Raw genomic sequence first — 72,089 nt, forward strand, 5'->3', positions numbered from 1 at the left:
CTCGCTCACACAACTACAGACTTGCTGTGGAAAACACCACAGTGAACCCACGTGTCCCATGCTGTGCCACCTGTGGCCCTGCAGGCACCAGCACGGGCATGTTCCATGGACTTGCACTGTGCTTTGGGGGAATGTTGGACTTCAGGCTGCCTGGTTGGCTGTTTCTGTGGGAGCCTGGCGTGCAGCGGGGCTGCAGCAGGGGCGCACACCTGGCAGGCACCGAGTGCCCACCCAGGGCACTGCTGTGTGAGGGGATCGTGGGTTCCAGGGGTGGATCCATGACCGTGGTACCTGTTTGTCAGAGCTGCCTGGCATGGATGTGCAGCTCCTGGGACGGATGTGCAGTTCCTAGGATGGATGTGCAGCTCCTGGGACGGGTGTGCAGCTCCTGGGACAGGTGTGCAGCTCCTGGGATGGATGTGCAGCTCCTGGCATGGGTGTGCAGCTCCTGGCATGGGTGTGCAGTTCCTGGGATGGATCTGCAGCTCCTGGGACGGGTGTGCAGCTGCCTGGCATGGGTGTGCAGCTCCTGGGACGGGTGTGCAGCTCCTGGGACGGGTGTGCAGCTGCCTGGCATGGATGTGCAGCTCTTGGCATGGATGTGCAGCTCCTGGCATGGATGTGCAGCTGCCTGGCATGGATGTGCAGCTCTTGGCATGGATGTGCAGCTCCTGGCATGGATTTGCAGCTCTTGGCATGGATGTGCAGCTCCTGGGACGGGTGTGCAGCTTCTGGCATGGATGTGCAGCTCCTGGGATGGGTGTGCAGCTTCCAGGATGGATCTGCAGCTCCTAGCATGGATGTGCAGCTCCTGGGACAGGTGTGCAGCTCCTGGGACGGGTGTGCAGCTCCTGGCATGGTTGTGCAGCAGCCCCGGCCACGGGCAGAGTTGCATTCACCTGGCCTGGGGCTGCCCGAGGTGTGCGCCGCAGCGCAAACGGGTTCAATCCCACCGCTCGACCCTCTCCAGAGGGGTCGGAGCTTTCCCGGGATCCTGCGCCTGGAGCCGCTCCCGGGGCGGGGGGGGGGAGGGCAGGGCGGCACGTGGCTGGGCGCGCGTGCGGCACGTGGCTGCGCACGTGGCTGCGCACGTGGCTGGAGGGCGGGAAGGGCGGGAAGGGCCGGCGCCTCAGGCTGAGGGAGCTGCGGGAGCTGCGAGTTGGGGCCGAGGACGGGCTGGAGGAAGGCAGGCTGGGAACCGGAGGTTTGTTTCGAAAAGGCCCCAAGGCAGAGCTCCTGCCTGCCAGGAGCCTGGGAGCAGCTGGAGGGGCTGCCCTGGGGCGGGGGGGGGGGCTTGCTGAGCTGGTTTTGCAGCCCCTCGGTCATGGTTAGGTCGAAGCAGGGCTCTGAGGGTGGAAGAGCCGGGCTCTGCCAGCCTGCCCGAGCCGTGGGGATGATGAGGCAGGGCCAGGCCTGGGGAGCTGCCGAGGGAGAGCAAAACGCAGGGCAGACCGTGCCCGGAGGAAAGGCAGGAGTTCTGCTTCCACCAAACCACCACCTCAAACTTCCCGGTAAGGATAAGAGGGTAAATCAGGCAGCTCATCTGCAACAGGGAAGTGTGTGTGTGTGTCTTTGGCGGGGGGGGGACACGGACACGTTGAAGGAGCTTTTCAAATTCTGGAGCGCTGCTGACTGAAGTGCTGATTTACAGTAATTCCTTTCATTTCTATTCTAATTAAACATCTCCTGAAGGATCAGGCCTGTCAATGTGATCTGAAGCCTACAGCCCGAAGTGTAAAGTGAGGCAAATTGCCTGACTTAGTTGCAATGATAGAGTCATTTTGGAAGGAGATTGAAAATCAATACTTGTCATCCCTGTGCAGTGCTCTTTATTCAGAGGGGCAATTTGTAAGTGTAATCTGTATGAGTGTACTGGGAGCATACACAGTTACAGTACTAGTCATGCAGACTGAAATGACAGAATATAAAATATAGGCTTATTGCCATTTTATTAATATTAATGTCAAGCTTATGAATAAGCGCAGCATTTTAATTCAGAGCTGTACTGTCAGGTCACTTCTTGGCTTAAGCTGCAGTCAACTTTAAGGGTACCAGTGTTTGACATGATTTCCCCATTGATGATGTCAGGCAGTGTCTGTGTGCATCTGCTTTCAGCTGTGGCAAGGCAAACAAGGGCTAGGGAAAAAAAAAATAATGGATGGACCCCAGTATACTGAGAAAACAACAAACATGCTCTCAGTGATCACAGGGCTTAGTCAAGCTCCAAGAGGATGGCAGCACTAGAGTGGAGATGCAATCACTGAGGACAAGAGGCACTCAAGATCTTGTGCTTTTCTCAAATGAGAGTACTCAAGAGTGGGAGACTTGACAGCTCTGCCTTACTCCAAGCATAGTAGTCAGGTGCCTTGTTAGCTTCCCTTTACAACTCTGGCAGCTGATTTTCATCTACAGTGGTAACTATGAACAGTTTTCCTCCTGAGTCTCTCCTGAACTGAATTTGCCAGTTATTACAATTATTGGAACAAATTCGTTAGGACAAAATAAAGAGACAGTTGGGCCTTGGTTGCTGCAATAAGGCTGTTCAGCTCAGTTTACCTGTTCACTGAATGAGAGCTAGAGAAGTAAGCTGTATTACTGGTTGATGTCACTATCTCTGTGCTGTTTCTCATCTAAAGTGTTTTTTCATGCTGAAAAAAATCTGTGACATAAAATATAATTTTATGTTTCTTTCTCTGGAAAATGAGTTTAAAAAAAATGACACAATTATTCCGGAAAAACCCAGTGTTGTTCTGAAGAGAGCTCTCCTCTTCTCAGAGCATACTTCCTTCCCAAGATTGTGATTATAAAATTATAAAGGTTATGAAACTGGCCTAAAGCCTTCCTGTAGGAGGCCTGTGGCCAGGAATTATCCTACGGAGAACATGGGTTTCCTGTGAATGTGTGTCTTGCTTCTCTTCTGGCTCAGAGTGAATTTTAAATAAGTGTATTTGAACTTTGTCTGTTTGTGGGTTCAGTTCATTTGCAGCCTTCCCTGGCTCAACAGGTAGCCTGGACAAACAGAAAACTAACATGTTTTTCTACAGTGTCATCTGCCAGAATGCCTAGGTTGCATTATAATTATTTTTAAACAACAAAAAGGACTTTTTTTGGCCATTGTCTTCCTGTTTAAAGAATGATACTTCAGTAACCAGACCTGTTGACAAAAGCAGGTGTTGAGAGATGATGTGAGTTGCTGAAGTTGTTTTGAAGCACAGCCCCACAAGATTCCCAAACCTTATCCACTTGGGTAGGAGGAATAGGAAAGTTCAGTGACGTGCTTCTTGATGGTGCCTCATCTCCCTCCTGGCCCACCCAAAAGCAGTTGGCATGGCATGTTTCCTGCAGATGGACCACAAATGGCACAGCTACAGCTGATGCATTCTGGCACTCGGGGAATGAGATTACATTTGCCAGTTAGCTTGCAAGCCAGAAACCAGATTTGATTTGGAAGAGAATGGTCCACAGTTGTTGCAGAAATAGCAAAGAGCAGATTTTTAATCATCTTCTGTTCCTCCCTGTTCAGCCTCATTCCCTAATTGGTAAATGAGAGGCCCAATCGGCTCAAATCAGGGGAAAAACGTGTCACAAGCAGCCAGTGAGACAGAAAACAGAGGTACCCACTCCTTGATACCATGATCTTGCAGCTGTTTACAAGTCAGATTTAGCTAATCAGAGGGTCCCAGGGAGCAATTAGCCTGTCTTTCTAGGTTCCATGTGTAAATTTTAGTAGAAAAGAGCTTTTTTCTGCTTGCTGCCTTGATTATTTTTGCATGCTGTTAACTATTTGCCCTTCACCAGAAAGGGACATACAATGTAATCTTACATGTTTTTAGATAAACATAGCTAAGCTGATGAGAATTTTAAACTGAGTGTAGTAAAGTGCTTGGAAGAAGTAAATTTCACATTATTTTCTGTGTTTATTAATCATGGTACTTTTTGCCTCCCTGTATTCTTTGGAGTGTACTTTCCTTCCATTTCCTTCAATTAATTTCTTATGCTATGTTCCTTAAAAATGAATAAGCACTGCCTCAGCCTCTAGACTTTCAGATGCTTGAGCAGGGCTTGTTTTCAGCTGGCAGTGGGAATTGGCTTTTCAAGATACATGGTTCTGGGCAATTTGACATTGCATCTCACTTAAGGAATGTCTGGCTTGATTGTCGATGTTTGTTCTTTGTAAGGAGATCATCCCCGTTGGATAGTGCCCTTCCATTCCTGGGACAGGGCAGCTTATTCTGGGAGGGGTAGCAAATGATAGCCCTGAATAGGTAACAGAATTTTCATGTTCTTTAGCATTAGTGTTTAGATCTGTTTTTTGTGGGCTGATACACTGAAGCTCTTGCTGTTTATCCTATAATTGCACCCCAAAGATGTTGCATGTGTTGAACCATGGTGCTCTGCTACCTGCATCTTATTTAACTTAACAGATTCCTGCAAGCTTTAGTCTGTGCTGTGCTGTTTTCTGCATCCCTGCTACACAGGCTTCTGTCCCATGGGCCTGAATTGTTTCCTTGGTGATTCCTGTTACTGCAGGATTATCTGTGGGACTGGGTAGCTAGAAAGTGTTAGACCTGTAATTTCAGCTGTTCTAAGGACTTTTTAAAAATATAGTTATTACTGTCCTCACTTATTACTCTGTTATCTACCAGCTGTACTTGCAAATGTGCGTTTTACAAGCTGTTGTGGGTTTCTTATGGTTTTGTGTGCTGCTTTAAGTGGGTTCTCACTGGCTTTAGTCTGTCAGGCTCTCTGGAGCTTTACATTGGATTTGCAGAAGTACAATGATGCCCTGATGGCCTTTGAACATGTCAAATAGAGCCCTGGGACATGGCTGATCTGGTCCTGCAGTGCTATATACTGCCTTGTGCTTTCACTTGGAAAATGCCTGTTTTCTAAGTCATCGGTAAATATGGAATAGAAGAGACTTTCAGTTGGAATGGACCTGCAATGATCATTTAGTCCAGCTGCCTGACTGATTCAGGGCTGACCAAGTAAAAAGCATGTTGTTAGGGGTGTTGTCCAAATGCCTGTTAAACGCTGACAGGCTTGGGGTGTTGTCCACCTCCCTAGGAAGCCTGTTCCAGGGTTCCACCAAGTAAGGTTTAGTTGAAAGCCAGTTCAGCCATAGACATAGTCTCATTGCCTCTCTCCAGGCCAGGTTTGAGCTTTGAGCACCTGACCTAAAATCTGCAAAAGCCCATGTGGCTGTTGCTGGCTGTACCCCAGAAGGTGGCAGCTCACCCCTCTACAGGACCTTTCAGCCAGCCCGGGTGTGCTGCCTGGGAATGCCACTGAGCAGGATTAGGGATACACCAACTGTCCCTTCTGTATGCTTACCAGTCTAAAGGGATATGATACCTGAAAGGCAGCTTAGGAAGCTCAGGAGCAAATTATGCCATAAGTGACTTGAATTGCACATTGGGGACGTAGTAACCATGGAAACCTAAAGGAGAAACTGTTTCTCAACTTTCAGTGCTACCTGATGGTTAAGAACTCTTCGTAAGTAGTTTGATATGTTAGAATCTGAGCACTGTATACATACTCTTCTGGGGGTAAACAAAAGCCAAGAGTATCAATAATAGAGAAGTAAGGGAGTGGTTTTTATGTCAGGAGAGCCAGGTGCATTAGGTGTGATTGACTCGTGCTGCTGCTCCTAGCTGGTGTTTCTTAGGCAGTAAAATGGTAGTTGGGTTTTGACTGGTCTCTGTGCTAGTGCCTGCCCTGCTGAGTATTTCAGTTTATAACTGAGATACCAACATCCAATTCAACTAGAACACTCAAATACAGATAAGGTTATGTTGGTATAAAAGTATCTGGCCTCTTTAAAGCTACAATGATGTACTGGTAAGCACATTAGGAAGTCAAACAGGTCATTTCTGAAGTGGTATAGCTGTACAAAAAGTGTGTGCCACAATTCAGAGCACACTTGAATTCTGTTCAAACATCAGCTCAATAGTCTATGACAACCATAAAAGCAAATAATAACAAAAAGGCTAAGAATTTTTTTATATCTATTCGTTTCCTAAAAACATATAACTAAAAATTATAGGAACTGCTCAGGGCAAACAGAAGTGTTGTTAGGCCAAGAAACCCCTTGCCAAAGACTCATATTTGCGTAGAGAGGGGATGCGACCCAGAGACCCTGTTCAGTATTTGGAGAAAGCATCTATTGAGTGTTACTGGATAGGCAAATGGTGTTAGATTCTAGAAATTCCTTGAGTTGAAAATGGTCAGAGGCTGCAAAAGTACTTGAAGTGCCATATACATATTTGCACAGTTCTTACTCATCTCTAGGTGTCAGTTTATGGCCCTTGTTGAAGAGTTTTGGCTGGATGAACCCAGGTACAGCTGCTGTAATGTTGTTAGCTGGCTTAATCAGAGTATTAATGCATAAGCAAACATGCCAGATACAAGTGGTTGTTAATAGTCTCTGGTATATACAGTAGGCACTTCTCTGACAAGTGTAGTTCAGTTTTAATTGCTTATAAGAATGCTCATTGTGGAAAGTGGTGTCAGATCTTTACTGAGAATTATACACTAACTTTTTGTTTGCACAAATAATAGGATATTTGCAAAGTGTAGGACTGTAGTACTGGTTTTTTTCATATATTGTTTCTCTTTTCAGAGATAAATGAAAGGACTGTTCAGTCTGTGCATGTATTATAGCATTAATTCTTCTCTGTAAACTGCTGCTGATTTTTTTCCACTTAACTCTTTTCCACATTACTGGCACTGGTTCCTGCTAAATCATAACTACATCTTATACAATTAATTCTGTTTACACAATTTGCATATAGTAGTTTTCAGTTAAAGGTATCAGTATAAAGATGGTTAGAGCATTTCCATGTTTGATCTGATTCTGGGTTTCTTGTGCTGGGTTACACTGTCCCTGTTAGTGCCCCTGTGGTGGACTCAGGCTGGCTGAGCCGTGATGCTCGTTAGCAGCCTGGCTGGATCCTGGAGGAGCACTGGGAGCTCCTCGTGCCTGCTGGCACTGCAGCAGCCTGGACAACAGGCACAGGGTGGGGAATGACCCATTCTGGGGTCCCTGCTGAGTCACTGCACAGGAGAGCAGATGTAGCTTGACGTGCTGGGGGCTGTGGTCCTTCTACCCTGGTCTGTGGGCTCAGGTTGGGGTTTGGCTTCTGCCAGGAGAGGTTCTCATACAAAACCACCTTGGGCCTGATGCAACAGGGGGAAAGACCAAGGTGTTTCTGGTGTGTGAGGTGGGCTACGTGTGCCAGTGACAGTCCAGCCAACACAGATGACAGCAGCAGGGGTCTCCCAGAGGCTGGGTGTGCAGCCCATGCTAGTGATGAGGAGGTGAACACTGCAGGTGCCCTGTGTGACCCTGGGTCAGTCACTACAGGGGCTGAGGCTGTGCCTCTCCAGCTCGGCCTCTTGCTCCACCGAGGTCTGCACCATGTGCTGCAGCCACACTGTCATCTTGGGGTCTGGAGCTTTCTATGAGCACAAGCCAATGCTAGTTAAGTAGGGTGCTTCCTTTTGTAATTAATTCATTGTTAAAGGTGAATTATCCCAAATCCAGTACAACCTGTAATGTGTTTGATATTTTAGAGTCAGTTAAAATAAACAAACAGCAAAACTAATGTTCCCAGCAATCTGGAGGGAATTAACAGCACACTGCAAAGGGTGTTTAAATTACTTTTAAATTCCTAATTAGCCCATGAACAACTGAGCGTGGGACAAATTGCCTGGCTTCAAAACAAGACAATCGAAAAACAACCTCAAAGGAAAGCGAGGGGTGGAGGATGATTGCCATGAGATAAATGAAAATTACTCCAACTGTTTGTTTCAGTAATGGCCTTTTTTGAGGCTTCTGTTACATTGTCTCACAGGTACAAAGCACTGGGAGATCAGGAAGAGAGGAGAAGCTTCAATGGAATATTAAGTTTTTTGACTACTACAAATGATGACAATAAAATCACAGATGCTTAGTTGCAATTAAATTAGCTGGAAACTAGTTTGGGGTATTTGCAGTTGAAATAATTGAAACAATTGTTCTGCCCTACTCTCCACCTTTCCCGCAATTATTTTATTTCCCCTATTCATGTATAAACCAACAGGAATTTGACTGGAACTAATTGTGGCTTTAAGAACTGTTCCCCCTAAAAATTTTGACTCCAAAGGAATTTCATACTCTTGGTATACCAATGCCAATACTTGGTATTTTTCTTTATTGTGGCTGTATCAGAATGTGGTGTAATGCTCTACCCTGCAGCATGTTCCCTTACCCTGGAATTGTGCCTGGTGCCAACATCTGAGGTCTTGGTGGGAAGAAGTTTCAATGGAAAGATTGTCTGTCAATATTGATTACTGTTGCTCTTTGGGAGTCATCTGCCTCTATTATAGAAAACTGAACCAAATTAGTGTCAGCCTTGTGTTATAAAACTTGAATAGGAATGTGGGTTTTTCCAGTATTTGCAATGGCACATGTTTTTCCCTTTTTGAAGGTAAAAAAAAAATTTGTTTATTTTGGCTTTGTTCTGTTGTGCAACTGTGACCCTCCTGTGATGAATAATGGAAATGTTTGCCTTGGGATTTATGAGGGACTAGTCCTCAGGACCTATTTTGGGGTGTGTCAGGATTCCTGGGGTCTTCTGTGTGTTTGTAGTAACATGAGTCCCTCTCAATCAGTAGAAGTAAGAGGACATTCTGTGTTTTCTGATATAGTTTTAATACTGCTTTTTAATCGTGAGGAAGCATCAGGACATACTAAAGAAAAATAGCTGTTGCTTTTTCATAGAATCACAGAACCACCAAGGCTGGGAAAGGCCTTTGAGATCATCAAGTCCAGTCTGTGACCTAACACCACCACACCAGATAGACCCTTAACCCTAGACCATTTAATCTACATGCTTACGCCTAGACCCTTAAACCATGACCCTTAATGCTAGAGTCCTAACCCTGGACAGAATCCCCAGAAGATCATCTAGTCCAACCATAACCTTATCTACCCAAACAGTGCTTAAATCATGCTGCTGAGCACCATATCTGTATTTCTCTTAAATACTTCCAGGGACGGTGACTCCACCACCTCCCTGGGAAGCCTGTTCAGCTGTCTTAATAAAGAAATTCTTTCTAATATCCGATCTAAACGTCCCCTGGCACAACTTAGACCATTTCCTCTGGTCCTGTTATTATTCATCTGATGGAAGAGGCCAACTCCCACCTCCCTACAACCTCCTTTGAGGTAGTCGTAGAGAGCAGTAAGGTCTCCCCTCAGCCTCCTCTAAACTAAACAATCCCAGTTCCCTCAGCCTCTCCTCATAGGGCTTATTCTCCAGACCTTTCATAAGCTTGGTAGCTCCTCTGGACTCACTGCAGCAGCTCTACATCCTTCCTGAAGTGAGGGGCCCAGAACTGGACACAGTACTCAAGGTGTGGCCTCACCACTGCTGAGTACTGGAGCACTATCACCTCCCTACTCCTGCTGGCCACACTATTCCTGATGCAGGCCAGGATGCCATTGGCCTTCCTGGCCACCTGGGCACAGTGCTGGCTCATGTTAAGTCAGCTTTCAACTAGTACCCCCAGGTCCTTCTCTGCCATGGAGCTTTCCAACCACTCATCCCCAAGCGTGTAGCTTTGCATGAGGTTGTTGTGACCAAAGCTCAAGACCTGGCACTTGGTCTTGTTAAACCTCATCCCATTGGCCTCGGCCCATCGGTCCAGTCTGTCCAGGTCTCTCTGCAGAGCCTTCCTACCCTCAAGCAAGTTGACACTTCCTCCCAGCTTAGTGTCATCTGCAAACTTACTTAGGAAGCACTCAATCTCCTCATCTAGGTCATTAATAAAGATATTGAACAGAACTGGACCCAAAACTCAGTCCTCCAAAGCACTCCTTAATGTAAAGTGCCACCCCATCTCCTCTCTTTCCTTGCCTATCTCTTCTGAAGAGCTTGTAGCCATTTATTGAAGCATTCCAGTCCTGGCTGCTGTCCCACCGTGTTTCCGTAATGACAATTAGATTATAGTTACCTTGTTGGGCAAGGGCTTCCAGCTCTTCCTGTTTGTTTCCTGTGCTGTGTGCATTAGTGTAAATGCACTTGAGCTGGATTATCGACTTCCTCCTTGACATGGGCACACCACCCCTAGGCTCATTTCTAGTAGGCCTGGCTTTGCCCCCACCCCCTTCCTAGTTTAAAGCCTGATTAGTGAGCCCCACCAACTCTGGTGTGAGAATCCTTCTTCCCTTTGGAGACAACTAAACTGTCCTTTTAGCACCTAACCTATGTTTAGTTGTATTACACCTGATGCCTGGCAACACTGCTTTAAGCTGGCTTAGGGGTTTTGACTGTTCAAATGAAAAGAAGAGCATGATTATTGCTGTGATATTCCTGCCTCTTTCTTGCACCACAGTATCACTGTCACAGTCAGAGGACTTCATCCAGCATTTAACTGCATAGGGCCATATTTGATATGTAGTGTGATACAAGTGAATGTCACTAGTATATTTGTTGCTCAAATGTGTGAACATTTTATTCCCCTCTGAAGTCTTTCTCTGTTAATGCAGCTAACTTTTCTTGCAGACTGTTCAAATCCAAAGAATACAGGAAAATGATGCAGGATGTCTCTGGGTCCTGTGAGAACATCTACTGCATAGATAATACTGTTGTGATAAAACACTGAATTTAATCTAAGTTAGGGAAAGGCTTTGTGTCTTTCCAAAGTTATCTTCGCTTCAGCCTATTAGATTCAGGTACCGCAGATCTTGGACTTGGTAACACTTGGGTCCCTTTGTTGAGATTTCCATATGTGGGCATTTAGGTCCATGGAAAGCTCTCCCAGGACCTGAGGCTGACAAGAAATTGCTTTTTTCTATCCCAGAGCATCACAGTCTCCCTTTACATGGCTCTGCTGGACCTCTGCATGTTCATTGTGTCCCTGCGGTTCCTCTTCTGAAACACGTTTTTAATGGTATTTTATTCTGGTTGTTCAAAGCCCATTCCATGAAGTGGATTGTTAGCTTTCCCATTGCATGAGGCAGCATTTCTTCTCTAAGAGATGAGATTAAAATGTTCAGCCTCTTGAGTGATTGGATTGTCTGAATGTTTCTAGGTGTCCTCTAATAGTTATGAGTGTAAATTAGGTGTGTATTCAGTACCTAAGCCAAAACTTATACTCTGGCTGAATGCTGAGAACAAAAACCTGTCTGAAATCTATCAGGGAAATTAAAATAAGAACCATTCAATGGTAGTAGTTAATGAACTGTAACTAACTTAAAAAGCCTCCTTTCAGTAGCAAAACAGTAAGACTGAATTTATTTTGTAAATGCTCCAAACACACCCTTTGTGTTACCGGCCACTGTGCTGGATGCTCTAGTAGAGGTTTCCACTGTCTGAACCTGGCAAGAAGTATTTAGAAGGTATAAGTTGGTAGATAGTATTGATTTCTGGTGTAGAAAATGCCAGAACAGAAAATAGTTTCTTCATTTGATTGTCTAGCTTGAGTTCACTCAGTCTAGTATAATTCATTTCTTCAATAGAGAAGAGTTTTAAAGACTATAGGAAGGAAATAGGAAAACAAACAAACAAACAAAACACACACACACTAAAAAAAAGGAAAATTAGAACCATGGACTGGTTTGGGTTGATAGGGACCTTAAAGGTCCCTAGATCCAACCCCCTGCATGGGCAAGGACACCTCCCAGTAGACCAGGTGTTTTGATGGAGCTGATTTTATGAATTTTACCAAGACTTTCATTCCTCAGGTTCCTAATGACTGTTTCTCTTCCAAGTGATTTTGCTATACATCAAAATCTATAATAGCATTCTTGTGATTTCAAAATCATTAAGTTTTTTCTCTGCTTACAGTAAATGTAACTAGAAATATTCAGAATGTGTCCATAACATAACAGCTCACCAAACCTTTGAACAATGTCAGAATCCTGCATAGTGTCGTGTTCTTTCCTTTTTGTCCCTCAATCCCTGATTTCATTCTATTTCCTGACTTAGATTTTAATCACCTTGTGGCATCTTTCCCCTTACACGACATCAATGGTAAAACAATTGATACTGGATTTCTCATACAAGAACAGATTCTTATGATCTTGGAGGTCAGAGCTGTGTGGAGACTCTGAAAGCCTTTGAATCTGAGTTTCCCAAGAGGCTGTTGGGTTTTATTTACATTTCCTATTTCCTGGCAGAGATGCCAGTTGGTGTTTTCTGAATTTCTCTTCAGGAACGAAGCAGGAATATAAGACATGAACTAAAAGGAACGATAAACTGTCAGCTTAGCCAGGAGACAGCCTGGTGCTGATCCCCTCTGTCTGTACACCAAGTTTCTCCTGCTCCGTGCTACACCTGAAAACACTTGGCTACGTTTGCCATGGGGGGCTTTCTTCAAAATCAGATAATTGCCCCTCAAGTGCCATTCCTAGGGCTCTTTACCGAATCCACCACCTCTGTCTCTTAAGAATAAGGCCTTGAAGATGGATGACCCTTAAACATGACACAATGTTTTTAATTTGACATTAAATACGTTGAAAGCTGTGAAAGTGCTGGCCAGTGGAGTTCTCTATAAACTGTCCTGCCTAAAAGGTTGCTCAGTCCTAGACCTGTGCACCATTTTGCAGCAGTAGGTATGGAGATGCACTTTCATCCTGTCTCATCCTTTTAATGCCAATATCTAGAGGGATTTTTCATCTGTGGATCTTTCCCTTACCCCTACAGAAAATAATAGAAGGGGAGGAAATCCAAAGCTTAGTGATTTGACTTTGCATCATTACAGCAATCTCAGCAGGAGCCATTTGATAAAAAATTTAACAGCCTCATGTTCCAATATTTTTAACACGGGTACTGGAAAGACATTGTTAAATAATGGGCCTGCATTTCATATGGTTTCTTCTGCAGTCTTTAATCAATAAAATGTTCTTCAGATCAATACAGATGTTATTTTGCTGCTTGGAACCATTTATAAGCATACGATGGAGGTATTTACAGCATAGTGCATAGTAAGGATAGCTCTTGGGCACAGCAGTTACAGCTCCACTCATACACAGCAGGTATCAATATAAAATTGGATACACCAGCATAAAATCACAACATCCTCTCTACAAAGCAACTCCAGATAAGCTGCACTGGGGGAATGAGGGCTGAGTGTGTTTAACGCTGTTTTGTTTCCTATCAACAATGTCAGCAAAAGAGTTTTGGAGATTTATGTTGATTATTGTATCAGTAAACTGACATAGTCCCTTGCTGAAAGGATGTTTGTAAAATGTGTGTCTGGTGCCTTGGTAATGGAAAATATGGAGAATAATTCTAATTCTGCCAGCTCATTTGAAGTAGATGAGTTTTATGCTGCGTGCTGTGAGTGTAAAGTTTGGGCATTGCTGCTGATCTAGAGTGAGAGGCTATTGTCACAATGTTGGTGCAAATAACATTTAAAGTGCTGCTGAGTGAAGGCTGGAAGATAAAAGAACCCTGTTTGTAATAACATTTTAACTCTGGGATGCAGCTTGTGCCTATTATACAAACTCTGAATAATTAAGCATCTGGATTGGCAATATTTTGTGAACCAGGCCTCAGAGAATTGAAACCCCAAGGTCACGCACAGGTTTAGAGGGTGTCTGTTCCTCCTGTATCAGGAACAGGACTTTGACAGTCTGCAGAAAAACCTGACTATTTGAAGAGGTCTGTATTGGCACTGAGCAAGCTTGTCTCTGTTTTTGATACCAGCATTGTAAGCCATTTTCTAAAATCTTTGGATGCATCAACAGCAAGAAAAGGGACTAGCCTGTCACATGATCTTAAAAGTTGACAAATTTGGCTGCTGCCACACACAGGGGTGTGATGAGGGAGCTCAGTGGGAAGGGGTGGGGAGCATCAGGTCACAGACCCAAGGGCCGTGTTGGGACTGAAGCAGGAAAGAGGTGTCTGGGGCTGGGTCAGTGCTGGCCTGGAAAGTGCAGGTTGCTGCTGGGGTTTTGTTACCACACTAATTAGATATGGCAGAGTTATGTAGGAGCAGTGACTGTCTTCCAAGTACTTAATTTTTCTATCAGTTTTAATTTTCATACTAATTGCCATTAGTTAAACTGATGTAATGAGCCTAGAGTGGCAGATAAAAAATAGAACGGGTGAATATGGATTCTGATTCCAGCTTGTTAGAGGAGATTGGTAAGGGCTATCTGCAAACTCACAGGTAAAGCCTCAATCTAGCCTCAGTTTCAGTTTCTTCCTGTTGTGTTTTGTAACTGCTCAATCCCTCAGACAAGTAATTGTTCGTTTTGGTGCAAACTCCATGTGTTCAGACTCAAATCTCCTGTTTTCAAACCCAATTAGGAGATGGTAATTACTTGCGGGACATGGGGATTTTGTTTGTCTGCTGGGGCAATGCAGATATTCTGCTTCTATCTCCCCTTCCAGTTATCAATAAAACACTAGAGCAAAACAGTGTTTTCCTCTTGGTGTTTTCAGGCAGCATTGTGCCAAATGAAAGCAATACGAGGTTGCATGTGTTTGGGAATAATTGTGCATGCGATTAGTAAACATGCCTCACCTTCAGCACTGCTCACCCCTGGCTTTTCTGTGTTTGACACACAAGTAGCTATTTGATTCTCATCACTACCTTATGGGTGGTGAAGCTGCAGCCATTCAGGCAGTGATGGCATCAGAAGATGAATGTGAATCTCTTGAGTACCAGTACAATGATATTAGACTGAGCTCAGCCTTTCTGAAAAACATGTCTATAACATTCTCTCTCCTGATATAAAACAACCACTCCAACTCAAGGACAAGCTGAGCAGAGAAAGCATATTGCAAAGTAGCTGTTCAGTAAAGGAGACCTGCGGAATGTGGAGAACATTGATTTCTTTTCAAAAGTGCACAGAAGAGTGAATTGGGAGCCTTTCATGACAGCACTCAGTTCCCAGCCACTCTAGTAGGTGAGAAGAGATACTCTCAACTCTTAATATAATTTCCAGTAGAGCAGAAAAGACATATGGCAGCTCTTTTATCTCTGGATGAGGATTTCCTCTTCATCTTCCACTTCACAATGGTTCTGGCCCTGGAAAGGCTGAGAGTGTTAAAGAAGAGAATTGCATCAAATATGCAGGTGTCTTTAGGAAAAAAACAACTGTTAGCAATCTGGCTACCTGTCCATCTTAAAATAGTATCTTCCACAGAGTGCTGATAAACCAGAGCTTGTCAGATACTGTGGTGGTCTTTTGCTTTCAGAGCAAATTATGCACAGTGAATCGGAGCTGCTTCAAATAGTCAAGGAGTTTATAAAGTTTATTACTGAGAAATACCATATAGATTCAGTAGTTTTGTGCTCTTCCTTTTCATGTCCATTTACCTGGGACAAAGGTAATCATTGCTGAGACCGCAATTAATGTGAGTTGAGCAAGGGTCACACCACCACCCACTGAAAGAGGCCTAAGTGTTAGAATGCCAGTTCATTGTTCTGTGACTGAAATGAAAGTGCATAAATAAAAACAAAGAGCAAAGGATTTTGTTCAGCTGTGAGATTTCCTGCTGCTGCCTCTGCTTTTAAATGTGCTGGAAATCAGAACATCTGTTCTTGCCTAGCTCCTGCTATTAGTCCTAGTAAGAGTCAGATTCTGAACATGGGGATAAAGCAGAATAGTTCAGTATTTGGCATGGTGGCTGACCAGAGATTTGTGATGTAGAAAACTGCTCTTGCATCTGTATTATCAGAACTTGTCTTGCCTATTTTGGCAAGACAATATGCAAACAGCACACCTGCTTTTGGAACATTACTGCTCAGAGTTGATATGAGCAGAAATTGGAACTGCAAGAGTACCGTGCTGGGAGGATCGGAATTGCTGTGATTCCTCTCCCTCCCTTCACACTTTCCCAGCCTCAGCTGTGTAGTTCAGATGTACTGAGGGACAAAGTCATTCTTTGCTGTTCACCTTCTTCCATGTGTACATCACATCTGAGAGGAAAGAGTCAAATGGCATCTGCACAATTCACGGCAGTGTCCTACTGATAAAGAAGAGACGTGGTTAGTCCATCTCCTCTTCATGTCTGTAGGTCAGCTATAGTCTGATTTACAGTATATGAAGGTGTTATCATGGTACTGAACAACTGAATGTGTTTTGACGAGTAGGATAAAGAAATGCAATGAATGGCTGAGGACTCCAATCCCAGATCTGATTTGTAATAGAGCAGCTGACAAATATACACAGAAAAATCACAGGTTTTGCAGCAGAAAATAGAGTGGGAGGAAGTCTTGATATTTGTGCAGTGTCCAGCTAGACAGGAGATTGCTCATCACTGGAGCATATCCCTGAAGTGTTGGGCCTTGTGTGCCATGATGGTTGACTGCAAGGAGATTTTAGGCTGAGTTCCTTTAAACCAAAGACTGAGAGTGTATGAGTCCAGGAACTTCAGAGGAGTCCTGAACTGGGCCAGGTAACTCTCCTGGTGAGGAGCAGGATCACCTCCTTCCCTGGGGAAGTTTGGAGAAGTCTGAGTATGCACATCTCTCAGCTCAAGCAGTCTCTGCTATCCAGTATTTGTGAGCCTGCTCTTACAATACTGCCAGGGTTAGGGCTAAGCATTTAATGTAAATTGGTGACAGTAATGAATCAAAGTTCATTGAAACCTGCAGAGGAGTTGGTGTCTTGCTCCCTTAAGGCAAGACAGTCATTCTGCAGGGATGGATGTGCAAGAAGGTTGTATTCAACAGCTAGAGATATGAGAGGATCCAGATGCTTGAACACAAAGAACATTTTGCTTATGCACATAGAAAATGCTGATGGGGACAGCAATGTTGGTAGAGAAAGTCCCAAATTCACATTTTTTTTTTAAAAAAAAGAATAAACTGCTTCCATGCTTCTAGAGGTCCTGAAATCAAGAGCAGATGCTTTTGCATTAGTCAAATGCAAGTTACTGATCTAAGCCTTGCAGTAAATGGATTAAGTGTTATGGTCTGTGCCACAAAGAAACTGAGACTAGAAAATCTGCTTTGGCCTGAAATCTGCAGAATAAGAATTATGTAGCAACATTATTGATCCAATAACTGTAAATAAGGAAGAATATTAACAAAGAATGTTCTTGAATAGCCAACTGAAGGAAAGAAATTCATCATGTCTTATTTGCTACTCAGATAATTAGAAATAGCAAAAGGGATAATATATTAGATGTCTTAATGTGGGCCATTTTATTCTTGGAACTGTTTCACCAAACACAGTGGATAACAAAGACAGGCATCAGTGCTTTTTTGGGATGGCTGCCACTGTGGAAACACTTTTCAGAAGTAGCCCAGTTTGAAACAGAAACAATGTCTGATTCATATGTTCAAATGTAAATACAAAAGGATTTTGCTTTCACCAACAAATGCCTGCTGAACTGTTCAGTGCTCTGTTAGTCTGCTGCTACTTGTCTCTGGCTTTTCCCCCTCAGGGGAAATTTTGTGAAGGTTGGCTTGACTGACAGCTGAAAAATGCCACAGCGGAGTGAGGAGCAAGTCAGCCTGATGTGGTTGTTATTTCAGCTGCACCTTTCTTTATTAAAAAAGTAGAGTCCTGAATTTCCAAGGCATGCAAACAGAGTGGGATTTTTGGTGTATTTAGAGCTGCTGTGCTTGTGGGACTGTATCTGCTCCTTCATCCTGAAGACGCACCTTTTGAATCGTGGGATTGATCCTAAGTAACTTCAAACATACAATCTAAAAACATCTACATGATGTGAGGATGTCTGAAGTTACCTGTGTGGGTGTTTGCAGATGAGATGGATTGTTCTGTGTTCCATCAGTTGTACAGGAAGAAGAGGGTGGCCAGCTAATATCTGGCTGTGTACAGTATCAGTTGCAAGATTTTACCTGGTCATCCTCACCCTTCATGTGGTCAGTGGTTAAGAAGCAACGTGAGTTCAGCACTGAAGATTTTCTTTTCACATCTCCTTTCAGGCCACAGACAAAAATGCTTCCCATTAGTTCACTGTGAACCATCAAATTGCAGATGCATTTCAGGAATACATTTCTGTCCAAGAAACTTAACTTCTGAACACTTGCAAATATGAAGCAACATTGCTAGTCTCTGGTAAGGTTAGGGTGATTTTAAAGCAATTAGGTGTCCTAGGTGCTAGTTGGGAGTGTTGAAGTTAGGTGTTGAAGCAGGACAGATCTGAGATGGTGTGGATCAGAAGTGGGAGCGTTTGCCATAGTTGACAGCCCTAGATTTTGTTTAACATCTGTGATAAGAGGGTTGAGAATCATATCCACTTTTTATGTCTCAGTCTTTTTTATTTGTGAAATAGGAAGCAGCCTTTTCCTTTCAGTTAAGTGCTTTGTTTAACATTTCTCACTTGTAAAAGTCAAACACATTGAAACCACTACAGTCATGGGAATGTTTCCTTTAACTTTAGGGAGATTTGGCTTACGGCCTATACCACATTGTATTGTACTGGCACAACTAGAAAAAGAATAATAAATTAAAAGGTCATAGCTCTTTAAATTAAAACACAGGTGAAAGGATAAAATGTGGATGGTGGGGTTCCTCTTTACCTGCCCTGAGCATTTACCATTAAGTACCAGTGGGAACTCCCCATCCAACAAGTTCATTAATCTTTTAATCTCATCGAGTCCTGAACATTTTCTGGAAAACATTTTTCAGAAGTAGTCTGCCTGGGCAGGGTGGGGGAAATGTTAAAACACAAAAATCTGCACAACAGGAAATAATGTTAAAAAGCTGCGAAAATCATTTATCCTTTTGAAGTGTAATGGTTTTTAATTTTCTCATGCCCTGATCTCCCTGGCAACAATTTAGAAGTGCATAAGCATTCATGAATCAAAGCTGTTCACGTCTGCATTTTTAATTATGTGTCATTGGATTGAAACTTTCCCTTTGATCTTTGCATTTAAAGGGATTTACAATTTAATGATTACAATTCCCCTCCCCCCAAAGTCTATGCTTGTTATTGAGCAATGTCACAAAGGGGTCACTGTTGGACAGGGGAAAGACAGTTTTGTTCAGGTTGTTATAAGTGTGTCTGAAACCTGCCTTGTGCTCTGATGCAGGGAGAAGATCCCTCTGTGATGGTGGAGCTTCCCTGTGGTGGTCACTGTAGGCAAGACATGTAAAAATAGTGAGATAAAATAAAGAGCAAAAATAACCTGGTTGCCCATTAAGTGGTCCTGAGCTCTAGGCAGCTGCCTCTTGCCCTGGGTACTGGCTTCACTCAAGGCCACGTGCTGTGAGGGCAGTCGGAAGTGGTTGATGTATGGGGGGTGAATGGATCCGTTTGTCCTTGTCAGCAGAAATCGAGGAAGCAGGAGCACTTGAACATGTTAAATCATCTGGGAAAAACACACAGCTATCTGATTGTGCCTCTCTGGGAGAGTGAGCACAAGCAGGCAGGTCTCAGCAGGGCAAAAGCAAAGCCATGTGCACAGGTTGAGGGTAGAGGTGTCAGGCTGTCTCAGGGTGAAGAGAGGGCTGGTGGTGGGAAGTGATGTAGTGGCTCTGGAGTGGGATATGAGTGAGGAGGCCTGGGGAGGGTGACAGCTGTGATGGGTCTTCTGTATAACGCAGGGCTGTGAAGAAACAAGGAATGAAAGCCATACAAAGTGTGGAGATGCCACACCTGAGAATGCCATAGTAGTGGTTAAAAGGAGTGAAGTTGCTTGACTGACTTGTTTTCTCATGAGACTTATAAATGTCCAACTACATCCTGTGCATGCACAGCAAGCTGACCCCCTCACTGCAAGAAAGACCATTGTGCTCGCTGCTGTCCTTGAAAGATGTCAACGGTTTCCAGTTAAATGTGTGCCTGTGTGGGACTTGATGCCATGCATAGCACATACTTGGTATGCTCATGAATTGTTCTTTTGGAGCTTTTTGCTAGATACTTAACTCTCTTGCTGAGTAAAAGTTTAAAGGTCACGTGGTTTGGTGACACGTGCAAAGTGAATGAATGCTACCCTTCATATGCCTGTGCAAAATTAAGGCCTGGTGTGGACTGCTTTGAATGCAGAAAGTTATTGTATTTTCTTGTAGAAAATCAATGAAAAAGTATTAAACTGAAAACCCTGAGCAGAATATTTTATATCTTATTAAGCTACTTATGGGTTCAGCTAGATAGCAAGGGTCCTATTAATCAATGCTTTAAGTTGATTCCATGGTGAGTTGATGAGTAGAAAAAAATGTTAAGATCCCTTTTTGTCTCTCTTTAGAGGGTCTTAATGTGGTAGATTTTATGAAGTGAGCATACGTTTGTGCCATTAGCAATAAGTTAACATTGCATGATTTAACATTAGAAACATCATTTATTGAGCTTATACTTAAAAAAAAATGTGTTCTGGGATGATCAGATTTTACAATCATTTTCTCAGATGAAAAAATTCATGGTTACACAATTGACAGCTGCTGTTAAATTGCTCCAGATGGGATTACACTTGAGGAAGACTACTCATGCACATAAAGGATACAGGAAAAGATCCCAACGATTTTAGGCCTGTTAGTCAAGAAACATGTATTTTAGAGCACAGGTACTATCTATATTGTAGAGAAGTGCTATAGATCAAGGATAAACATGAATCAGACTTTGGCAGCCAGCAAGCAGGTAGGAACCAGGGAGACAGGGGACTTGTAGACAAGGAGAAACCTGGGGCAGAGTCTTGCTTTTTTTGTTGTTTGCTTGGTCTTTGGTGGTTGTTTTGGGTTTGGTTTTTTTTGATCAAATAAAAATATAAGATGAGCAAGCAGCAGGAGCACTGGTTGAGTTTCTGAAGCAGCAGCAATCTATACACTGTTTCTGCCCATAAGATAATTAGTGCCACAGTATAATTAGAGAGGAAAGAACAAAAGCAAGATAAGTATTGCTGAGGGCTTCAGTTTAATTTACAAGGAAATCTAGGTAAGCAGCTGAATATAATATGCTGCTCTTAAAACATTATAGGTTGGTATTACATTTTAGAGAGCACATCATCAGTTTGTAAGGGTAGGAACATCAGCTGAGAAGTACATCCATACCTTTTAAAAGTCTCTTCTTTAGATTGAATTTCCTTTTATTGGAATACATTTTTTTAAATGCTCTGTGATACTCCTATTCCACTATAACTCGATTCTGCATCCTGAATAGGGTGCTGAAAATCTTAATTTAAGAAGTAGCTAGGGAAGATGAGCCCATTGTAGTTTAGTCCCTGCTCCAAGCCCTGCACCCCTGCAGTAACAGGTGGGTGGCTGTGACACTACGGGGCCAAAGCCTCCTTTTGTCATGTCTGTATTTGCATTCTCAGGCGCCTTGACAGCAAATCCAGTATCTGTAAGGGTCCAGAAAAGCTGGATCTTGTTTCAAGGCTGGGAAAGGTGATTTGGACCTGATTTGCTCATTGCTTGCACTCATCTGCAGTCCATCACTCCATCTGCCCTCTGTGGTCCATGGTTGGAAAACCATGGTTGTTTGAAAAACCTCAATAAATCTGATACTGAAAGCAGGACAGCTGGCAGTGTGAGTAAATGGATTAAGAACGCAATGAACTTGGTGCCCTTGTTTTCCTCTTGCCTGCAGAAGCAGTTCTTGGCATAGCTGCTACAATGTACCATCAAAAAGCTTTTCACAGAATGTACAATTTAACATTGACTGCTCCAAGTTGCTTTTTCCTTTGATATATTAATACGGTGTCTTCTTTTCCAGATTGAAGATATGGACCATATGGCAAGAAAGCTCAAAGCTGACATGCTTGAGGCTTGGAGCATCCCACATGTGTGACTGCTGAACTTCCTCCTGCCAGGATTCCTCTAAAACACTCAGGAATTCCAAGTAAGTCAATATCAAGTGGTGGTCACTGATGGCTCTGTAATAGTTTCCTTTCCCACTTGTGCCTTATGGTCTTCCCTGTCTACTGCATTTTCCTTGTCTCAGTCTTTTGTGGTTATGGACTATAGGGCACAGGTCTTATCAGAAAGTTCTGTTTTTAAAAAAACACAACAAAACAGTAATTGAATTGAAAAACAAATGCTGAGTTCAGGGCTGCGCTTGTTTCTTTTATGTTTGTCAAGGCTGGACTTGGTGGCACATCAGAGCATCAGCTATAAATTGTAAGTAAGGATCCCGGGATCCTCTGTTACACAAACGTAGCAAAAAAGCCCACTGCTGCCCCAGAGGCAATGGAAACAGCAAAGAGAAGATGGGATTCAGAGAGTAGAGAGGGATACAGTCCTGGACAAATGGAAGAGGCACAGACTGTTTGGGACATCCTGATCACAAACATGACATCTCTTTGCTTGTAAGCCCATGACAAGAGGAAAGACAGGGGTTCTGCTGCTGGTGGCTTTAGGCCTTGATCCCATGTTGGGTTTGGTGCAGGGTTATAATACTCTGCTCCCAGGAAGTTGTCTTATGATGCAAATTTGTGAATGAGCATCACTCAAGACCTCTGTGGAGAGTGTTCAGTTCTGAACTTACCTAAAGTTGCTAGTAGTGGAAGTCAAATATCACACTCCAGCCTTGGGTGATGACTTAGATTGATGAAACAAAATTAAAACTTTCAACTCCTTGCCCTAGGGGCCGAACATAATGATCCAGACCAATCCCACTTAACTCTTTGAAATTATTGTTATCTTCTTAAAGGAAGTCTGTGATTAATGAGATGTTTAGTGGGCAAAACCCTCTGCAAACACTGGGCTAGCTACGTTATAAATGATCTGTACACAACCTGGTATTTTTCTTGCAATTCATATTCTGTCTATCTATGACTAGGGCTGCTTTCTTCAAGTTGCAGAGCGTACAGAAATAAAAATGATTTGCTGTGCTGGAGTATAGCTTAGGCAGTGGTAATTACTGCATGGAAAGGTACTCCACTTAATCAATGGGCTGATGCACAGCTCATTTGAGGTTTCCTTCTTTGCTCCAGCATAAAGGAGAGAAAACAGAAACAGGAAACAAAACTGGCCATGAGGGAATATGTTCAAACTCATTACTGAAATCTCTGCACTGAGTGTTACAAATGCAAAAAAATACAGAAAATACAGGAAGGGAAAATAAGCCCAACACAACAAAGAATACAAAAAGAACAGTCTCTGACTTGGAAATGCTTTAATAAGAACAGGAAAAGGACCATCAGGAAGATGGAGAGAGACAGGGAGTACAAAGAAACAATACAACATTAAAATCAGTATAATAGGTTTACTTAATTACAAGTAGGTTTTGAGATACAAACCAATTCACAGTAGAACAAGCAAAAAAGCAAGTTACTTTGTGAAGCAAAAGCACTTTCCTGGTGGGGTAGTGTTTAGTTTTAAGAATTACGTGGTGAGTTTTCTTTTGTGGCCAGATAAGCTATAGGTAATCAGGATTGCACCACAACAGGCTTCTTACTGACGTCATGTGAAGAGAGCTTTCTCCTAGGGGTGATGAGCTAAGTCTGACAGGAGGCACAGGGAGAGATGAAGCAATCTGGCTAAAGGCTTATGGCTGAGTTCACCATTGCTAGGCTACCCTGCTGTGGATGGATGGTGCTTATCCTTTGCCTGTTCTTCCAGACTGCACGTTCTTAAGCAAGCTCCTGACTTGTTGGTGTACTCGTGTCTTTGAATGTGGGCACCTGAGATGCTGTCTGGGCCCATCGAATTATCAGGTTCTTGGTGCTGATTCTGATCTATTTCTGTGTTCTCTGTTACGATTGTAAGTGGTTTGTAGGAGCAGATAGAGTTAGGCATCGTATTCCATCGTAATCCCTGCATGCAGGAATGAACAGAAGTTGTGCAGCACATGGAATGCTTTTGGAAAGAAAGGGGAAGGGAGATCAGGAGGATTTGCTGGATTTTTGACTCTTCTGAAAATCAAAGTGCTTGTTAGTAAATCTGGATCTTCAAAATAAGAAGCCCTTGTGGAACTTGTGACTGTGCAGAGTTTCATCAACCTCCCAGTACAACAGTTCTCAAAGCTTTTTGCTGGCATGAGTGAAATGGTGTGTCCTACTCATGCATGTCTTAGGAGTGGGTCAGTCCAATACATTTTTGCAAAATGGTACCTGCTCTCTAAATAGAGGACACATTATATTAGTCACTTGGAAGCTGTATAAAATGAATGTGTGCTTTGTATATCTTAACCTTATAAAGCTGAGGAACAAGATTCTGGAAATGCTAAATGTATTTGTTTTCTTTTGTGGTTATCCAACTGAAATCTAACAAAAATGTAGCTGGAAGCTGTGAAGACTCACACAGCATCATGATAGCCACCTAGGTGTATTGTCAGAGGATATAAAAGAGCCTAGGTTGGTAGGGAGAAATGTATTTTTTTAGACTGATGTTGCTGGGAAAAACAAACACACTTTTCAAGCTCCAGGAGGGGCATTTCTGACAACAGTTTGATTTGTGTGTCACACCAATTCAGGCTGAGTGTTGGAAGAGTTCATGCAGAGGATAGGAATGGAACGTCCCCTCCCTTCCTCTCTCACTGTGGAGTACCTGAAGTAGCCAAAATGAGCTGCTGAGTGGGTCAGGACTTTGCTTTTTGGCAATCATCAGATTAAGGATGTTTGAGAGTAGACTGTACTGTATCTGACAACTTGTGTGTGCTCACTATGCAGCCATGTTGCATAGAAAATACCCTGATCTGCATCATTGTTGAAAGAAAGGTCAAACTCAAGCTGACATGGCTTTTCTGGGAGTTTGCTTCTCTGTGCAAAAACCACGACAGTATTATGCCTCATCACAGGGGTACTCAAGCTACAGAAATATGTTTGTCTCCTTGTCTGGGCATATAACTCCATGAACAAATGTGTGTGCAGTACACCAACTGTGAAAATGAGAGATCCCTCTGAGGCTTTCAGGGACATGGGTACAGCGTTCCAGCAATGTGCTGTCAACCAGGAAGGTTTGGCTCACAGCATCCACAGGGGAAATTGTGTGGAAATTTAAGAATTCTTCTTCCCTTTGCTTTTCTCTTTGAAAATTCCTTCCTTTGGAGCCTCAAAACATGTTGAAGGTAGCCAACCATAGGTATACTGACTTGAAATTATTAGCCTTTGTGCCAGAAACTCTTAACAGCAGCTATCCATAACACAACATAAATAAAACTACTTATAAAAACATTTAGGTTTCAGGTTATAGTATGGTTTCTTTTTCCTGGCTACTCTGGTTTTGAGGTCTGCTTGCAGGGAGACAGGACTAGCACCTCGTCAGTGATTCATTTCCTAATGAAATGAAAACTGGCATCAGGAAAGGAGGGGGAAAAGAAAACAACAAACGCAGGGGAAAAAAAGGCAAGATAAATGACTGGCTTGCTGAAAAGCATGCAGTGAAACAATGGGACTAAATGAGATACATTCCTGACAAAGATCTCTTCTGTTCTCTAAAGGCTTTTATTGTACCTGGAGTTATGTTTTATCTTTAAAAAGTGGTGTTCTTTATTTTATGTGAGCTCTCTCCCCCTCACCCTCTTTTCTGCTTGCTGAGATTTAAGTAAGCTCTTGTAGTGCTCTATCTCTGATCAGGCTTAAAGATTTGGAAAGCCCTGAGTTTGCAAGGATAAAAGAGGCCTTAGTATCTAGACACTGATAGATCTGATTCATCACCTGGGGAGGACATTACCACACAGCCTGTGCCACAGATTGCCTTGATAACAAGCTCTGGATTTTTCTTGGCATGCACCTTCATTTAAAGGTCAAAGCTCTTCCAAAGAAAGAGGAATTGCTGGGTTAGAGAGAAAAAAAAAAAAGCGGTCACATTATCTTGACAAAGCCATACTCTTCAGTGAGGCCAGAGGATTTAGAGTGAGAACAGTGGGCCTGATTATAGCTGAATAAAAGGTGCTTTTGAGCTGCTCTGAGCTCTGCAGAGGAAGCAGAGCCAGAGCATGACTGCATGGACCAACAGTCCAGCCTGGGCTGGGTTAAGTGTCCAGCTGGAGCAGGCAAACTCACCTCCTGCTCCTTCCCCACTTGACTTTATGCACAAGGAGGGAAAGACACTGAAATTCAGTGAGTCCCCAGCCCAGTCCTGGGTTTACCTTGCAAAAATGAACCCCTCCAGCTTTAGACTGAAGTGGTCTTGGATTTCTTGTTTTCTTTTTCTTCACTTTCCTTCATATCTGAGCAATAACCTGCTGCCTAAGATGTGCTAAACTTCATCTGCTCTTAATCAGGATACCTCCAGGTGTAGCAATTAAGCAGCGATGGCTGCCACTTAATGGGGATGGTAATTTTCACTTAATTGGGGTGTTTTCCAATGCCTTTGACTTGTGTGGGTCTCTGTACTGTATGGCTCTGGCTTTATATGACTTTTTAGCATGGAGACACACAAACAGTGCTTCCCCATCACCTTATCCTGTCTGCTTACTTGACCTTTCTGTAATAGGCAAGGTCAATCAATATCACAGAATCCCAGGGGCTGGAAGGGACCTGGAAAGATCACCAGTCCAATCCCCCCTGCCAGAGCAGTATCACCCAGAGCACAGCACACAGGAACTTGTCCAGGTGGGGTTTGAATGTCTCCAAAGAAGGAGACTCTACAGCCTCTCTGGGCAGCCTGTCCCAGTGCAAAATATTCCAGTGGTCAGCTAATAAGGTAGGGATGCCTTGCTGTCTTTTGGAGTCTCTCAGCCCCAGCACACAAACTCTTTCCTTTCCCCCCACATTTTGGCATTAAATCCACTAACAGCAGCAAAACAAAGCCCCTGTTATGTATTCAAGCCACTGGTGGCACTGTGAAACAGAATTGAATTTTACCATCTAGCAACACCAGTGAAGGCCAGCAAGAGGACCTGAGCCCCAGGAGAATGGGATTAGGAATAGATCTAATTCTTTTCCCAGGCTGTCCTGTAATCTGCTCTCTGACACCAGCCTAATCTTTTAATCACTCTGCACTGAAATGTCCTGATCTGGGAAATTAAGCCACTGTGGAGTGAGCTGTGTGCGAGTACCTGATTTATTTTTGGTTGTGAGAATGGATCAAAAGGAGGCCAGGTTGTCCATTTGACAGAGTCAAAAAGCTGAACAGCAGTTTGCCCTATCATAAAGCATTAATAAAATTCTAAGTACTGATTTAAAAATAAATAAAACTGAAGAAGTAGTACATGGTTTGGAGCTAGAAGAAAAAGGAAAAAACAAAATGTCACATGTTGACATTTTTAGAATTTTTAAATTTAGATTACTGGAGTGACAATATTGAAAACACTGCTTGCCTCAGCATTGCCTGCTAGCCTGACTAATTTAATTTTGAAGACAAGAAAACTACCAGGGAATGGAAAACAATGATCTTTTCCCATGTGCTGAATAAATGAAAAGCCTACAAGGCTCTCCCACAATGGACAAATGAGCAAGTATATTTAATTAATTGACATACCTGTAGCAGGAAATGGTTGTACCTTCACAATATTTGACAACACTCAGCATAGATTTTTTTAAGGGCTGGAGAGCCCATTGGAGATAGTAGTTGTCATAAGTAGATTCCATCAGGGCTTCTAGATATTTTCCATTTTAATCCTATCTGTAAAACATTGACTTTTCTAATCAATTGTGAAAGTAAATCCTCAGGATTTGCCAGATTATGTGTGAAATGCAGCAGGGAGTACTTAAATACATCAGTAAATAAACAAGCACATAAATCAAAAACTAGAAGAGGAGAAAGCAGCACTCAGTATCCTGGCTACAATCCATGTTTATTATTTAACTTTAAAATGACAAATCAATGGCAAAATGAAATTAAGTAGCTGTGTAAGCACAGAAGTAATTTTATCAGTGTATGAGATGCTCATGTTTTATATTATACAGAACACTGTGTTTACTGAGCAAATGCAGAACCATCAGTGAGAGCTGGAATGGGAGCCAAGGCTGAAGGGAGCAGGGATACCAGCTGAGAGATGAGACCCTGGGGACAAGTTTCTGGTGGTAACAGCATGGACAATAATGGGAAAGTGATGCATTCAGGTTCTTCAGAGAAGATAATGGAACTTTATGATTTGAAGGTAAAGCTGAGCAAGAAGAGGAAGGACCTTGTCTAGAGGTCAAGGCTGATAAAGTCTCAACTAGTAGGATGCTTGAGCACAACTGATCTGCTAGTGGATACAGTTGTAACCCTAGGACAGACCTTGATTAATTAGTGTGTTAGAAGGCATTAATGTTTTCTCTTGTGGTGGAAATTGTGTAAAAGTGAGGGTTTCTCACTGCCAGCAGAGAGCTGGAAGAGAAACACCACATGAATCCCTACAGATTTGGTGGTGTTCTTTTAGGAAGGCCGCTTTCAGGATATCTTATTGTGGATACCCATTTCAGCCATCACAGGCTGATTTGTTTTGGGGGGAGATTCCTAATCTTGGTGTGGTCTAGTTGTATTTTGCACTTCATTCAAAATCCATTTTTTTTCAGGAAAATCAGTAAAACTGAAGTATCCTGTGTGGATAATCAAAGGGGGTGATATTAGGACCAATAACAAGGAATTATTTAAACTTGAAAAGACATTTGTTACATGATAAGAGTTCATGAGGGTAAAAGATATCAGAAATAAATTGAATCACTAGATGCTACTCCCAGAAGAGCATTCTGTGACTGAAAGGTCAGCATACTGTATAGAGAACTGAGAATATGTGAAAAGCAAAGGAAAAATAGACACAATTTATCAACTTCAGGTTGTCCAGTTTATTACAGTGATGTTTTCTGCAGAGTAAGTTCTAATTCAACATGATTAATAGTAGGAAAAAATATCACTATCTGTGAACATTTGCTGTGAAACAGTCCAAAGCAGCCAACAGATGCTAGTCATAGTGTAAGGTTTGCCCAGTTGTCCCAGTTGAGTTGTCTGAAGCCCAGCTCAGATTAGTTTAAACTCAGCCTCAGCTTAGAAAGGTCTGTGGGCTGTTAAGATATGACACACATCTAGAGTCTCCCTGGACCTGCCTGTACCAGAAAACAGAATAAAATTCCAGATACTGAAGTAGACTCAGATGAAAACAGAAATACCAGGGGTGTTTTTACTGCTGCTGTTTGCCTTTATGCCAGGTGAAGCCAAAACTGTCCCTAACCTGCTTGTCAGAAGTCTTAAAAATCTGTAGTTAGGAAAAAAAATATGGGGGAAAAATTGTGCGAGCTGCTGAAAATGATAGCAAATAAGGAAGCCCGGATTTCATCCAGAACAGGGGATTTTATGGGATCTGTCTGGTGGGAAACTGAAGTGTTTTCAGTAACCCCTGAATGTGTAATTGGAGATGAGGATGCCAAGGGGGCTGAGGGAGAGTTTCTGTCTCCTCACCAGGTCTCCAAAGCACTGCTGACAGTCAGAGAAATGCTTTACCTACTGAACCTCTTTCTCACAATTTAAAAGTCAAACTTTACCTGTGACCCGGATTTTTACCCTCCCCAAATTCTGCAGCCCTCTTTGCCCTCCCCAGCTCTTGCAGTCAGTCATGCTTGAGCCAGCTCCTGCCTGTGCTGCTGTGAAGGGGAGAGTGCAACTGAGGCAGGAAGATGGTGCAGTTCACAGCAGCAAAGGGCACAGAGGGCACAGTTGTTTTAAACAAAGCAGAAAGGAAAAGAGAACAATGAATTATTTCCTTGAATCAGTGAAGGGATCTCAGAACTGCCAAACATCCCATGTCGTGGGTTTTGGGGCTGTTATAGAGCTCTATTGATGGATGGCATAGATGCTAGAGAAGAGCTTTGTACAAGGAGAAAAGAAAGCTGGTGAGCAATCACAGATTGACTGCTAAATCAACATAAGCTTTCAAATCACATGACAAGTGACTGTTTGCTCTTTTGTTATGTGCTGTAATAGTATTTTATACATTAGTAGTACCAGGAGGCTACAACTAAGACTTAAAACCTCCTTGGGCTGCATTAAATGTGAATTCTGGGGTCTTTGCCTTTGCCTTTTAGGTTTTCTTGTTTGATTGCTCTGAAGTTGCTTTTTCAGCTTTTCCTCCACAGTCATGAGGATTAGAAACTCTATTTCTGTGCTCACAAGACAAAATAACTGAAGCTGTAGAGGAAACATGAAGTATCAAAGGCCTTTCGTGGAGTCAAGAGAGCTGGCAATGCTGACCTCCTTTCCTCTGTGTTTTCATTTCAGTTTTTATTTCAAATCTTCTTTACTTCCTGTCTTCAGCAGTCACTTTGGTTGCTGAAGCTCTTGGGGATGTAGTTCAGTAGGTTTTGACCTTGGTTCAAAGGAGCTGCATTTTTACTGATAGGAGATACTTGAATGTAGATGTACTAATGATGGTGTTATAGTTGAGACAGTTTAAGGATATGAGAGATGCAGGGTTTGCAGAAGGATTTTGTACCTTATATTAGCTGGTCTGATATGGTTGGAAAAGCAGTTTTGGGCACACCAGCCTTTTTCAAAGCATTCTTTCAGCTGAGTGGCTGGTTAGGATGGGTAGATGTAGGGAGCCTGTTCCTCATCCTGACTCTATCCCTGCCTGCCCTGGCACCTGGGTCAAGTTCATTCCCCCTCTTCCAGGGCTTAGTTTCCCACTTGTGAAACACGTGACACTTCTGAACATGTGCAGGAGTGGTGCTTGGTCTAAGGAATATCACCTTGGTGGGTCCTTGGCACAAGACCTGAAATATCTTTTCTGTATTTCACCCACTCCTGCTCAGCAAACATGCTTTCTGGGCTGTGTTTTTCTAAACCCGTGTTTTAATTTGTTCCTGGCCTGATTGCTAAGGGAGGCGCTAGAAGCCAGAAGGGTTTGCACCTTCACTCTGGCCTCTGGTTGCCTCATTTCAGTGCCTTGTTCTGGTGCATGCATTTGTTCAGTGCAGGTGGTTACATGTGTGGGTGAATCTGCTGCTGCTCAGACCAAGGCTTGAGCTCAGACCACGTTGAAGCCCTTTACACACAATGACTGCACAGAACGTCTGTCTGCCCTGTTCATTAATCATCTCTGCTGGAAAACCCTTTTAATTACATTATGTTCAGAATCCATAAAATATAATTAAAATATGTAAATCTATTATATTACTTAATGAGTACATTGAGACCTGAAAGTTTAAATTAGATGTAAAACTGATACAGACCTATTGCTATTGATTACTTATATTAATAAATAATTGCAGCCTTGCACAGAGGTTTTTTTTCCTCTACCAGGTGGCAGTACCTGGTTTTTTTATTTCAGCCATTAATTCTTATGTTTATACAGTCTTTTAAAACTGCCATGGAGTAGTAATGCATAACTATATAACTTTTCTGCAATTAATATCCATTCTTTTGCATGTTTTCTTCAAGGTCTGTTCCCTTCTTTCCCTCTTTCATGGAAGGCACAGCAGGCTGCTAGCAGTGCAAGGGAAGTAGCACAAATAAATCCCAGCCCCTTCCCCAACATTTTAGTTACAGATATTATGTCAGAGACATTTTAGGCTTAGTGTAATTTTCTGGGAGCATGGGATGCCAGTACAGTGGAGTGAGAGCACTAAAGCCTGATGGTGTAGCAGATGTGAAAGTTACCTGAACTTTGGGTCTTTTACACTGGGGGAGGGAAATTGAGAAATGAGGCTTGTGCTGGCCCTGCACTGGGAGTGACTTCTTTACTCCTTGCATATAGCTTTCTGGCTGTTATTAAACATCTATCATGATGCAGAGCCATGCAGGCTCTAGTGTAGGAAATGTTTTATTTAGGATGTTGTCATATTGTTGACTGTTTTTCCCTCTACTTAATTACATTTTGCATCAAGTGTACACTGGGTTTGTTTCATGGTGGTGGCCTTTCTAGCCGAGTTTGAAAAAATATTTCCCACAGAAGCTGTACTGGACCCTCCTGGCTGGCTGCTGTACTGGGCAGGCTCTGGATGAATGAACTCATACATTCTCTTCCTGCCCAGCCAGCCACAGACCTCACATCTCTAAGAGCTGCTGACAGTAAAATCCAAAGGATGTTTCACAGCAGATTATAAGTAGTTGAAACCAGAGCAAATGTCAGGCTGCTTGACAGCAAAAGATAGCCCTTTAGCACATCCACCTGTATTACCTTCCATTTTCTTGATTTGGCAAGATCCCAGGCTTCAGCTTTATTCACTACCTTTTCTCTGCATTTCCTTCCTGTAGGGGAGACATACATCTCCTCTGCCTTCGCTTGTGCTGCACGGCTCACCAGCTGCATGCCAAAACTTCCAAGGGAAATATTCAGGAGATAAGTCATCAGCAGCAAAGTACCAATTTCATGTCAGGCAGTGTGTCAGTAATATGAGCTAAAACAGCCCTTTCACCTGTTTAAAGCCCTGATGCCTACTAGACATTCAGATCAACACTTTGGGCAAGTTTTGTATTTTCAGATACCAAGGTCAGATTCTTAAAGGTAGGCACTTAAGTCGCATACAAAACTGTGCAGGCAGGAGTGCAAAGAAGTAATTGCGTGTATGAAATACAGTCCCAAACAGCCCCTGGGTAATGGTGCACTCAAGCATTCAGCTGCACCTGCAGTTTCCTGGTTTTCTTTTGGAATGACCTGCCTGTGCCCGTGCGCTTGGCACGTTTCTTCTCTGCACTTAAAACTGTGGCCCAAAGCACCCTGTTGCTTTTTAGCACAGATTTAAGCTTCTGATTCCAAAGCTGCTGTAATTAGTAACTTGCAGTCAGGGTACTCTACCAATTCTTAGCCCACTGGGATATTACCAGACTTTATTGTTTCTTTCTGTCTTTATGGAACTTCTGTAAATCTTTTCCTCGATGGCAGCTAGGGTTTCAAAGCTGCCCATGTTGCAGCCAGAGGAGACTAATAATGATCTAATTAATGAAAGATGTTTTTCTCTACATTGCTGTATTTTATTCTCTTTCCCAAAGACTTGTTGGTGCAAACCAACCTCGGGCACAAGCGAGAACATTTTTTTTTTCTCATCTATTTGGAAAATACACAGATACATCTGTATGTATCTCATGTTGTTCTTACTTGTGTGTGTCAATCTTGAAAAATCTTCACAAATTTAACTTGGATTTAGGAGGTAGCTTTGTTATTCCCAAAAGATTTTTCTTCCAGCTAAGATTTGTTTCTCTAAATCAAACCACAAAGCCACTTTAACTCTTCCTCAAAGACTTCAGTCTGTGTAAGCTGTAGCATAGGACATACTTCTTATCCCCCAGTGGGTCTGCATTGCCCCTCTCCTCCTGCTTTTTCAATTTTGCTTTCTTTTTATTAATTAATGAGTTCCCTTAATTATTTATAGAATCCTTAAAATGCATCAGGGTTGGATTCCAGAGCCTCTTCCTCACCACGTTGTACTGTTTTGCCACAGGAAGGGCACAAATTCCTTTCCAAAGGCATGAGGAGTATTAGCAGCTTTAACTGGCAGTGCAGTAACACATGCACCGGATGCAAAGCAGAGGAGTTCCTGTTGTACACTGGAGATCCATGAGTCTTCCTTTACAGCTCTTTGGGGCCAAATAGCACTGAGCAGGGCCTTGACACAATACCAGGCTGAAAGGGACCACTTATTTATTTTAGTCTGGTGCAGGACAAGTTGAGTGGAGTGCAGGTCTGTTCTCTTACCCACCCAACAGGCTGTGTCATGCTCCTTGAACTGGCTGCATGAGAGGCATTACAGCTGCATAGTTTTTCCTCCCCTTTTTACTCCTACCCGGTCACTTTCTAGGTTTCCCATTTCTTTACACAGGGTCAAGAATGGGACTAGGTTTTTTTTTTAACTACTCCTTTGGCAGACCTGTTTTACACATGCCTTGGAAGCCAACTCTTCAGCCCAACTTTGCTATCGTCGAACTTTTTCCCTTTCCAGCCTTGGCTCAGAGCTACCAAATTAGCCCCTTAATTGTTAAGTCTGATCCCGTCAACCACAGGGATGCTGGATTGTGTGGGAGGAGGCATAAGGAGCATGACAGAGCAGAAGAGAAGGGAGCACTTACTGGCAGAGATTCAAGCTGGCAGGCAAGTTGTCACTTTATGACCTTGAGACACCATCTCAATAAATCATGCCAAGTAATTAAAAGCATAATTTAGAACTTAACTATCATGTTAGAACACTGGTTATACACTGGTGATGCCTTTCTGTTTTCCTTCCTTTTCTCCCCCTCATGATGCTGGGCTCCAGTGGAGTGAAACCACCTACTGAAGGCAAAAACTCACACAATGAATGGCTTGCTGCCAGCCACTTAAATACAAAGAAGTTGATCTAGCCCAGCTAGCTATCCATGGGTGCCCTGGAGCCTCCTGCTGAATGTTGAATGGCCTCCTCTGACACTGCAAGCAAACCACAGGTTCTCCTGCAGCATAAATATTTCCTTGTTGGTTTAAATAGAAAGCAGATGTGTCTCATTTGCTCGTGACCCTGAACACTGAGACTAGTAGCAAGGCAAGAAAATTATGGCAGAAAATGGGGAACTTCAGGAAAAAAATGAAGGCAGTGTTAGAACTCACCAAGTTAAGGGCATCATTTACCTGTTTGTTATATTCTTAGAAAATAGATTTTCAGTGGTGATAGCACCAAAGAATTGCCAGGTTTTGGATACTGTCTGTCCTCATCCCTTGGCCCAGCACAAAGTGCAGTTGACTTGCCTTGTCAATGTGTGGAAGTCCCAGGTCCTGTCTTGGTCTTTTTAGCAGTGTTATGGTAGTGAGATCAGGATGTGAAAATGAGAAAAGGGACTCACTGCCCCTAAGATATTCTCAGTAAGAAAGGCAGAAGGAAGAGGAGAAAGCAAGAGTATCCATTAAGGACCAAGGTGAGAGTGACTGACTTTATCTGGAACATAGCTGGACCATACCTGTGTTTCTGGCAGGTTCAGTCCTCACCATCTTTTTACCACAAAAGACAAAACAAATGCAGGAGCTGAATAACCCAGGTATTGCATCTCTGAACTGCTCTCAAGCAGTTTGGGGCGTGAGAAGCTGGACAGCAGCAGTCTGCCTGGCCCCTGGGCAAGGCTGTTGCAGAGCACAGTTGCAGGCAGAGACACTGGACCTGTTGGAGCAGAGAGGGACTGGGACAGCATTTAGCAGCACCTTATTTTCAGGACATGGCAGTGGATGTCTGTGCAAGAGAAGCAGTGAAATAAGGAACACTAAGCCGTGTTCTTCACTGGGCAATGTCTGATGAATTAAGGTTCTTACTGTATTTTCTTGCACTTGTTTGGAAGGGAAAAAGAACAGAGCACATCTCTGTCTCTCTCAGTTACTTTGGCCAAAGGTCTCCCTAGTTTTCTTTTATAAATGAAGGGAGGATATTCTCACCTTCCTTTAAGCTGTGTTGGAGCCTCTGGCCACCAGCTGTTTCTGTATTGTTACCCACCTCTGCCATTTCGTGGGACTGCAGCAGAGCTTATTTCTGCTGGCCGCCACCCTGCTGGCAGTTAATCGCCTGAGCACAAAACCAATCACACAAAAGAAATTCCAAAGAGCTAATTAATTTTTAATTTGTGTCATTTAAAAATCCGTTGCATCTTCTTGCAGCTGGATTGTAAAAAGTGTCATTTCCTCAGGCAGGGGGGCAGCCTTTCTCAGGTTTGGGCAGAAGACCCTGCTCTCTTATCAAACCAGTGCCATGCTGGGTAAAACCTGGTGCAGCCCATCTGGATCAGATTAAGTTTGACTTAATTCTTTCTTTGGCAAGAGCCTGGGTACTTAATTTATTAAAACACAAACTTGACTCCATGCTGTAATTGCCCAGCTTGACAATAATAAATCTTATAAGCAGGTTTGCTGTTTGCATGCTTGAAGGGATGATTTACATTCATTCACACAAAACTTGAGGGCCATAGTTGGTTTTTACAGGGATGTATTTGGAAGTCAGTGCAGCAAACTGAGGAAGTGTGGTGTTCCCCTCCAGTGCCTGTTCCTGTGTAAGAGAAAATACCCTGCACCCCCTGCCAGCAAGAGGGGTTTCCTTTTCAGCTGAGGAGCAGAAGTCTGTGCTGCACTACCAGAGGCAGCTGGAAGCAGCAGGCGTTACATGAACCCTCAAGGGAAGGCTGCGGGATGGTTTTCTTTGTACCATTCTGTGACCATAAATTTCATGAGTGTTTATAGTTTGATATTTCTCCTGTCCTAGTTGAAGATCAATGGGTTGTTAATTTGGAAGGGTAAAGCAGAATCTTCCTTGGTTTGCGTTGCAAGCAAATAATTGCCTGCATGGTTTGAAGCAAAATGGGGCTTGTTTTCGTATGGGATGTAGAGCAACAAAGTGCACCAGGATATTAATGTAGCATACTTTTTCAGCTTCATGCAAATGTGACAATTAAGCTGTGGCTGTACTACTTTTCTTGGCTGTGTCTGAGTCTAGTTGTCTGCACTACACAGCCTGGGATGTTATGTCAGCAATTCCTGTAGCACTGTGCTTGAATTCAGGCCCGTTCCCACTGCTGGGCTCTGGTTTCCCTGCCAGCTGATACAGCTTGCCTGGCTCTGGGGATATCTAGACAGCAGGGAGGCTGGAGCTACCATGCTCATATAGGCATCCTTATAGCACCTGGCTGTGACACAGGCAGAATAAATACGGAAATAGATCTCAGTGAGGGCTAGGTGCTTAGCCTAGCTTGAGGACAAAAAAGAAATGCCTTTGCTATGCCACTAGGAACAAGATAAACATGCTTCAGGAAGACAGAGCTAGCTTCTAAATTTGGAACTTCCAGTTCTATTCTGCCAGTTTTGCCTGTTCAGGGACTCTGCTGTCTGTAGGGTCTTAGAGGACAGGGGAGCCTGAGTGGGAGCAGAGGGCCATGAGGGTGCTGGGAGACACTGGATTAATTCCACTCTGCTTCCATGACCAAAGGGGCTGTAGATCTGTCCCTTGGATTTCCTTCTACTTATAACAAAGCTGTAATAATCATGGTGAAGGCCATGAAGATCCCGGTCAGGGGCTCCATTCACAAGTTTCTGGCAATTCTCAGTGGCACAGCAGGGCAGCTAGTCCACCATGGTACCTGATAACCAGCAGCAAAGCCCTGACTGCTATGACCGGGTGAGATCATTAGGGATGCACTTGAAGTGTTCAAAAGCACAGAGCCACCGCTGTGGGGAAGCCTTGAGCCTGAGAGCTGCAAATCTGTTATCCCATGTTCCTGATGGTTGGCTCACTCTCTCTCTTACTGCTGAGTTTGTAATGCTAGATGTGAAAAATTAACAGGACTCCCTTCATGCAAACAGTGGAAATCGACCCCTCTTACTACATGCAATGTGAGGAGCAAAGGCAGAATGTCAGATTAGCAAGAGGGCAGGGATTGTCCTGCCTGATGCAGTGCATTTGACTGATGCCACAGGTTTATATCAGAGAGGCCAGGTGAGCCCTCCAGTTGTACTTCCAAGGTGAAATATTGAGTGACTTATCTCTGGATCTTACTGATCCTGTCTCCTTTGGATAATTTTTTACGAAGTGCTGATTCAGGTCCGTGAAGTCCTAGGGGGTGGTAGGTGCTCCAGACAAATCAGTATTTGGCTCTTTACTGTCAAAATCCTGGCCAAACTCATGCTGGACTCTGCCTCTGGCAGAGGGGCTTGCTGGCTGTTCCTCAGCCTTGCCTAGAGGTGGCTAACCCTGGAGCAGCTTTTCACAGCTGATGTCTTTTGTGCAGGAAGACAGGATATTTGTTTAAAGAGGAGAAATCATGATAATACTTCAAAGTCAAGTAATTTCTTTCATTGGGGAGCCGGAATATGACACTGACAGCATCAGTGTGAGCCCCCCACAGCAATCACAGCAACGTGCCTCCAAATCTGAGTCAGTGACATTCATCTCCTGTATGTTGAAAGGAGAGGTTGCCCAAACCCACTCTCTCCAGCCTATTTTCCTCTCCCATCTGGGGACCCCAAAGATGCTAGCTACATTTCCTGCAGAGCTTTAGTTACCACTCAGATCTTCAAGTCAACTGGGAAAAAAAAGAGTAATTGTGCTTCCTTGAGCCAAGGGAGAAAGAAAAATACGAGATATTCAGATATATTAAATGCAAATATTGGCTTGCCCCATTCCCCCAACATTGGTTATAACTGAATAATCAGGGAAGTTTGAAATGCACTTTGTACACTGACTCAGCATGAGTAATGCTGCTTTGTATTTCATCAGCCTTTTTTTCCCCACGGGTTCAGTGTCATCTCTCATTTAGGCACCACAGGGATGATCAGCTTCAGAAAGAAGTTGAGATGAAAGGCGCCAAAATGTAAGTGGGTAAAAAAATTTCTGGCACTGAAGAGCAATCCAGAAAACTTCCCACTTTGCAGGTGCATGAGCACTGGGGATTGAATCAGTCATTTCCTTGTTTTTTTAAAGGAAAACTTTTTCTGTATCAATAGCATCACGTTTTTACCAAGTCACAGTTTGCTTTTGAAATGTTTACCGACAATGCTTGGTATTGTCTGTGACTCTAGGTGCAGCACTTGTGAGATGACTGTGAAACTTTGAGTTCCTGTGCATTGGAGGGGTGGAGGCAGGCAATATATTAATAATTTTTATTTATATTTTTTTCAAAGTAAGTTTAATATTGTAGGACAATTACAGCTGTTACCTGCAAGGAAAGAAAAAAAAGGTAAAGATAATGGCATCCGGATTAAAAGATGCTGTCAGACAGAAGGATATTTATGTGGCTGTGCTTTCTCAGATAGGGTTCAAATCTGGGTTCATCTTCCTGTTTGACTTAGAGCAAGTCTATCCTTTGTGCCCCAGTTTCCCAGTTGCAGCAACTGGGGAATTTTTCTGGGGAGGCAACTGGCCCACTCACAGACATCAAGCACAAGGAAGCCTTGACTTTGAGTGGGGCTTACCAGAGAAGACAAAGACTAATAATACTAGACAAGTGATGAAAAATACCTTGAGGGCAACAAAAAAGGGATAAGGTGTGATCAATTAATATATTTTCAGTACCGTCTGGTACATGTAGATGTCCATGGATCAGTTTTGGGAAAGGTGAAGCAATACTCCAACAGCTAAATATCTCCACTTTTATTCTTATATGCAGTGATCCTCCAGAAGGAGATTCATTCAAGATGTTAGAGTAATATAGCAGAGCTAATCCACATACAGTTCAGTAAAAGGTCACTCTACTGCATACTCCAGAGGAGATTTATGTACCTCAGTATACGTGCATTTTCTTTCTGATTTGGCTGTGTGTTTGTCTTTTGGAGAACCGGGTGTTGCAGGTCAGTGTGAGGTGCCTTTGGAAACTTTGAGGTGCAGAGACTTACTTTGGTTGCCACTAGCAGATTTTTATATGGCATGGCTTCCCTCTGTAGTGAAAAGGCTTAGGAGCAGCTTTCAGACACCCATCATGCATAATGCTTTCAAGAATATCTTCCAGGCTGTGTTTTCTGTCCACTTCCATAGCTATAGATGGTGCTTTAGCCAGCTTCACACAATCAAGTTAAGTGGCTGAGTGACCAGAGCCCTTGTTAGGTCCCAGCTCTGCCCAAAACACATATAGCCAAAAAGGGCCAGATTTCCTGGTGGCATCCAGCAGATCAGCAGTTGCTGACCACTCCCCTCCTGTTCTCTCCTATGGCAGCAAGGAATACCCGCCCAGTTCAGGGGGGCTGCACCCTTTCAGGAGGCTGCCTGGGCTCAGCCTCCAGCACTGCAGAGCTGCCCAGTCTTGGCCACAGCCAAGCAGAAACCCTTGGTTCTCCAGAGCACAGCACATCAGGCCCTTAAGATCTCATAAATCCACTTCTAAAGCATTCTCTGTAGGCTTGTCTGTTTAAATGTTTAATTTAGGGACTAGCTAAGAATAATTTAACAGCTGATTAAGAGAGTTGCCAGTTTGGCTTTCCAGGATTGATAATCCATAATGTACACATGTTATTGCTATTGTAGCAGTTATATTGTGGGTATGAAGTAGCAGCATCGTTTTCTACCAGACTTGGGCTATCTGTCACCTTGATTTTGTTAGTCTAATGAAAAAAGTAAGTGCTGTTTTAAGGACCTTGCTGGTGAGTATCTTTTTATCAGAATGAAACTGCCTTATGCTGAAGATATTCCAGGGAAGTAGAATTTGTAGGCCTGGTGGAGACTTAACTCGCAGGCAGATGGGAAGACATCAAGAAGAGGACATCAGATTAATTTTTTAGCCACTAAAAATAGTTGTTGCCCTGCTGTTCACCTGGAGGAGCCAGTTCCATTGCTGAAGCACAGAGGAAATTGAGCTGTGCTGGTGATTGTTGTCATAGCATAAACCAAAACTGTGCTTCCTTTCTGGAGCAGTTTCCCATGTGTGTGATCAAGGTGTGATCCAACTGGAGTGTGCTCAGACTAACTTTATTTCCTGACCTTGATGTGACTTGAGGTTACAGAAGCAAATACTTGTATCAGCAAATGTAGCCTTTATCCATTAACTCTAGTGGTTTGATTCTGTGTCTTTTTTATTATGATAGTGCTATTTACAAGGTTATTATTTGCATTACATTCTTCCCTATATCAGGCAATATCTTTGTCCTGAAAGGTCCTGAGGTCTGAGCTTTCATATTTTAGAAGCTCTTATTCTTTCTCATCTACTGTCTGAACAGCAACTCGTGATCAGTCATTTGAAATAATTGATTTTAAATCTCATTGTGCTACTTGCATGCATTACCTTACTGCTACAGATAGCCCCTGGGCAAGATCTATAAATCAGACTTCAGTTTCAGTATCTTTATCCCCATTTTGCACTGGGTAAACTGAAGTAGAAAGAAGAAACTTGCTCAAGAGATTAATGGGCATCTGTGGCATAGACACCTTTTAAAAGAGCTGAAAGGTCCAGGTGCTCTCCAGGCAAAACCAGTTTAGGGATTCTGGGCTGGATGGATATCTATACCTGATGCAAATCAGATCCCTGTTATTTCTGCAGACTAAAATAATAAAAGAAAATACTGGGAAAAGAATTAAGCAACCCAAAATTGCTACAATGTTGTTATCTTCATGAGAACTAACTGTTCCAATTCTCTTTGAACCCCACAGAGAACAATGAGCACTTGCAAGGCACAACTCCCCTTCTGAAGTGGGTGTCTAAAGGCAGGATGAATTCCTGCAGCATGTCCTTCTCCTTTGGCTGAAACCAGGGTGAGGTGGTGTAAGAGGAGAGAGCCTCTCCCTTCCCTGGTCTGAGGGCAGGCTCAGGGTTGACCATATGCAAAGTTTACATGGAATTTTGGATCAGAATGGAGTTCTCCCCTCTTCCTTGTCTCGATATAATCTCCTTCAAACATACAGCAGCAAACAATTACTGGAACCCAAACAGCCTGAGAGAAAATACAGAGCTGGGTCCTTTTCGTTTAGCCAAGTATATGATTTGAAAACAAACCCTTTCTTTAAAACTAATCCAATACAGCAATTTATTTGCAAAATTCCTGGAGTGGAGCAGAAGCCACATAAAAGCTTTGGGGCTGTGGACTGAGTCAAGGTTATGTTGTATTTAGCAGATGTGAATAGATAAGCCACAGAGAGAATTTAAGAGAAGGGAAAATTACATTTCCGTGGTTGGGAAGATAGCACATGTTTATATCCGGGATGTTTCACTGACTTCTCCTTTTCCAAACATAACACTGAGCACATTAAGCAAAGGATGTGTCACATTTACTGATTAGTGAAAATATAGAACAATATTTACTTCCTTCCATCAGTAGCCCCTTGCAGACCGAAAGAGTTATAGGGTTATAGAGCAGAGCCTGTGGGGTAGCTGTGCTGTGGTTTGGGTATATTCAGAAGAATCTTGTCACAAGAATAAAAGTGCCACTGTTTGTACATTTCTTCTTGTTGTTTGCAGAGCTGTTGTTATTAATTATTATTTTAGCAATGTCCTGTGGTCTGTGGCACAGACCAAGCCTCTGCAGTGCTGGGTGTTGTGCAAACACGGAAGAAAAGGTTGTGCCAGTTGTTCTGAGGTTGCAGTTTGCACTGTGGTTTGGTTAATAACATACTTGGAGTGACAAGCTTTTTAACCACATCAAAAGCATTTCCTGTCACTGGGAAGCATTGGTTCTGTGGGAGGCCCTTGTCCAGAGCAACTGGAAAAAAGACACCATGACTTTTGCAAAAATCAAGCCTGAGGCCATAATTTTGAAGCGGGCTAAACCACTTCAGTCATCTTCTGTGTGAGCTGCAGTTTTGGCCCTGAATATTTGACCTTGGGAATTTAATGACTGAATATTGGAACTGAAGAAAAGAAGTTTTCATCATGGGGAGTGTATGAAAAATGAGCAACTCTCTGTTCACGCTCTTCTGCTGAGGCTTCTCCCCATGCTTAGAAATACTTGGCATAATCTTTGGATAGACATCAATTTTTTATAATATTCCAGGCATGCACCTGGGTCAACTAACGAATGCAGCACAGTCTGGCTGCTAATGGACTGAGCAGATGACCAGGAACTGTTCATTTGCTCAGATAAAACCTCTGTCCTCCTTTTCAGGAAAATTCCTACCACGGAGGTGGTTAGATTTATTAGTCTCAGTTTGCTGTCATGATGTTAGAGGAGGGTGAAGGGTGTGTGAAGATGAATTCAGGTGCTGTTTTGTTTTGTCTGATAGAGCCTGCCATTGCAATTAGGGAGTGTGATTCTCTCCATGAAGCTTATTTATGGATTTGTGGGATGAGAATAGATTCTGATGCAGGAAGCAGAGTGCAACTGGAGAGCACCTCGGGTATGACCAGATGTCAGAGGGTGCTTGCTTTGTGGGTTAGTTATGTCTCTCCCAATTGGTGCTGCACACATTTTAACTCAATTGGAACAATTCACACATCTTCAGAATGGGGTTTGTCATAACCAAGGAAATAAGTCCCATCAAGGGTAATACAAACAGAAGGAAACTCTGTCCCTGAGTTCCCTACTCATCATAAACACTTCTCACTTGCCTGGACTCTTGGAGCTTTCCAACGTAGGAATCTTTTACTTACTGCTGACAAGTGGGTGTTTCTGTTGTGGAACTGAGCAGCTGCCCTCTGATCACAAGCTTTTACTGCAATATTTCTCCTTGGAAAAAAAAGTGAGAATGGATCTATGGCTCTAAGTAAGTGGGAAACATGGAGAGATGCTGGTAATTGCAATGGGTGAGATCCTTGCCAGGTTAACATTAATTTGTCATGATGTGTCTATACTGGTATGCTAAAACTACTGGAGTGGAAGAGGGTGTCACATACAGATGGTAGAGAACATCCGTATTTCAAGAGAAATGTCAGCATCTGAATCTATCAGCAGGACACTTAGCTCACTGCTAGTCCGGATGTTTTGTTTTTAACAGAGGCCAGTTGATTGATCAGGAAAGGAAATGCATCAAGAGCTGGTCCTGAATGTAAATGGAAGCCCCTGCTTTCTAGTTGTCTGCTTGGTTTCATTTTTAAGAAGGAACAAGTATGAGTGAGAGAATTTATATTAAAATTTATATTTAAGATTATTGAAGCATACTTCACAGACTGCAGATATTAATATCTAGACCCTGGTACCAGATAATCTCCCAGCAGGGAGTGGTGTTTGAACCATGAAATGTCAGTGTTCAGCTGTAGGAAGAATGAACTTAGGGCTTTGTAGAGCTGTGTTAGAAAGTTTTAAGTAGTACTTGTGAATAAATATAAAATATTAATTATTGAAGGATATTTTTGAGAGGATAGAGTCTTAACAGTGGATGATTGTAAAGCAGCTGCCCAATGCCTTCAGAGGAAACAGGATTATAAAGGAATTGTAATGTGTAAAGAAAAAATATATTTAATATATTTTGAAATAAAAATAAATCCTTAGAAATTCAATATAGCTGTCAATACTCAGAGAAAATCTCTAACCAAATTAATGCTCTGATAAGTGTATTTGTTGTGGGTTTAGTGGATTTTACTAGGGAAGCATGCCTAAGAATTGGTAAACAATATTTATTACATTTGATGGAGGGGAAAATTTAACCATATGGTGGTAAGGCATGGAGGGAGCATGCTCTGTCTTGTAAAGTATTTCAGTATCAAAGTTACAGCTCTTCCAAAGCACAGCTCCAAGACTGACCATGTGGAGAAAGTAATTCCTCTTGCAGATGGCTTGATCAAGTTAGAAGAGGGGTCAATATCTGAGATTGAAGAGGAGGGGGTCACCGAAGGCTCCCTGATGGGCAGGGAGGCAGGGGGCAGCCCTGGCCAGCCCGCATGTGGGTGCCTGCTGGGGGGGTGTGGAAAGCAGGGTGAGAGAACCAGTGTCAGCTTTATCAGGTCCAGACAGCACTTGTGTGGGTGGCAGCCCATCGGTGCTGCTGGCCAGCTGCCCTGAAGAGAGGGAAGGTCAGTTGGAGTGGGTGAGCTGGAGAAGGTTCATCTCTCCTCCATATTCCTTCAGGAGGATTCCTTGGCTTGAGCTGACTCAACAAGAAAGTGCTCATAATCACATGGCCAACCCTGTAGGTTACCTTTTCAAGACAAGGAGCTTCTAAATTTTCTTCAGCTACTTTTCACCTCTCCCATAAGCCTGCTCTGGCATTTTCTCTGTAGTTCATTTACAAAAGCCTGTGGTACTTTCCATGGATGTCATGGACATGTGCAGCACTAAGAAATGTGCAGGGCCCTCCTGTGAATGCAAAAGGAAGAAAGGGAGAGAGAATGCAGTGAAGAGTCAAGCTGTGCATGTGCGTGCACATGCTGTTACCACTTAACACTTCTGTTTCCTCCAGGATTCAGCCTCTGGTTCACTTCCTTTCTAATATTTTATTTAACCTCCACTTAATCTTCCTCTTTAAACATCTGCGTGTTGACTGACTCCTGCTTCTCACTCTCAGTATTCCCTTCAGCAATCACTGCTCTTTATTAAACCTTTTTTCTTCCTGTACCAGAACCCTATTCCTTTCCAAAAGCAAAGAGCTGTTGCTCAGTTGAGAAGACAGGTTTCTAGAGCTGTTGGTGTGATTCCCAAGACTCATGTCCAACCCAGTTTCCAGTCTGTTACTAGTCATGGAGCCCTTTTTAAACACAAGGTAAAAGCATAAACTTGCATTGTATTAGCTGAGTTACTTGAGGAAGCTTGCAGGTAGTTTTTACTGGATGGATACGTAGAGGAATTTATAGCATTTCTAATACTTTATATTATAAATTCCCATTAGCAGGAAATGTACCATAGATTCAAGATCCTGATTCTTACTTGTACAGAAGTCTTTAGGGAAGTATTTTGCCACTTGGGTCCATGAACAGTGACTACACTGGAACTTGACTACTGATTTTTTTAGATCTTTATGCTTTCTCCTGAGTTTCCATGTCGGTACTAAATGATAGGGCAAGGATATGTTCGTAATTACACTCTCTGGTTTCAAGTTCACCATTTAAGTGATGAAAGTAAAAGAGAGAAAAACTGAAGTGGAGAGGAGCCCAGCTTTGCCTAAGGCAGTCTGCTGAAGATGGGGAAGAACGAAGCACTGAATAAGAGAAAAAAAATAATTGCAGGTATTAGAAAATTGGCCAATGAAAAGGTCTTGAATTCCAGTTCTAAAAGAAAGGCAAGAGCTTTCATTCTATTCCAGTTTCATTGTGCTACCTTGCAGATGAACTCTGTATATTATGGTATATTATCAAGTTTGAGCAGTAATTCTACATGATTGTTCCTTAAAAATTGCTATTAATGCTTTTGGTTAACTCACCTTTTCACAGCTCTCCTGCTACAATAGCATATGGCTGTGAGGAGAATACTGAATCAGTCTCATGATGGCTACTGATTTGAAAACTGTCTCTCTGAATCTGAGGAGATAACAAGAAATGACCCTTCCCTTAAATACTTCTTAGAGACCCAGGAAATATATTAGAAGTTGTAATACAATTCCTAAAGAGAGGAAGAGGATGTAAAAATCAGATTAGGTTGATTTTCACTCTAGAACAGAGCTTTGGGGATTTTTCTGATGGTGCCTAGGACACCCAGTGGCAGGCACTAGTGTAAAACCAGAAGGGAGGCTTTCCTTGGTGTTCTGGGTAGGATGGGTGGGCTCAGAATTGTTCCTGGTGTTGGAAGGTGAAGAGAACATCTGGTTGTTTACTGGAAATGAGTTATGAGGAATAGTGTTTGTTGCCACCAGCAGGTCAAGCCCAAGCTTGGGTTGACTGAGACTATGTGGGTCAAGCCAGTTTCTGCATTTCTTGCATTTTTTTGGAGGTTACACCTTTAACATAAAAATGTCCAAGCACATATAAAATGTGATTATAGCATTTTCAAAATCAGATTGGGGAAGTATGAAGTGCTTAATCTCTTACTTTCTTCATTATTTGCAAATTTAATTTATAAACAACTGCACGACTTAGAAATCCCATCTCCTGTGATGAATACAGACCAATTAAGGTTATAAGTAGAAATAGTTTATGGGATGTGTCAAAAGCAAAAATAGATTTACATAGAGCTGTATTGATTGAAATGCAATCTTATAAATCTGGAGGATGTTCTGGACAGTATTCAAGGAACTTGGAGATGAAAAAGATGGGAAGACAACACAATAAACTGAACATCTTCATTTGTAAGGCAACTAAAACATATCACTGAATCCCAGCTGCTGTAATAATTCCCTCCCTTCTCACACAGCTCCACAATACTGACAAATCTAAATATGAGGAAGAAAAATGTCTCTAGAAGGCTGTTATTTTGCTGCCTGAATTGTGTCAAGGAAGTGTAAATATAATCACATTTTATCCTCCAATCTGAAATGGATTTCAGCTGAATAGATCACAATGTAGCTTGCCTTGATTGATAATAACTCCCTTGTTACCATCAGTAATAGGGTGAGGTGGGGAGGAATAAGAAAGCACTTCACATTGTGAGAGAAGTACTAGGCAATTTACTCAAAATCCAGTATCTTTATTTGTGCCAGGAAGGAAGAGTAGATCCCAAAGAAACAGATCATTCTAAGGGAATTCTTTCAACAGTCATTTGGATGCAGAGGCCCGAGTGGCACCATATGACAAACACCGCCGTGTTCTCTGGGTGATCCGTAAGCAGCTTACAGTTTTCTTGGATTTGTTATGCATAAACTAAGCCAGGGTGATACTTGCTAGTGCTTTCAGAAACACTTGACAGGAGGTTGGTGGAGATTCGAAGTGCAAGCTGCCGTGGTCAGTCCTGGTGGGGATTCTTGCTCCTTCTGGTCCATAGTTAACCCTAAAACCCCAAGCTCTTCCTTCCTTGTCTACCACAACCCTCCAGCAACAAGGGTGCTCTCAGACTAGAGGGGACTCAGATGCCCTCTGCTGAATCTGGTTGGGTCTGCTGGATACTTCACTGCTCTCAGCTGCTCATCCCACCTCCCCACTTGGAGAACATCAGCCCTGTTCCTCCCACTCACACATCTGTGTCAGCAGCACTTTGTGAACACTTCCAGGCTGCTGTAGGCAAAGGCAGCCAGCCCGTCCCTGCTGGCTCTGCTGGGACAGCAGCAAGGCAGTGCTGCTGACAGCCCTTTTGCCGGCAAGGCTTGGAGGGCAGGACCACCAGTGGAGGGGACCAGGGAGCTCCCAGGGGACCCGTGATGTCTCCCAGCATCACGTCCAGCAAAACACAGCCAGTGGTCTCAGCACTCAAGGCCTTGGACAAGTGCTACTGCAGAAAGGCAGTTTCTGTCCAAACTGGTCCTCACGAGTTGTTATTGCCCTTGGAGATCTGACTGCTGAGCAGGACATGTGGACAGCTCCGTGGCTGTGCACACCCAGCGCAGTGGTGAGGGGAAAATGGGTCTGCTTTGGCCTCCTTCGATTGCTCAGTTGATTTATTTGGCAGCCAGAAATGATGTGACTATAGCTCAGGAAAATGGTGGAAGGAAGATGGGGAGAGAAATAGCTGGTGCTGCCTTTTGTCCTGTCTGGGCCGCTCTGTGCGTGGCAGATAGAGTCAGCGTTTGATCAAGGAATAGCTGATACATCTTGAGTTTTTAGAGACTTAGGTAAGTCCATACAATGCCTTTTAGCTGGCAAATGGCATCCCAGACTGGAGTTGTCTCCGAGTTTTCTCTCATCCCAGTCCTTCAGCAAATGGATTCCTGACCTGTTCACCTGGCCAAGCAACTTAATTGTATCTTGAATTTACTGCTCGCACAGCTCCATCCATTTCCTCTCCCTTCCCCAGGCATGACTGTGCCGTAGCTGGCAGAGCTGTGTGAGGGAGCACAGTGTGGTTGAGCTCTGCTAGCTTGGTAGCCAGCCAAAAATGACGCATGTGGAGACCCCCCTCCACAGCTGTATCCTTTTCAAAGTGATGTTTGTAGCAGAGAGCTACAAAAGTGCTATTATGTTGTCTTGAGTGGCTATGCGGGTTGCATTCTAAGCAGAGCGGGGATTAAATTTTGCCATCGCTGCCCATGAGCAATTTGCCATTGTGCAGCGAGCAGCTTTCAGAGCAGGTTATTATTGCTGTCTGCTCTGTACCATTCTTATTATATGAAACCTGAAACAGGACTCCCAACCTTGGAAGAAAAAAAGATAATCCCTTTTCCTCTATTGTTGGCAATACCCTCTTAGAAGCCAGGGAAATGCAGCCCCCCTTCTCCTCCCCTTAATGATCCTGTGCTTTGCTACTCAGTGTTATTTCTGTGTTTGCTTCTGCTGCTTTTCAAATAATGCTGGGACTAATATGGCTGTTCCCACTGAACGACTCCAGCTGATGGAAGGCCATGTCTTGCCCAGAGATCTCTGTGCACAAATGAGCCATGGCAGCCACTTCTAGGGACAGGAAGTTAACCCGCAGGTTACAGTGAACAAAGCGAGTGGCAAAGCCTGTTGAGGTGTACTTATTTTTATTTTATTAGGGGTCAGACATATTAGTGACAGAGAATGCCTTTTTGGAATGGAAATTTCTAAAGAAAAGAGCAACATGCCAAGGGGTGTTTCTTCCATTACTGTTACCTTGTCAGGGCCAACATTTTAACAGCTCAAGATGCTTTGAATTACAGCAAAATCCCTCTCCTTTCCTTTTCTCATCCCACTCCTTCTCTCCCCCCGCCCCCTCCCCGCCCCAGTCACAATCCAGATCACAGAAATGCCCACCACTGCCCCTCAAACTATTTTTTTTCCTTTAGACAGGCAAAAAATGGCACATATGGATGCATACTGTATTGAAGAAATAGTACCATATGTTCACACGTTTCTGTTTTTCTTTAACTGTATTTAATACTCCTAATTTACCCCAAATTTCAGTCGTCTTTTGTACTATGCAAGAATCCAATCCCCGTTCATTTGAATCCAACAGAGTAACTTTGTACCTGTCTTAAAAACCAGCTTGACACAGAGTGGATTTACTATTAGAATGAGTTCCAGTAATTTCTTCTTTGCCTTCACTTCTTAGTGAAGGAGGACCTGGTTCTCTGCAAAACAGGTGCTGGTAGAAATCAGCTGGTAGCTCTAGGTCTTCTATCTTATCTCAGATGAACCCTGTCCTGTCAGGCCTCCTGTAGGAAGATAAAGACTCCAAAACCCCAGGGGAATTCCTGGTAAGATCTGAAGAGGACCATCTGATTGGCCCAGGAATCACAGTGGCTTTTTTTCACTTCTTCTCAGGATCCATAATCCATCTACCTTATAAAAAGCCCACTTTGAGAGAAGTACTCTTACCACTTTTTACTCTAAGGACCCACAGCAATCTCCTTTTCAAAAGAGAAGGCTAAATATTCAAGGCCTAGGGTAAAAATCAGCTACTTAAAAGAAAATATCCAGAAACAAAAAGAAGCCCAGTGAAGAGCTTTTTATTGTTGCTGATTTTACATGAGATCAATCCTATAGTGCTGGAAGCAGTGCAAAAAATTCCAAGTAGTGATCATATCTGTGAATATCACAGAGGATGAGGTCCAAGGCATCATTCTGCCCAAGGGTATGTCAGGGTTTCTGGATCAGGGTCTTGGATCTGGGCTTGGTTTGTGTAAGCTGGTAGAAAGCACAATCCATGTTCTTCTGGTCCATAAACCATTTGCTTTGTGAGCCAGAATGTCCCAAGTCCAGTTTCCTCTGGATATCTCTCAGTTCATTGTCCTATAAAGTACACGCTTTGGCTGAAGCTTTTCTGTGGCTGAGGCATTTTCTGCCTGCATTGCCTGATGAACTCACACAACAGCTTTTCCTTTCTGGATCCTGAAGTGATGTTGGTCAGGGCCACAAAATTTTTGGAATATTCATTTTCTCTGGAGGTTCTTCCTCTCTGTCAAATCTTCTTTAAATGGGCCAGTGGTTCCAGCACATGTTATGGGGAGAGCATGCAGATGCACACCCAGCCAGCACAGGCACCTCTGCTTCATTTCCACAGGGAACAAAGCTGCAGCAATGTTGGATTGGTCTGACCTACTGTTAGAGGAGGTTGGGAAATTGAATTAGTACTCAAAGAAACACTTGATGGTCTTGGGACACAAAAGTGCAATTGAAGCATTTTTGTTTCCACCTTAGTAAAATCTGCCAGAAAATGAAATAACCACATGGCGTTTCTGGTCAACATTTGTTGGAGCAGAATGACAATGGGTGGAGGAGGGAAAGAGGTTTGTGCTGTTCCCTTTCAGCTCAGGCTGGGGCTGTCAGTTGAGCCCTGTCAGCCTCACACCAGGGAAGCAGCACCAGCCCGACAAGCTGGGGCATTCAAACCAGGAGCCCTGATCACACAGGGAGTGCTTAGGAGGGAGCTTTGTCTTGCAGTTTCACATGGAGGAACGTAAGAAACACTCTCCCCTCATTCCCCCGTGGCCCCTCATTTCCGACAGGCTTGGAGGCTCTAATTACACTATTGCACAGCCCCTGGCAGTTGTGAGGGCTTTTAATGCTGCTGCCTGCTTTGGAGGAGAGAAACTGGAATAATCTGCTTTGTGTAGTGTCCCTTGCTGGAGATAAGAGGCAGAAGTGGGTTGCAGGGAATGTAAATTGAATGAACATACTGCAGTTGCTGGACACAGCTCTGACAGGTCTGCTCTGGCTCTGCTTCTGATTGACACAGCTCATCTCTGGTGGCAGCCAGTGCCACCACAGCACGTGTCCTTACCTCTTGTCCCAGAGCACAGCCCTGAAACACACTGTGTCTTCACAGGATGGCACAGGAGCTTTCAGTGGGTTTTCCATCATAATTTTATCTTCTTTTTTTTTTTTTTAACCTTTTCTCCCCTTCCTGTGAGCAGATGAAACATGCACTTAATTTTCAGGAAAGTGACTGCTGTGGTAGCAGCTGTGGGAAATCAAATGCACAGCAGGCCCCCATAATTCACAATAATTTTGTGTAGCAGTTTCTGGTGATTTGATATCAGGTGAAAATTATCCCGCTACTTTCTCGTGTGCCACATCTTTGAACTCCAGCTTGCTTTTCTATTGGCATGTGTGCCTAGGGCTACCAGTTTATTGACAGGGGAGAAGAAGTAATATCATAGATTTAGTTTTAAAATCTTCTTGTAAATGTATTGCTGGGGATGCACACAGGGTGCTGCTGGAGCCTCAGCTGCAAAGACCATTGCTGTTAGCCCTTTAATCTCCACTGTTTGTATTTATACACATTCCTTAGCTAAGAAGCATCCATTTTGATCTATTATATTTACCCACAAATGTGATATTTACTTCTGATGGGATAAAAATGGTAATGATATCTCTGTGTCACAGGATTTTATTTCAAATGAAAGATCTAACGGAGCATATCATGTTTTATTATTGCTGTAAGTTCAGTCATTAGTGTCTGTGGAGAGGCCTCCTTCCCTTCCCTGTCTCTGTTCATGCTGTGGGACTGGAGCTTGGCTGAGGGTGGGGTGAAGGATGCATGTGGGCTCTGGCTGAATGTATGCAGCACAGACTGTGCATCTTCTCCTTTTAAAAGGTTCTGGAAAACAAGCTTGGAAAAGTGGGTCAGGATGCCTTTTCCGTATCAGCCAGTGTACAGCTTAGAATACACGAGACCCAAAGCTTTGCATCTCCAGCAGGCAAGAGAAGGCCTCCAGGAGGAGCTTTGGAGTATGTTGTGATGGAAGCAGAGAAGCTCTAAGCCTAGGAACCAAATGGATGTGTGGTTTCTTGACAAAGGGCCTTTTCTACACCAAAGGGCCATTTGCCTTCCATTAGCAGGACAGCAGGTCTCTGGGATCCAAGTAGGTGTGTGGACTGCAACACCAGTTTCCTTAGTGAGGTGTGCTCAGGAAGGAAAGAAAGTGGGATTTTAGTTACAGAAGATGTTGGTGAAAGGGTAAAACCCTCTTGCAATCTGATGCATCATTTCCATTGCCATGTATCAAATCGGGCTGTTAGCAGCTTGATGTGAGAGAATGTTCAAATATTGATGATGATTCTGCTCAGCAGAGCACTGCTTATATACCGAGAGGACCCTGTGAAGCTGGAATATTTAATGTAATCAGCTGGAATATAAAGCACAATATGTACAGCCTTGTTCAACCTGTGCATTTAATCACTGCTCTGGAAAGGCTATTGCCTGCAATAATGCAGTGCCAAATCTAAAGTGGGGAACAAAAACATTATTTCCCAAGGGAACAGTGCAGAAACTCCTTAGATGATTTTTATTCCCTTGTTTCAGAGAACACCTTGCAGAGGTATCATCAGAAATAAAGCTGGCCTGGGAGTACATGCTAATTTGCCAATAAACGTGTTAAGTACTGTTTATCTGTAGTTACTGTTGAAGTTACTGTTTGGGAGCTATGTATTAATTTAGAAATGAACAAAAAGGTCACTGTTTGGGGAATTCTTACCCTCTTTATAATTCATTAAACATATCAGTCAAAAATTGCCCCATTAATACACTTTTCTACTGTTAAAGGAATTCTATTCCTCCCAGGGTCTTCTGACAATCCTAGAAGAACACATAATGCTATCATGAGCAAAGTTAATAGTGAGCAAAAACTAGGCCAAGTTAAAGAAAACAGTTCATTTGAAGTTTTAAGCTGAAGATAAATGGTTAATGGATTCAAGCAAGAAAGCCAGCGTCAGTGCACTAATGATGTGTTACTGGGAAAGAGAGGTATGTTGCTGACACATTAGAGGTGTCAGTAGCCTCTGTGGTGATGGGTTTATAATAGCTGATGTATCCCATTAGTAGAGACAGGAATGATAAACACAATGATACCAAGAGCACAGTTCAACCAGCACTGATAAAATTAGCACAACCTGAGTATACAGAAGTCTGTGAAGTTGGGACTTGCTGTGCGCAGATGGGAACAGACACAGTTCCAATGGTTAGACAGAGCTATTCCACATGGATTCTGGCCCCTGGCACGTTTATCCAGGGTCTTGGTCATGCTCAGTCAGTACAAGGCAGGGGCATGAGCCCCAGGGGCACCATAAGCTCAGGTCAGTGCAGAGGGGTATTGGTCCATTTGTAGAGCAGAAAGACTTGTGAGATGTCAGCTCTGCTGCTGCAGGGGTATTTGAGTTGGTATGTGGATAAGTGGCTCCCACACACACGTTTTCCAGGGGCAGGTTCCTGGCAGTAGAACTTTTTCCCCTTTTCCAGAACAAGGTAATGCTTCAGAGCCTGTCTTTTCCCCCAGACTTGCTGAGAGAACATTGACTGAATGTGGAATGGTTGTGGCATGTATTTCTGTATTGAAACAAGGATTGTTTAAAAGTTTGCTGCTTGCCTGAACTCACTGTCTAGCTTTCTGTTTACCAGCACCTGGTTGGCTTATAGGAAAGGGACTCACAGAGGTCTTAGGGTCCTTTTTAGATATTTTGTTATGTATTGTAGCTCCCTAGCACCAAAATGAGGGACACTCCTTGAGTGTGGATGAAACCAGTGAGCACCTCAGCCACACAGGCTGCTCTCCCTGGTTTATGGGAAAGGATGGGCTTGGAGAGAGATGCAGAGGAGATCAGTACTGGTTATCTTTTTCCACTAATAAAAACCAAAGAAAACAATTTACATCAGCTGACAAGGTGGATTTAATGGCTAAGCAACAGCACCCAGCTGACCCCCATCCCATGTCTTCTGGCTGCCTTCACCTGGGAGTGTGACCTAGAGCCTGTTTCCACTTACTCCACTCATGATTAGTAAGACAAGAATGGCCATACTAGTATAATGAAAACCCAGAGTTCCCCACGGAACTGCATGATCACATTTTCATTTCTATGGCTGCTGCTAAATGCCTCACAGCAGAAGCAGCACAGGCATCCAGAAAACTACATCCCTGTCATTCTGAAAGCCCAACAAATAATACTGAGCATGCCTGCAGTTAACTGCCATAGGCCTAGTTTCTTAGATGCAGGCAGACACCAGAAACCATGGCTCAGCACTGACTCATCACATCAGATTCCTTGTACCAGATGAAGACATGAAATAAGAGTGAAAACCCATCCATTTTTTATTCCTGCTAAGAGCATGGCAGTGGGCACACAGAGGTTTATAACCAGCCTCTGGACTGGAACTGGTCTCCTAAGGCAGGATTTTGAAGAGCTGAGCCACTATGTTCGTCCAGAGCTAAATGCAAATACAAGCCCCACATCACTACTGCACAAGGAAATGAGTTCACAGGGAGTTGAAACTGTTCTCCCACAAAGCTCTGATCCCCAATCCCTTTTCCAGGTTTGCTAAAAGTAATCATCTGCTCTCCTAGGCAGCAAACCTGAACACCAGCTAGTAACTTGATCCACATGCAGGTCATTCTGGCACTGAATTTAGGCCTCCTGATTTGTGAGCAGTTGAACCGGTCTCTGCTGTTGTACCGGTGCAAACACCTGTGCTGTTCAGCTTCTGCTGTGCAGCTGTCTTTTTCAGCCCTATAAACACCTACCATTAGACCTCCCAACACCATTCCAAAAGCATAAGCCCTTTTAGAAAGCTATTTCCCTCTCTGAGATAAAATACCTTCCACCTTTCATCAACAAACTTATGCAAGCCCACCCCCAGAACTTGAAGAGCCACAGCAGAAGGAGCCCATGGGCTGCCATGGCCCTATTTATAAAGGTGGGGTAGTGGAGGGGGGTCTCCCTGCCCATCCATGGGGATGTGCTGGGAAAGGCAGGAGCAGACAGGGCTTTGCCTTCTTTCTAGGCAAAACTAAAAAGGTACATCTAAGGAGGAAGGCCTCTAGGATGAAAAGCAAATAATCCAGAAATGAGGAGGAAGATATAAAATGCTCTGGTTTAAATCAGGAAAAGCAATTGAGTTGCAGTTTTCTGCATAATTCTGTTGAAGAACTAAATTATGCAGAAGAATGTGCTTTTCTCCTGAGGCTAAAAAAAGAACAAGTGGGACTTAGGGAAATGCCTGGGACTTACATGTGTTTGCTATTTAGATGCATTTTTTGACAGTTGCTTGTAGGTTGAATGGTTTATCCTGTAAGCTTCAGCTCTGAAGTGGACTCCTAAGAAAAGTGTGCACCAGGAGTGTCCTCTCATGTGGGAGAAATTAGTTTTCTGTGGTGTATTTCCTGGTATTTCTGGGGCTTTCAGAGCCCCTGGCATCTCTAGGGGGGGAGCTCTGTCCTGTGGGGCCACACTGAGCCCCAGGTGGCAGCTCAGTCTGGGACCTGCTGCAGAACAGACTCTCCCTCCATTCTCACTTGGGTAGATGTGACTGTTCCTTGGGATTTACTTGCAGAATATGGGAACTTTATCAGAAATAAAGATTTAGGCAAGGTTATTCTTTCAGTGCTGTGCTAAAAAAGCAACAGAACCCAAGCAAATGCTGCAGGTTTTATTTCTTTACTGTTTTTTGCATTAATTTACAAACACATGAGATGAAACAGTGCTGCTTCTGAAAAAGAATAAAATCCAGGCCCAGGGGACTGAAATTTTGAACACCATAATGGGAAGAACCTTAATTTTTAAAATTACTTTTTTTCCACTGAAATGCATAGGTTTGGGACTTAGGTGCCTGAAGCACTTAAACGTATTAGAAAGCTTTTATTCTAAGCTTTAAAATACGTTATTTAGAGGTCTTTGAGTGGAAGAGGATCATCATGAACCATCCTAGCAAAGTTTTGTCTTGAATATGTAGTGGGATTTGCAGGAGAGAAGAATATATTGAGTGGCAAAACAGAGTCTTTATTCTCCAGACTTCGGGTTTTCTCACTATAGATCAAGCTTCAGACCATTACTAAGTCCCTCCTGCTTAGTCTCAAGGGGTCTTTAGGAATCCAGCATCTGTTAATTTTTAGCAGTGGGCTCTTAAGTGGTTTGGACTTTTCAGCCAGCTGTTACCACCAAGATGTGGTTTTGGAGGGGAGGAGGAGGTGGCATTGGTGACTTGGGGACCTGGAGTGCTTCTCTGAGCATCTGACAGACAGTGATGTTCCACATTGTGGTACAAGGGCACCACAGGAGGCTCTGAATGGACTCATTTATGGGATAGCACCTCAGTCAAGTCATTTTTAGTAGTGGGTACATGCACAAAGACATTATTGGTGCTGAATCAGCTTACTCTTAGGGCAATTTTCCCCTTATCTTTCCTCCATCCCCAAGCCTAGTTGATTTGCCTAATGGAAGCTGACAGTAAACCTCAGCCCTGATTGTCAGATTTCTCTAGAAAGCTCAAGGGAAAGAGAGGAAGGCAGACATTTGAGGAACAAAAATAGCACACATAATGAGCTCCCTTCTTTAGCCAAGCTGCTTTTTTAATAACCTTCCTTTTCTTTCTCTCTGTTGCACAGACAGACACACCAAACATGCAGCACCTACAAGCAACGGGAGTGTTGGGTGTTGGGGTTGACATAAAATAGATGGATGTGATTGCTGGGTCCCTGCATTGTTGCTCAGTCCCTCTGTGGAGATGCAGCTTGGAAAAGCCATTTGGAAACAGTCTAAAAAGTGGTCTCTTCCTTCTTAGTACATTCCTTTATCTCATCTAGATTCTCACCTCAGACATGGGAGTCTCACTTCATTCAGACTGTGAGCTAATGTTGGGTCCCTTTGGCATGTGCTTAGGCTGGCACTCAGGTGATGAGCTTTGGGCAATTGTGTCAGTTCAGCACAGGCTGTGCTTTTTATCTCCAGCTGGGGAAAATGTTTTTTCCCCAAGTAAGCCTGAAAACCATCTTTAAAGCAGCAAAGTAAGTCAGACAAAGCATGTAAAGGAAGTGACTCTTCATACACTCCTTAGAAGTTGGACACTACAGTCTTTTTGCTTTTGTGCCTGAGATAGTCTGTGTATGATGTTATATTCTATGAAATAGTCTTCTTGAAGTGGTTGTGTTTTTTTTTTTAATGTTCCAGAAGTGTAGCTGACAAGCAAAGAAAGAAAAGCTTATTTGTTGACTTTCCTTGGAAAACTGTAACAAAAGATAAGATGGAAAATATGACAGAGTCATATAGATAGTCAGAAGATATGATGGAATATACAGGAGTGATTTATTTCAGGATGTATCTGTTCTACCTCTAGGTCCTCGGAGAGGACAGGACTTTTACAAATAACCCAGCACTGGAGATGACAAGCTGTTCTTTTAGCATCACCCCCCTGTTAAGCAGCCTTTCTTTCCTTTAGTCCTCTCTTGCTCTGGAGTCTTATTTTATGGTGACTGCTTGACAGTGAGATGAGCTATAAAGGACAAGACATGGCACATCTTTTATGGCATTGTTTGTCCAAAGAGGTCTCAAAACTATTAACTGCTTGAGCTGTATATTGTCTTGCCCAGTGGAGAAATGCAGCTGCCCAGGAAAACTGACTCACACAGACAGGTATTTAGGCTCATACTCTGGTGCAGGAACTGAAATGTGCCAAGGGTATGGAACAGTATTTGGAGTTATAAATTTGCTGTTACTGTAAGTAGGCTTAATTTTGTTACAAGTTTTACTCACAATAAAGAAGAACTTACAGGAAGGGTAAACTCACCTATTAATTATCTAGATACTTTCAAATGTGACTGGTCTAAGAAGTGACTTCACTCTTATCCCTTGATTGTTCAGCTCCTAAAGAACACTTCCAACTTTGGCTGTGCATCAGCAGATGAATGATGTCTGAATGTCATAAACATGTTAGACAGCTCCAAATAAATCCCAATAAGTTGTCTGGGTAAAGGAAAAACACAGGTGAGGTATAGTACATTTTATGTTGCCTCGGAAATTTGAATCCATTTACAGTATATGTCTTACATTTGTCTACATTCCAGAACTGTATGACATATATTTTTGTGGATTCCTATTGCTTTCTAGTGCTTTTAGTCTGTAAATTCTACCCCAGATGAATGTTTTGTCTTAGATATATCAAATCAGCTCCTTTTGAATCAGGACTTGAGCCTGAGTTTCTTTTCAGGCGTGTATCTAGGGTAATACACCCAGCTCGAAACCAGGCTGAGGTGAAGCAAAATGCCAATTTAAAATCATTTATATGCCTGTATTAAAGAGAGTGATCTACCAATCTCACAAGAGCTGTTATTATTAGTTGGAAAGTAGGAGATGTATGTGCAGGTGCTGTGGAATTTTCTGCTGCATTAATCCTGTGCTGCTGTGTGCTTTGGGAAACCTGTCTTGTCTGATCCATCCACCACCCAGGCTTGGAAAGGATGGGCAAAAAAGTAGAGCAGGACAAGCTTTTCACAGCCCATTTTAAATCTCCCTTCTTTGCAACTGTTTTTTCCAAGACTAAATATTCCCACCTTTGTCCTTTTCTGCATGTTCTTCTTCCCTGCCCTGTCTACTCTCTTCTTGCAGTCAGTCCTGAATGTGCAGAATTATAAAATGGCTCCCAGGCTTCTCCACTGGACAGGTTCTGCCTTATTTCCATCAAAACTAAACTTTCTTCTTGCAGTGATATGTAAAAAAAGACCAAACCATCCCCCTACCCCCTAACCCCACGTGAGCAGAGTGCACATTGGATCATCTCACCATTTCGCACTGCTCTAACTTCTGCTGGTTTTATTGACAAGTCTTGCAAGTTTGTTAGTGAAAATGGAAGAATATAATCCTCATTTGTCTAGCTAAAATGAAGAGGAAGCCCTTCTTACTGTCTTGGCTTGTTAGCACCTCTCAAACTCTTTGCCTGGGTGTTGTTTCAGTCCTTGTTAAATCTGTGAAACCGTGGGAGATTTTCCATGTTAAAGGTCCTGAATGCATTGCTCTCTACTGATCTAGGAGACGCAATTACTAGAACAAATGTCACTCCTGTAAGCTTCTTTAAAGAGCAAAAATTTATCTGTAAGTCACTAATGTGGCCCTATAGAGATGATTTTACTGCAGGGCATTAGGAGGAAAAAGCCCTCTTTGGAATCCAGAAAATAAATATCAAAATTGATGGTTATATCCTTTCAAAAGCTGACACAAAGATTGATGGATAATAAGCATGTGTTCTCAATTTGCATTGCAACATTTTCAGTGAAAACTTCAGGCAGCCATCGAAATAGTTCATTATTTTGATAGCCTTCCTTCTTCCTATTGTCTACCCATGGGTAAGAAACTCTATATCAATAAAGGAATACTGAGAAACACTGCTGAAGACAAGCAAGATAACAGGTTGCTGTAGGTACCCTTGGTTCCATGGACTGGTGCCAGGGTTAGTGCCTCACACTAGCTCAGAAAGTCAAGGGACAGTTTATTCTGTGCTAAAAATATTTCCCCTTCTTTCTTTCTTTCTTTCTTTTTTAGTAGTATATATGCACATACACAAAGTGAATTTCAAATTCAACAGATGGATGAGATTATAAAGACAGGCTGCTAAAGAAAGCAAAAAACCCAGCAAGCTATTGTCTATGATTTATGGATTTGTTCCAGCCTGAGAAGCTCAGAGCTTCCTTCGATAAGGGCCATCAGTGATTAGAGAGTAATGAACTATGGAAAAGGGTCGGAAGATGTTGAGATTAGATCTTCATGACTGAACAGGAGCTAGTGATGAACCAGTCTGCATGAAATGCTGCTTCTGTGTCAGGTTCTCAAAACTGTTGATTTATTCCTGTTATCTTTGCATTTTTCTTCCAAAGAGTAAGGTAGGAGGAATTATGTGGCCAAAGGTAGGGACATTTTCACGTAATGTTTCATTAGCTTCTGTATGTTTCTGGTTTACTTAAAGCCTGTGCAGATGACCATCTTGACCGTGTTCATCTTCTCAGAGATTCACGTTTAAAAGAAGATTCATAAAACGTTTCCATGTCGGGAAGAAATTCTTTGGTTAAATTCAAAGTCCCTTTTGATCTCTGTGAGGTTTAATCATTGGAAGCTCGCTGTAAAAGGGAAAACCTTTATGCCTACATCAGACCAAAGAAATAGTATTGCAGGTCTCAAAAGTCTTCAGAATTTTTTCCTTGTCAAGTACACAAATTCTCATATTGAAATCTGCTTCTGTTTATTTCAATATCTGCACAGTTGAAAGTTTCTTTTTCCATTTGTAATTCTATCAAGAGGGTTTCAAGCAAAGGTAGTTCTTAGTAGCAGTAATGTTCTTACCACTGTGATGATCTAGTGAGAGATGTGAGGCAGGATTTAGAAGTAGTGCCTTTTGGTTAATCAGCCTCTCTGCTGGTCTAGCAAAAGAGAATGCCAAGCAGCCTATGATGTCTTGGATTAGGTTTCTCTGTGGTCAATATATGGAACCCCTAACAGTATCCTTGGGTATGGAGTTAAGAGTTACATACTGTCATCAGGAGACACTGTCCAAGCCCTCTTAAAATTTCTTCTATTGTTAACTAAGAATGGATGGAGAAAAAAAATACTAGTCCTATTTTATATTGGGGACACAGTTACACTGTGGTGTACTTGCTGTTTACTTGGGAAATGGGGATGGGAGAGAGCAGTTGCATCTGGATTGCCTGCATCTCAGTGCTGTTGCCCCTAGGTTGCCACTTCTGGTGTTTTTATTTCTGATGTTATTTTAAGCACTCTTCTTAAAATAATAATAAGAAATTACCTAGGATATCTGAACACTTAATTTCAATAGCTTTGGTGCAACTTGGATGCCAGATTCTGTCAGGCAACTTTGACAATCTCAGCATATCTGCAGGATGACATATTAATATAATGGTGTTTTTTGTAGGACTTGAGTGGAGGACAGTATAAGATATTAATGAGTATTTCACCGACCTTCAGTAATACACAGCTATACTCTAGCTCTCTAAAATCCTTAGACTGGTAACATTTTTTAATTATTTCATGTCATTTGGTCAAATGCCAACATTTATTAAACAATAAAGTAGTTGACCCCCTGGCAACTGCATAGATTCAGTGAGTCTTTTAGGAGATTTTGATGCTGAGCAGCCAGGTAGTAGAGGTAACAAGTTTGCTGTATTAAGGACCCCTCAAATTGGTAGGCCTTAAAATGTTTCCTGAGATCAAGCCCCTCTTTCTCCCCAGACCTAAGGTTCTCGTAAGTACCAGTTTGGGGTTTTTTTGTCCTAGAATACTTTGTGCTTGGCAGTTCTTAATTCACCTGTTCAGCTTTACTTTGATTAAACTACAAAGGGCAGTGTCTGTTCATTCCTAGGTGGGAGTGGTATCCATCTGTTTAGATAAGAAAAGGCTATCTGTGTTCTTTATTGAAACACTATGGAGTGAGAGCTTATGGTTTTCTTGTCTTGCACTTGAAAAGCGAAACTGCTCAATTTCTCTGAAAAAAAAAATTCTTTCAAAAAGAATACTAAGGCAAGTCCCTGTGCCATGTCCAGCCACATGCATCTGATTTCACTCTTATGCAAGCATTCAGATGAGCTGGACACAAACACAGGTTTTGCTGTTTGCCATTCCAAGTTGTGGGCTCAGAAGACAGCCATCTGGATGGAATATAGGCATTGTGATGCTCAGTCAGGTGTCACAGGACCTATTTGTGTTTGTTCTTTCTGTAGGCAGCTTTGTTCCGTCAGGTTAAGCTGGGATTCTTTCCAGTTGAGGCACCTTGGTGCAAGCAGCTATTATTATTATTTGTCTAATGCTGGCAGCGTGCTGGGGACTTGAACAGAGCTCTCTCTGTTCTCATATTGCTGCGAAATGATCACGGGCTATTTTGGTGTACCAGACTCCAGTAGTGGTTGTGCAGAAGGAATTACTTGAGAGCACTGGCCAATGGATGAAACAGGACATTGGACTCGGGGCATTAAACTTGTCCTAACTCAAGGCCAAGGATCCATTGTGCAAATCTGCAGGGAACTTGCAGGAAATTCACCAACCCAAGTGTATTAAATCCCAGCGGATTAATGTGGGCTTTCTGGTTTGTAATGGCTCCTTGAAGACATCAGAAATAGCTTCAGGTATGAATTGCAACTGGGTTGACAAAGAAAGAGGTCAGTTTGGGTAATCATTAAGTTACTTCAAACCCAAAATAAAAAGCCCAACAACCCTCTGCCCCCCCTACCCTCCATCAGCTGTTCTCTGTGATTCACTGTCTAGACAGGTTTGTGACTGGATTAAGTTGAAAAGTTTGTTTAGAGTCAGGATTTTAATTCCCACCCTCAGAGGAGAACTTGGCCAGATTTGGTTGGAATTTGTTTCCTGTAAAACACTGGGTGTATTTGGATTTGTTCTCTGCTGACTAGGAACTGCTGTACAATGGAATTGTTCCACTGGGCTGTTAGGACACCAGAGGTGTTCTGTGAGCTGCATATCTCAGACACAATTAAAATAGCAGAAACTTCAGCCTTTTGTGCAAGGCAAAGCAAACACCTTAGAATTTGAGATGACTGAGGAGTGTTTCCCTGCAAGAAAAGGACAGATACTTTAAATTGTTGTGTGTATTCTGATCTCACCCCCTGGCTGTGGTGAATTCTGACTTCTCCACCATCCCAGACACAATTCCTGGCAAGGACTTGCCAGCCACAAGGCAGGCCAGCCACATACATCAGATGTGCAGAGCTGAAGGAGAGGTCTCTTGCAGCACACAAGGGAAATCTGCTTGAGATGACTGTGCAACACAGCAACAACTTTCTAAATGACATCTGCTTCCTGCCTGATAGATAGGGCCAAGTCTACCACCACAATAAACCACTCAGCAAAATGCTGAGCAGCCTTCCCATCCAGCTACTTCAGGAGGCCTCAAGGGTGCTGGTGGGTTTCTGGGACACTGGGTGCAGGGGTGTTAGGTCAAGCTTGGCCTCCCAAAAGCGCCAAGGTTTCCTCACAGGTAGGGCAAGAATGTAGGTATTTACTGCTGTTTGGTTTACTTCAGGCTCTGATGAGACAAATTAACAACATCACAGCCCCAAATCAGCCACATTTAGACTTTTAAGGTTGCCCTTCCCCTAATGGCACAATGCAAAAAGCTTTGGTAATTATGCAGCAGCCCATCTTCAGCTGCACAGCTCTGCCTCCCCAACCAGCCCTGCCAGGCTTTCTCCTCCCTTGTTACCCAGCCAAGTTTCCTTTATAAGTCCTCTTAATTGGCTCGTTAGTGTAACCTGAGGCTACCTGTCCTGCTTGGCTGATTCACTAATGAGGCTCAGCTGCCTTTTCTCAGACCCAGACAGGCTGGAGAGGGATCTGTGAAACCTGGTCATGTGGATTGCAGAGCCGTTCCCTCCAATCCTTTGGTAGTCCAGCCTCTCTGGCACCGATATCACTGGTGGCTTTTGTACAAGCAGACATTTCACACACTCCCAATGGCATTACTCCCTGTCTAAACAGGGACTTGTCCCTAAAAACCTATCTGGTTTAGTACATCCTACTATACAGAGCACAGTGAGTGGTTACTGCTGCTGTGCCTGTAAAACCAAAGAAAGGGCCTTTGTGCTAATTCACAGGATGGAAAAGCTACTTACAAAGTGCTTCCCTGGACATCAGCGTGAACAAAAATTCAACGTAATTGTATATTGAGGTTCCTAGGAGTGAGTTACCAAGAGCAGCATTAGGCCTGTCAAACTTTTGGTACCTTCTTGTGAGTGCTCTTGCCTCCAGGCCCTCTGCACATCTCGGCCAGAGAGTAACGAGGTGACACAGATTGTTGGGGAACCCTAAGGAGAGTGGAGTAGCAGAGCTCATTGCCCAGTAAGGTAGGGGTGGTGACTTTGGGGGCAGCAAGTCCTTCCAGACCTACCTGATGGACAGTCACACTCTACAGTTCTGTCATGATAGAGGATCACAAGCCACATTGTGTTTTAGGTGCTTCCTGGAGTCTTCAGGGCTACCTAATAAGAAGCTCACTTGGGATGGGCCAAGCCAGGGCTCCACATCTCCTTTGCTCCTACAGCTGATCTTGGCAACATGATGTTGGGGTTTGTCAGATGAAGGTCTTCGGAGGGGAAGGAAGTATCTGTGCAAGCTGCCTGTTCTGAGGCTGCACCACTGCAGTGAGTCACATCCAGGAAAGGTGAACTTGAACCAAACAATTAAGGGAAAGTGGAATGTAATGGGAGAGAGGCGACTTGAAGAGCTTGCCTTGTTTAGTCTAGCAAATTACAGACCAAGAGTAGATCTGATTGCTGTCTAAAAATATCATACGGGAGTAAAGAGCAGAGAGAGGGGAACACAGTGGCTGAGAGCAAAACACACTTCAACCATGCCTTACTTTGGGCTGGAAATAAGACAGCATTTAACCGCTAAAGCAACAAGATTCTGCAATAGGGCAGCGTTCGTGGCAGAATAACAGGAGCAAGAATCCTGTCTGTTTAAAGATGCAGCTTGAAGCATGTATGAAGGAGATGGTGTGATGTAGTGGCCTCTGCTATCAGAGCATGAGACTTGGTGACCCATCCAGTCTCTGCCAGCCCAGTGATCCTGTGTTCCCACGTAGCAGTCGCTGTCATTTCCAAGAGCAAATGTTCACTGGCTGAAAAGTTAAAGGCATCTTAAGATGCCTTCTAGTTACTCACTGACCTGTGACCAGATGCACCTTTGAACCAGAGGGCAAAGAGCACTTGCTAGAGAAAAGTTTTTTCAAAGCCTTGATGTGTCTGTAATATAAACTGGCACTTTCTACAAAGGACTGCAATTCAGGGAGGTGCAAAGAGGCCTTGAATGTTTCAGTGCAGAATTAAGCTACTTAATAAAAAGGCTTGGAAGAGGTATAAATTCTTATGCCCAAGTGTATAGGTGAAACTCTTCTAAACAGGGATTAGGCTGAAGCCTAGAGTAGATGATGAGGGGTAACATTATCCCTTGTTTAGCTTAGTAAAGGCTTAGTGTATCTTCACTGAGGCACCTAATGCTGGGCATTGGCAGAGAGAAGGTTTTGGATTATATTTCTTGAGAAGCATGAATTCCCCAGAGTCCTATTATTTCCACCTCTTTCACCCCATAGCAACCTGGAACTTACACAGGGCAGGAATTTCATCAGCTTTTGAGTTCCAAGGAGTGCTCCTGTATTGCTCTTAAGGAAGCTAGAGCCTGTAATTTGACAAAAAGTTATTCTTTCTTTTCCTGTCTGCCCTCTGGGTTTGCACTGTTAGAGATGTACACACCAGCCAGATCTGTCTGATTCAACAGAGCTGTCCAGGCAGAAGACCCTTCGTGCCATAGCTTACAGAAAGGGGAGTGAGGGTCAGCTTGAGTATTGACACCAGAAATTATCTAACTGTGGCCTTCAAGTGTGTAGCTAATAAAAGCCTGACCCTGTGCTCCCCGAAGCAAGTAACAAAACCCTGGCTGACTTTAGTGGGGTAGGGGCAGGGACCTAGCATGTTCTGGGAACAGCTCCAGCAGGGCTGCTGGCCTTACCTCTCTGGTCACCCAGATGTGGGCTCTGCCACCCTGCACGTGGGACCATGGCACAGGGCAGCTGCCTGCCAGCCAGCATCTGGAAGAACTTTCCTGCTAAATGGCATGCAGAGCTGGGCTAAAGGCCTGGTCATTTCCCTTGGATTTTATTTTTGTAGTTTCTGAGCAGATCTGGTGCCCCAAAGGCTAGAGCTGTTGCTGCCTTTTGGGAAACTCCAGTGGAAAATTAATACCTTGTCTCCAGAAGACAACAGTCAGACAGTACAGCACATCAAACACTGGCTTTCATAGCTTCTGCAAACACCAGTAAATCACACAGCACATCATTTAAAACAAACATTGTATAAGGGCTTGTAAAACAACAATACAAAGCAGCTCTTAAATTTCCCTGGTGTCAAACCAAGCCAGTTGTACTGGCAAGACTCCAGCTTCTAAGGTGCACACAGTGTGAAAAGTGTCTCACTGCAGACATGCCTGTAAGTATAACCTCAGCATTTCAGTCCTCCTACATCATAAGGGGACAAGTTTTCCATGGACAAGAGGGACTGTTGTAGACAAGAGTCATACTGATATCATGAAACAATTACCTGCACGGGCAGGTCCTGATTTTGAGCTAAATGGCATGGTCTTCACCTCTGCCCGTCTCTGGTCAATTTTCTGAAAAGTCCACATAACAGAGAAGGTAAAAATCCATAAGGAAATTGCATGAGTGATTCACAGTGGTTGGTGTTGCCTTTTCTTTTCAGGAAGTATTGAACTCCAATATCATTGTTTGGCTGTAGGGAGAAGTGCTGTTGGCTGAAAATGCTCTGTTTTGGATATAAACCTGTCTGCCTCACCTATTTTCTAATGTGGATTAAGTGCAGTCATTTTCAGCTGGATAAAATATCCCACATTTCTATCCTAAGCTGTTCTCCAGTATTGCTCCTAGATCTTGTGTGACTGACACTTTTGTCTGATGGATGAAGTGCTTAGTCCACACACAGAAATCACTTCACCCATCACCTGAAACCAGAGGAACAATGGCAGTATTAAATTGCAACAAACTTACTGCCCTTGTGACTAAATATGGTACATTCCTTATGAGGAAAGGCTAAGAGACCTGGGCCTTTTCAGTCTAAAGAGGAGAAGACCAAGGGGGGGGTCTAATGAATGTCTATAAATACATGAGGACATCAAGAAGGCAGGGACAAGCTCTTCTCACATGTGCCCTGTGATAGGATGAGGGGCAATGGATTCAAACTGGAGCCCAGGAAGTTCCACCTCAACATGAGGAAGAACATCTTTCCTGTGAGGGTGACAGAGCCCTGGGACAGGCTGCCCAGAGAGGCTGTGGAGTCTCCTTCTCTGCAGACTTTCAAGACCTGTTTGGATGCCTTTCTGAGTGACCTGCCCTAGTTGTGTGTGGTTTTTTGGTCCTGCTCTGGCAGGGGGCTTGGGCTTGGTGATCTTCGGAGGTCCCTTCCAACCCTTGATATTCTGTGATTTCCTTGAGTTCAGTGGGAATGGTGTTAGGATGTCACTGTGCTTTGGAAACTGCTGGCCCCTGCTCCAGCTTAATGTGTCCCAGCCTCACACGGGTCTACTTTCTCCTACTTAATCTTCGACTGCCACTGGTAAGAAGAGTTTGAGGGTCTTGCTAAGCAGGGATTAACTCTTTTGTGAGCACCTGCTGCTGAAGAGGGAGCAGATGATGATCTGTAAGCATCACAGCATACACATCCATAGTTACTTCATCAGATTTGATGATTTGTATTTATTGTTATTAGAAAGTTCCTCTTTCTGGAATGATGCTGAACAGTTTACTGTTCCAGACCCATCCAGTTGTCTGTGTCTAGTAATTATACTGCTTTTCTCACGTTGGAATGGATTTTGCCACCTGATGTGCTAGGATATTTGATGGGCACAGACTGCTTTGGAATAGCAGCATTTAAAAAATCCTCTTTAGTTGGGCATTTTTTGTTTGTTCTTGTTCTTTATAGGTGGTGGAGTAGCACTGAGTAGCCTCAGGTATGGGGGAGGAGTGTATGGGAGCAGATCCTGAAAAGTCTGAATGAAAAAGCAGCCTTACCCAAACCAGCATCACTTAGGAACTGTGCTTTTCTTAAGGGATAGAGAAAGAGTAAATATGTGATTTCTAGATTATTTACCTACAGCAATTAGTCCTGCATTGATATAACATTAATAACTTCTTTTTAGTGACTCCTCAGTAAGTTTAGTTATTTTCCAGTACAATTTGCTGGGTGGAATGGACTCATCCCATGTTCATCAAGGAGAACCATCACAGTGCAGCCACTGATAAGCAATTATAATGTAAAATAACAGAAATGAACTCAAATTGCCCCTCACTGCCCATCACTGCTCTGCTTTTTATAGTAATAATATAGTCCATTAAAACCTACAATCACTGTAATGTTTATGCATTATTGGGGAGATAAATTGCATAATTCTCATTTTGCAATTTAAATGTAATTATGAGCTTACTAATGACTAAAACCTGAATTTGCTAGACTATCAGTTTTTCTAACACTTGCCAAAATTATAGGTAATTACTTAGAGCTTACAATAATTATAAGTCCATCTTTTAAATAATTAATGTGCACTTTCATGGTACAAAACAGCTAGTAATCAAACGACCTCTGGCTTTTACAGCAAGCCCATGCAATTAGTCTTATTGTGTAGGTCTATAGAAATGTACCCATTACATGAGTCTGTTCAGTTGGCAGCCTTGATATTGATGGCTGCTTCATTTTATGGTACCAGACAATGATTAACTCACAACGGCCTTTAAAATGTGGGAAAGGACAAAACCTGAGTGTATTTTCTGAGCCACGGGATGCAAATCCAGAGAAGTAATTACAGGTGAAAGGAGTTTGAAGTTACATTCTATTGTCTTTTGAACTGTCAGATATTCTGCCGAGGGGATTTCTCAAGTCCATTCATCTTGTGCAGCCTGTGACTCGCATCATTAGCCCAAGAAAAAAACCAGCAACCTGTCCTTGGGGGTCTAGACCAATTACTTTTATTGTGGTAGCACCTACCATGTTGCCTCATTGCTGCCCTACAGCAGGTGCTGCAGAATCACAGTATAAATGTCTCTTCCTCTCAAAATTTAATGGGAAATGGACACCTAACTGGTGAAGCCCACAGCTGCCAGATGCATCCAACCCAAATTGCCTTCACTTCAGTGCTTAACATCACCTGGTGGGGAAGCTTGCATGGGAGCCTGGAGCCTAGGGACAGAAACCAGAAGGCACAGGACTGACTTGGTTGGCTTAATCTGAGCTCATGTGCCAAAAACTTCTGTGAATTCAGCCCTGTTTCCCACCAATGCACTGCATCCTCTTCCTTTGCATTTTTAAAGTCCAAATATAAGATCTTTATCAGCTAAAGCCAAAGCTGATGACAGCAGTGATTTTGGTATCTTTTTTCCCTGCAAATCTGTCTCTTAGACTTAAGTTTTACAGTATTATTTTCATTGAAGAAACAGAAGAATAAAATAACTCTGTGGAAGACAAAATCAAACCTTACAGTTGCAGTCAGCACTTTTAGGGTCAATGTATGGATCTCAGCAGTGGAACCACTGCAGTGTGGTGCACTATAAATATAGTGCTGTCATTGTAGTGTAATTGAAGTGGTTTTGTCCAAGTCTAGTTGCTCAGCTCAGGAAGCTGTCCTTTGGCTGCCCTGTCTCAATATCCCTCACCCTCCTGCTCCCTGACCCCAGCACCTGGGAGCAGGCTGTGGGGGGTGATGGCTGTGCTCTCAGGAGGCATCTCCACCCATTCTGATCCCACCTGCGGCACCAAAACGTGACAATGAGCAAATCACCTCTTTGAACCCCAGTTTACCTGTCTCTGAAATGACAATTATGGTAACAGTTACTCAGCACACCAGGGTGATGGGAAGATTAATTAATGTTTATAAAGACTTTGAGGTCTTCAGATGAAAATTGCTACAGTATATAAGTGCAAAGTAATTATGATTATCATTACTTTCATTTGCATGTATAGACTGTAATTAGCTGTGGATTGTATTGCATTGACTGTGAATAATTTAAAAGCTCTCTTTGGGAGAATGTCTCTTTAAATGTTTTTACATTTTGCATTTAATAATACCAAGGTTTAGCTTCTTTTCCCCTTTCCTTACCCTCTGATACTGCTGTATCTACAGTGTTGGTTGTTGGAGCCCTGAATGTAGCCTATTTCTCATCCTGTTTTCTTTCAGAATAGAGTAGAATACAATACAATTCTGTGCTGATGAAGGAGCCTATTTAACACTGCAGGGGGTTGTCCTGGCAGGTCCCTCCTGTGCAAACCACAGTTTGGAGCCTTGGGCTCAGCACCCCACTGGTACTCATGGGCTGTTCTTCAGGCACCTCCAAACTGTCCCAGGCACAGCAATACTGTAGAAGTGATGGGGGATATGTCCATATACCCATAGCTCTTGTGACAACTCTATTGAGTACCCATGCCATATTTTCTTTGTGCCTCCACTCCTTCCTGAATGAAGGGGGATCCCCATTTTCTGGCTTGCAGCATAAGGGAGTAGGGAAGCAGGATCAACAGCTAGAGAATCACTCTCCAGTCTTGTGTTCTTTCAAATACTTCCCACTGTCTCTTTAAGCCTTGGTCTGCAAAGCCTTGTTAGTCACAAGTGACAGCAACTCACCTTTCTAGACATTTTCTCAAGCTGGATTCAAGAAATTGTCCTTGTAGTAATTCCTCTTCCCATGGAACTAAGTTGATTTGTGGAAAAGAGATGTGTTCCCCAGGTTGTTTCGAGACTTGGTTACAGTTACAACCAGGTTTGTCCTACTCAGAACTGGAGCAGCTAAGCTAGGAACGTGGCTACCATGGAGATCCCTCTATAGTTTGGGGAAGGAGGACAGGCCAGACCTCAGCAGGTACTGCTTGCTTGCATAGGTTATATGGGGAGTCACATTGCTTTAATTTAAGTGCCTCATGCTTTAAAAAAGCTGAGCATCCATTTTCTTGCTCTGCACCTTCTGAAAACCTGGACATCTAAATTGCTTATATGTCTAAAATCTGTTTTGCCTGATCTGTACATATATCCACTTACTGTGGCAAAAGAGAGCAGGAACTACAGTACTGTTCAGCAAGTGTTCCTCTGAGACTCAAGAATTTTTTCTTCTAAGAACATAATGAGCAATAGGTTTTTATGACCTGTGAATCTCAGGAAGTCAAAGCCAGTTTGTTTGTTTAGTGACCCCAAACCCAAGGCCCTGTCTTTGGAGCTAATTTGAGATTTTTATTTTGTGCTATGAAAGCAGAAGTTATTGTGCTGCTTCAGGCAAACACTGGAGACAATATTTAAATTAACATGTCTTAATTAGGCAGAGGAGAAATTGTTGTTTGTATTGCATGTCACATTTATGCACATGTTGATAGAAGGCAGGAGCTGTAGCTCCTTGGGTCTGATTCAGCATGTGTCCATGCAGTGGGAGCCCCCTCCAGCCCCCTCTCAGGTTGGTGGTCACCCTGCATCCAGTGGAGCCTATGCCTGCTGCTCAGTCATAGAATCACAGAATGGTTTTAGGAAGGGACCTTAAATATCAGCTAGTTCCAACCCCCCTGCATGGGCAGGGATATCTCCCACCAGCCCAGGTTGCTCCAAGCCCCATCCAACCTGCCCTTCAACACTGCCAGGGATGGGGCAGCCACAGCTTCCCTGGGCAACCTGGGCCAGGGTCTCACCACCCTCACATTGAAGAATTTCCCCCTAATGTCCAACCTAAATCTCCTCTCTTCCAGTATTAATCCCTTTCTCCTTGTCCTCTCCCTCCCTGCCCTTGTCCCAAGCCCCTCCCCAGCTTTTCTGGAGCCCCTTCAGGCACTAGAAGGTGCTCTAAGGTCTCCCCAGAGCCTTTTCTTCTCCAGGCAGAACACCCCAACTCTCCCAGCCTGTCGCCATAGCTGATCTGCTCTAGCCTTCAGATCATCTTCGTAGCTTCCTCCAGACTCAGTCCAGGAGCTCCATGTCCTCTCAGTGTGTCAGCTAAGAACCAGAGTATGTCCCATCAAGTGGCATATTCTCTTAGAAGTTTCCTTTTACTTAGTTCCATAATCTGACTGTAGCTGAAGATGGTTGAACTGTAGCAGTCACTAGCAGCACACCATGGGGTGGCTTTCTGTGATGACTTTGGGGTGATACAGAAGACCACTTGAATTAGTTGTGAGACAGATGCTCTTGTTTTCCAATGCTAGAGCGAAATATACAGTTGACAGTGCTATCAGTCACTTCAGAGTACGTTGAAGAAACTCACACTGCCTACAGGAGTTTCTGAAACTCATAATCTCATTGTGTGTGTCCCTCTGAGGAAGGGAGGCACAGTGCTGTTACCCTGTCATTACTGGTGGAGAGCAGAAGCATAAGGAGCCTGTGGAAGATCATGTCCTTCAAACAGTGCAGGGCTAAGGGGAGAGGAGGCGTCTTTAAAACACTTAAAAAGGGAAGAGAGTAATTTGTCCTTGTTATCTGTGAAAGACAGAACAAGGACATTGAGGCTTTATCCTGCAGCCAAGGAGATCCCGATTGCCTGCTACGGAAAGCTCCTGAAGTATAAGGTGAGGAGAGGAACAGATGGCCTTGGGAGGCCCTGCGGCCGGGGAGGGTGGGTGTCTCTGAAACAGAACACCAGGATACAGGCAAATAAGTAACGGGAGAGATCAGAGGTTGTCTTGAAGACCCTTCTGGCCCTGTAAATCAAAACTGTTTGGACTACTTGTGTATTTTGAGTCCCAGGTTAACTTCTAACCCTAAGACTTGCCCTTTTTAAATGCTGAAACATGCATAG

Source organism: Apus apus, chromosome 18, assembly GCF_020740795.1.
Source record: "Apus apus isolate bApuApu2 chromosome 18, bApuApu2.pri.cur, whole genome shotgun sequence".
Lineage (NCBI taxonomy): Eukaryota > Metazoa > Chordata > Aves > Apodiformes > Apodidae > Apus > Apus apus.